We start from the raw sequence: 72,089 nt of genomic DNA, 5'->3' as shown, positions 1-72,089 counted from the left end.
TGAGGAGAGGGATTTATAGAGCGCAGTGATACCAGTAACTGTTAAACAGAGTGTAGCGTTTACTATATGTCATAATGTATCAATTACAGTTGGCTTTGTGAAATGTTGTGACAGGATTAGCATTTAGGACACATCATAGCAAACCATCTGTTTCAGCTCAGTATCTACTTTAATCCCCTGATCTGCAAAACGTCAAGTTTCATAATCCACTATCGGAGTTATACAGATATTAAAAAAAGAATGATTATATAATAATATCAAAGGAATTTTTCTTAAACATAAAAAAACAAAAAACATCCTTATTGTTGCAGGTTGATTCAATGACACATAGTGAATGTAAACCGTGGGTAACATAAGAGCAAGAGACTCTGTAGAAATCAATACCCCCATTGCATTTACGTTGCTTTGATCACTTACTGCAGCAGGAACAGGAGATTAAGTAATACAGATTCTGCCTGACAGGCTGATCATTAACACTAGTTTGCAATCTGTGTGAGCATCCACTCGTCCTGTCTAACACCTTGGGAAAGACAAGTGTTCTACATAAGTGAATTTAGGAGGGCACGTGTAAGACAGAGGCTTTAACAGGCCAAACAGCATGCTAGGTGAGCGTTGTCTGTGTGAATCATCATCTGACTTCAATCACACCTGAACCCGAGCCAGTACGGGCGAGCTCAAATGCAGCAGTTTCCTTTAAAAAAAAACAAAACAACAAGTGTCAGATCCCTGTATAGTTGGTGATGGATAGAATTTGGGTCAACAGTGACCATGTCAGAGGTTGACTTGTACCCCTTCTCTCTCTGTGTCTCAGTATCTGCTGGTTCACCTTCCTCCCGCTAATCCAGCCAAAGGTCGTTCTGCTTAAATGATTGAGTGCACTGATCCAAGGACAAAAGTCATATGCCAATATGTCACTGATATACAAAATGGTGTTCATATGCCATAAACACACACACACACACAAAATAATAATAAATCAAGCCTCAATACAGCCCAGATGTTGAAATCGCCATATAAAAACTATAATGTGGTGGATTATGCTTTGATATCTGCTCTTATACTATTTTGTGTTAAGGGAAAACACCTGCCCTCTATTCCAATAGGATCAGCAGATTAATCTTGGTAAGACGTAAGACACACAGATGGTCAGACAGGATAAATTAGAAAAATATGCAATATGAATACATTTGTCTTGTGTAATATTGAATATGATTCATCTATCACAGAGATAATGGCTTGATGCATTGGTGTACTTAGCAAAGAGACAAAGTTAATTCCTTTATAGGCCAAATATTTTCGACCAAGATCCCTAGTAATAAAAATGATTCTTCAGGGAGTATTATATAAATTAAATGTAAGCCAGCTTTCTGGTTTGCATAGTAATGGCAGCAGGCTCTACCTCGTGCATTGATTCATTTCTAGTTACATTTTAATGCGGCAAACAACAATCCACTCAGGAAGATATGTTGCCACCTGCCACATGTTTCACAGTATATTATTTTATACAGCAATAAATATGCTGCGGTGGAAATCAAACCGGGATATTACTCATCTTTCACTAGTCGTTTTAAGTCCGTTGCATGAAAATCACCAATTCGGACATGTGACTGCTGTAGGATGAAGACTGAAAGGCGATATGGTGATGTAGAGCGGCACAATCACTGCTCCCTCAAGGCCAGTGGGCCTCAAGCTTCCTGACAAAGGTCTTTTTCAATATCCTGCAAACATGGACGGCAGCAGCATGCGTGCTATCCGGTACTTAACACACATGAGGCCTATGGGCTGCAGACACAGCACCGGCAACAGGACTAGGATCACAGGTTGCAGCGATACTACTAGGCATGGCTTCATTAGGCGGAACAATGCTTCACACATCGACAAACCTTCGCTCCCACGTCACATAACAAAGCTCTTTTTCATGTGGCAAAGTGAAGACAGTGGGGAATGAAACGCTTATCATTTTTCACGAAGAAAGGCAGTGAATGTTGTTTGCTTGACTTTCGAAAAGGCAAAACAATCTTAGTGCCAGAGTAATCAAGGGCAGGTTGAAGTGGCAGTGAAAACTGCCGTATTTCCACTACATACGAGGATGAGCCCGTTATCACAGGTTCATAAAAGTCTGGTGTGATTCTCGGAAGCCTGCGGGGTAAGAGGAGAACAAAACGTGAAACTCAACTCCGTACTAACTAGGTGACATGGGGTCACAGAAAGAAAAGAAAAGAAAACTTAATTGAATCATGCTCCCTCATCTTCTGAGCTGACATCGATCTTGTTATTGACAAGGAAAAGGTAATTCACTTTTGTCTGAAATTTGTGACAGTGGGTTCAAACCATAATAATGTGTGACCTAGTGAGCTTTAAAAGGCATTCCTGTTATCTTCTTGCAAGCAGGTTAGGTAAGGTTACTGTGGTGATTTGTTTGAGTGCCTTGTAATGTAACTGGTGTGTGGATTTGGGCAGGAAAAAAACATAAAAGGGGAGGAAAAAATGAAGTCCTGCTGTTGTTGAAATGTGCTGTTTTACATAATGTCGGTATGCGGAAAGATACACATCAAATCAAATGTATTCTCTTCGTTTGTTTGTGTACTGTAATCTGATCTGTGTACTACACTCGGTCACTCCAGGCCATGATCTGACATGTTTTTTTTTTTGACAGTGAAAGTCTTTGATCTTAAATTTATTTTCGCAAATAAAGACACTGCAAGAAATAAGTCAGAAGGAAGCAAAACAGTTTGAAAGCGAAAGACGCCACAGTGTTGCCAGGCCTGGTTGTCTTCTTTTAAAGGCGCCATATGTAAGAATGTGGCCAAAAACGGTTACTACAATCAAATTCAAAATACCGACGACTTTTAGGTTTCGTTTTCTCCGCCATTGTACGCTCAGGCGTAACTGGCAAGCTGAGACTCTACTGACTGCAATGATCGGTAGACGGCGGTAGGTGGCGCCACATGCCAAATCACAGTTTCAAAACATAAACAGTGATTTGCAGTCTGCAAAAGATTTTTTTTCTATGCAACTCTTTTGTCTGTACTGTTGTTGTTGGTGAGTTCAGCATGTTATATGAATATTATTCCTGAGTCTCTGTGACATATAAGAAGGATTTTACTCCCAGTTGCTATAGATTTATTACATCATGCACCTTTAAGTGAGTGAAAGGAAAAGATAGCATATCTGATTTCCCAATGGGTCTGTGTTGTTTTAGAAACGCTATACTCTTACTCTTACTTACTACTTTTTTAATGGAATATTACTTAATTTGTGATTATTTTTTTTATTCCTAATTGAACTCCAAGGGAGGGAAAACACAATTACCCGGTGTTAATTTACGAACTATGGCTGTGGCCCATGAATAATCAGCCACAAAGTGTTCAGATAAACTCCCCCGGTGAAGAATAAACAGTAAGGTGAAGTAATTATTAACACAAGGTTTAACGATTCATAAAAATAATAATAAAAGTCAATTGGAGACAGACGTTTCTGAAGCCAACACGCGCAAACAACATAATCCTCTGTAAGAACTGTCGGGCGCACCAGACAGACAGTTGCTTTTCAACACTCATTTCATTTACTTGCATCATGTAGTCCTTCATTTTCATCCAACAGTTCAAGTAACAATGTTGTTGACTTATCAAAGCTACCCCCATTTGCCATGACAGTCGAACAAGATCACCACTGAAAAATGCATTCCCCCCGAATGTCAGCCTGCGGACAATAAGCAAGAACCACGGCGCTCCGAAAATACCACTTTGAATATTTCAGAATTACTAAAAGCAATCCAAGGTAGACATGCATATTTCATCGCCGTGTCCTCATACCTAAGGATATCTTTGAGCGTAATTTGTCTTTGATGTGAAAAAGGGCATCAATATTTGAATTTCTGTAAAAGGTCACGCGCGCAAGCTGATGATGTCTCCATCAGGAAACACCGGATTAACAAAACAAGGTGTTTACTTGCTCTCAGTTGTGATGAGTGCAACTTGTAGCTCACATTAAATCCGAGGCTGTGTGGCGAATGTGTACCGGGGCAAGTCTCCGATAATTTATGCTTTATTAAACGGAAATCTCTCGGATATCTAACTTGTTGACAGACATCAAACAAAGCAAACGGAATAAAAGCACAGGAGGCAAAAGGAAACCGGAGACGGATCGTGAGAGGGAACGAGACAAGAAAAGCATTCTGCTTAGAGTACAAACTGTGAAGTGCTGGAGTCGGGTCAGCCCTCCCCTCTTTGCTTATTTCCATCTGCTGTTGCCAGCCTCTGCCACAGAGTGGTGCGGAGACTGCTGTGTTGGAGTGAGGCTGGGCCAGCCTCGTGTCCTATAAACACACACAAATCATTTACATGCTGTACTCATCAAAGGCAACTCTTCCTCATCTCCGCCGAGATTTGCTGCTGATCTGAGCTTCCAATATTGCATCTCAGAGCGTCGCGGGCTAACCTTTGCAACTGCCAAGAATGTGATTAATTTTTTAAATACAGCTGTTGACCTATTATTGAGATGGAGAGGAGCCACGAGAGACACTCGTCTCCTCTCCTCTGTATAATGGAATGCATTATTGCATCAGTGTTTACAAGGCGTGCTAAAAGAGAAACAGAATGAACGAGAAAGCATTAAATAAAGCAATTCGGCTAATGTCGCTTTGGGCCTTGTGTTCGCACAAAATGTCAATCAAAAGTCGCACTTCTTTGATTTACTGCAGTTTGCTCTGGCAGTTGCATCTGAGAGAGGAGTGGTGACACAATGTGGAACAATAATTATCCCGCGGTGTTGAAGTCCTCCAGTGTCTTGGTACATTCATAAATAAAACACATTCTATATAATGGATTTATGTTCAATAATTCATCACCAGAATGTTTCAAATCGGGTGATATAATATGTGTCACACTATTCTGTAACACAGTGCTTAGCCAAATTAAGTTATCTTGAAACAGATTTATTGACAGAGCTGTTGCTGCATTCATTTACTCAGCAACCATTGCTTAATTACTCCTGCAAAGCACATAAAACAAACAATGCCAATAGACTGATTTGAAACCACTCTGTGTCAGAATTAATTACATGCCCAGTCTAAACTATGCATTCAAGTCTGAACATCGCTGAACACTGCACACTTTGTCCTCCAAACACTCTACGTACGTAGCTCTTGTGCTGGGTTATGGGAAGATGGCAGTGGGACTGTGATATTTGTGATTATTCATGACTTTGGTGCCAGCCAGCCATACGGACAGTTTGGTTTGATGACCCATCAGAGGATCTGTTTGGGTCCTTGCAGGAGCCAGAGGACCAGGGTGAGCGAAGGAGGTGACATCCAGGCCTACGGTCTGTTCTGCTGGACCAGGGTCAATCAAGTGGGCCCGAAGATCCGGAGCCAGCTGGAGCACCATGATACGACTGGCCTTCATGTCCAGAATGTCCCAATCCCGGTCACAGGAGGAGGCCACGCTGGCATGCTGGAGGAACCAACTCACTGTCATAATTAATTACATGTGTTTGGTGGACCAGAGTGAACATATTGAAGCTTTAAGTTGCATGTGGACAACATGTAGAAATCACCCCTTTAAACTAAGAAGTAGTTGTTTATAATGACGAGATTCATGTTACAATCATCATCACCCTTTTTAGATACAACTGCTCAACTGCTAGTTAATGCAAGTACAGTATATTATCACATCACAGCAACTCTGTGCATTCAGACATGGTCGACACGACCTAATGAAGTTCAAGCTGCATTACAGAATGGGGAATAAAGGTGATTTTAAAGGTCCCATATTATGCAAAATCAACTATTTAATCATTTTAATACTTATATTTGGGACTCTAGAGGCCCTATCTGTTGACAAAGTGTGAAAAAAGATGACTCACTCATGTTTTTGAGATAAAACACGTGCCGTTGACTTCCGCGCTCATTGGGACGTCACAAAATTCCTGGAATTGTAGTCTCAGTGAGTGTGTAAATCAGCTCTATAGTGTGTAACCATTCCATTAACATGGACTGTGTCGGCCACTTCAGCAACAAACAAACACAAGCAGAAGAGATGCATCTGCAATCGACACACAAACACAAGCGGTCAGATGTTACCATGTTACAAACAAAAGAAAATAAATAAATTTACATGCAAATCAAACCTTATCATCTCAATCTCTTTATGACAGCTCCTTCCGCATTCATATGTGGACAAACCCATTCAATTACTGTAGCTGTGGCTCAACTTTTCACATCTTAGCATTTTCTATTCACAGAGGCAGGCCCATGTACATTTAATAGGTAGCTATTCTGTTCCTCCGGCTCTGTGAGGGATCACTGCAAGTGTGTCAGTTAGAGGAGATGGCAGCACGTATCAGTGCATGAAATAAAGCTCCTGCTCCAAAGTGACAGGCCCTGGATATTGTTGGCAAATGGATGTTAAATTCACTCTGCAACCACCACCAGCAGCAGCAGCCCTGGCTATGAAAAATTAACTGTACTCTGGCTAAAGGGAGAGGAAATTGCTTTGCTAGATAATACCACAAAATCCTGTTTGCGAGCCATCCAGCTGTCAGATCTCTTTGCAAGAAAAGTCCTTCAGCGCTCTCTATTAAAGAGTGCACTCTGAAATGCTGCTCAGAGTAGAGCAGTATGAAAGTGGAAACAAAGACACGTCAAAGGCAGTTAGAGTACATCCTAGACAACAGCACAGTGAAGAAGACTGGCTCCAAGGAGCAAAGAAACAGACGGGGCTGCCTGGTTCCTGGTCAGCCACCAGAGGGCAGTGATGTCAAACATACTGACTACTCTCTGTTGCTGTAACCTCAATCAACCCAATCTGAACCCTTTTTTTTTTTTTTTTTTTTTTTTAATAATTGTCTGGAGTTCAGGAGTTGTGAGTCATCAACAAAGTGCTGAGAAAGGCCCAGTTTTACTGCAACACAACACGGAGAGTGATGAGTCAGCAGCCTGCAACACGCTGATTAGTTCACATCTGTAGAGTTCAGTGGAAAAAAACCCACATTTATTGTAATGCTGACAACATAACAAAAAATAATGTGAGTAACATCTAATGTGGAACTAAGATTAAGATTACTTCAGTTTAGGTCATCCCTGTATTCACAAAGCATCCTAGAGATGTTTTTAAGGGGGGCAATCTGATAATTTTGGCATCATATGAAAATATTTAATCTGCAATATCATTTTTTATTTTTTATTTAACGAGTTTATGTCCAGGAATTACATACATCCTTGTTGTAAGTGTGAGTGTATTAGAATTTATAAGCAATATTATTAAAAATATATACATATATATATATATACATATATATATATATATATATATACATATATATATATATATATATATATATATATACATATATATATATATATATATATACATATTTATATATATATATAAATATATAAATTATTATTGTGTATTATTTTGAAAGAAACACAGGGCTTCAGTCTTCATGCCCTGCCACCAGGTGTCAACAGAGCTCTTCAAATCTTGTCTCACCCTTCTGCCACTGGGTGTCGCTGTGGTTCTAGTCAAATTGTTTAAAAAACATGTGACTTTTACTTTAAAAAAATAAATAAAAATGTAGTTTGGAATCTGTAAAGTAAAACGGATTAACCTCTTGGTGCCCATGTCAACATTTAAGTTTATGCTTACTGTGCAATTTAATGAAATCCTACTTCAACAGATGAGATGGGGCAACATTAAGATCTTGGGACATTTGTGTCAGTGGTTGCTTATTGCAAGTTTCCTAAAAAGGTGTGGTATGCAAATACAGGGTGAAATAAACGAACGCTTGTTTTCTGTATGTGAGGATTTAAAAAGTGCACGAATCATCACAAACATTTTATTGCAATTATGCAAACCATATGAGCAAATACTTACCTGTCAGTGTGTGTATGCTACAGTGCAATAAACCAAACGCACTCTTCCATAATTAGAAACTATTTAATGTTTATGTTTATTTAACGAGGAGCCATCAATCAGCTGTTATGATGACATCATGGTCTTTTACCCGACGACATCTTACTGTAATCTCTGTTAATTCTGTGTTTTCAGCAAAAAAAACACAAGGGAGGCAAAGAAATCCAAACACATGAGTGAGCATGAAGTTATTCCTGTGTTTGTGGCCTCCTCCTCCTCCTTCTCCTCCTCCTCCTCCTCCTCTTCTGTCCCAACCTGGAGACTGCGCAGATGCGCATCAGGGGGGAAAAAAGTGCCTGTGCAAGCAGAACTGAGAAAGTTCATAGAGCCGAGGTTGCAGGATGTCCCGTTAAGGAGTGAAAAAGGAAGAACAAAAAACACCACCAGAGGAGCAGAGGCAACACAAACTGACCTGCTGGACGGATCATAGCCTGGAGTGAACGACATTTTTTTCCACATTTCAGATTCTTCAGGTTGCCTGGGGAAAATGGGTTTCCCGGCGATACTTAGTTGTCGTCGGATTGTTCTCAGTTTGTTTTTGGCTCAGTTCGTTTTTCAAGCAATCTTTGCAGCCCCGTCGCCTATTATCAGGTTTCCTGGCGACGACACTACACCCAAAACAGACAAAGAGGTTGCTTTGGTAAGTTGTTATTGTTTGTTTTCTTAAAAGTGTCGAAATGGGTCAGTCAACTGTAAATAAACAGTTTTTTTTTTTAGAACTATAGGGTATTTTCTTGCATAAATCTATTGCACAGTAAAACTAAAATGACTGCAAATATGTATTGATATATTTTTTTTCTCTTTTAGCACTATTTGAATAAATTTTATGGATGCCCACAAGACAGATGTAACCTCATGGTGCTCAAGGACACGCTGAAGAAAATGCAAAAGTTCTTCTCCCTGCAAGAGACCGGAGAAATCGATGCCAAAACTGTGGAAATCATGAAAAAGCCCCGCTGTGGCGTCCCAGATGTGGCCAACTACAACTTCTTCCACAGGAAACCCAAGTGGCAGAAGAAAGACGTCACCTACAGGTCAGGAGAAATAACTTGACCTAATCCTTTTCCAAGGAGGCACTGTGGTCAAAGTGCCAAAAAGTGACTTCCTGTAACAGGCATTTATGACAACCTGGGGGCCACGGGGTCACTCTGAATCTGATTTATTATGCTCAACAAATGGGGAGAATTAACATTTTGGAGAGATTCTATGTTCGACATCAGGACTTTATACATAATAAAGTTTAAATACTGTAGTTGAGTCAACCCTGACTCAACTACTGAGCATACTGAGGGATAATATTTAGAATGAATCACAATAACACCACAGTCGTCAAGTTTGGGTCTATTTCCCAAAGCTGTGTATAAATGTATAAATTCAAAGCCACTGATTGTTTTCTTTTAGAGACCACAGCTTGCTCCCTCACACACACACACACACACACACACACACACACACACACACACACACACACTCCACCCACTGACCCTCTCTCCCTCACACACACACTCATAACCCCAAGTCCTCCCCCACCCCCACCAGTCATGTTTTGCTAACAGCAGCATTCCTACACAGTATGTGCCAGGTGTTTTGTTTTTGTGCTTTTTGAGCTTTATGGAATGGGTTTATTTATATCAGCGGTTTTTGTGTGAAGCCCTGATCTTTCCAGCCAGTCTGCAACATGTGTTTGTGATGGGGGGGGGGGGGGGGGGGGGGGGGGGAGTCTGCGAGCCAAAGACAATAACAAGCAAGAGATCATGGAGACTGTTTTCAGGAAAAAGGATGGTGTCGACAGGCGCATAACACAGTTTGCGGCTGGACATTGTTTCGGGAGGCATTTTTCACCCGATGACTCATGTTCTGTTATTCTGTCTTTTGCTGGATTCTCTTCCAGGAGACCCAGTGACATTGAATTTTATCTTTGTTTTACTTGCCCATGAGTGAATCTCCTCTGTTTTGCTCCACAGAATCCTGGGATACTCTCTTGATTTGGATGAGGAGGTCATAAATGATGCTTTCTTCAGAGCCTTCAAAGTGTGGAGCGATGTGACTCCGCTCTCATTCACCCGCCTCATGGACGGAGAGGCTGACATCATGATTAATTTCGGGCGCAATGGTATGCCAGTGTGTAGGGACAAGAGCGTGCATAGATTCTTGAAAAAATGCTCCAATTCAACTCAGATTCCCTTCTCAAGTGGAGTTTATGTGATCAAAAATCAACTTCTCCAACCCTGCCTTCTCCATCTGTCACATTCTGATTGATTGTCTTGGAATATGGAAAACTGTGAATAATCTTCAGATTCCAGAGACACTCACTAAGGCCATCTCAAGATAAAAAGTCAAAGACCCCCCTCCCCCCCCCAAAAAAACAATTTAAGCACTAAGACATCCATCTTTTGTTTTCGGTGAAGTTGCTTTCCACTCTTGCGAGACTGAAACTTTACCAAGTTTAAAAACAGCTCAACAGAAGTGGTGATGGAGCAATAACACATTCTGTTTTGGTGACTCGACACGCTGTCAGTCAATTTACAAAGAACGCCGTATAAAACAATGGGAATTGTGGTTGTGACACCGGTTGTTATGCTCAGTCCAGCTAAAATAAGCATTTTGATTTTGATATTTGAGAAGGAAAAATCAGCCGTTATAGGGCAGCTGAAAAAGCCACCACTGTAGAAGCCTTTAACTGTTGTTGTAGCATCATTAAGAAACATTTTGACCTTTAAATAAGCCTGCAAATGTCACATTTCCACATTATTCATGTGTTTTTGTCGCAAAAACACTCGTATCACAACTGGCACTTATTGATTAACTAACTGGCAGACAGCTGTACCTGAAAATTGATATTGATTGATTATCTTAACAGAGCACGGCGATGGTTACCCCTTCGACGGCAAAGACGGCCTCTTGGCTCACGCTTTTGCTCCAGGGGCTGGAATCGGAGGAGACTCCCATTTTGATGATGATGAGCAGTGGACGCTGGGAGATGGCCAAGGTAATGAGAGTGTAAAAGAGTATTTCCAAAAAGTCCTGGGGTTCAGTTTGATAATGGGAGACTTCTTGCAGATACCTTGTTTTAATTGTGTCTGAAGTTTGGCAGATCAGAGCCATCTGGGAGCTGAATACAAAAATATGATCTCTATTCCCTGCATTTTATATTTGCACCATTGACCCAGATTGTTGTCTGCATTTCCCATCATCCAGATCCTCTTGTCTGAATCTATCACACATGCAAAAACAATATGCCTCTTGCAGCACTTGGGTTAACACACCTGAAATGTCAGACTCTTGCTCTTAAAGTGAACATTGTAGAGATGCTTGCAGGTATAAAATCTTCCGTTTGGTTCAAAACGACGTCCATATTGTTAACTTGCAGGTATGGCAATGTCATATCAATGACTCATATCGATGACAAGCATTGCCCTGATCCTTTCTCTTTCACAGTGGTGAAGGTGAAGTTTGGTAACGCCGATGGAGAATTCTGCAAATTCCCCTTCCTGTTCATGGGCACCGAATACAACAGTTGTACGTCCCAAGGCCGTGACGACGGCTTCCTGTGGTGCTCTACCACCTACAACTTTGATGAGGATAGCAAATATGGATTCTGTCCTCACGAATGTAAGTATGACACACGGTTTCACCACTATCTGTCACTGTAGATAACATGGCACCGCGATGTCCTGTGAGTCGCACGTTACCCGGCCACAAAAACATGAAGACGTTTGGTAAATAGAATCACTGTTTCCTATAGAGGCAAAGTCATACTTCGTATCAGATTATCACCATGTTTTATGCTGCACTGCTTATTTTGGACAGAAAGAAAGTAGGTTGTACCGTATGCCAGGAAACTGTTTTTTTTTTTTTTGTTTGGAGCTGAGTGTGGAATAATTCTTTTCCAAGTTACCACCCCCATTTAATAAGACGGGGCTTTTTCAAACATTTTGTTTATCTGTGTTGTGTGTTGCTGTCCATGGTACTAACATGATCACATGCCCAGTACATCAAAACTGCCAAAGCACACATGTACAAAGTTGTTTTATGTGATGTGAACACAACGGAGGACTGTAATGGAGCCACCTGTTCTGTTTTTGTTGATGTAAAAATTTGTTTAATTTCTCCAATTATCTTAATTATTGTTATGGTTTATTTGCCTCTCTTTTCCTCTTTGTCCACTCAAGACTCAAATGGTCCTGGTTGTTTGCAATAATTATGTAACAAAATTGATCACAATTGTTTTCAATGAATCTGTTTGTAAAACTATGAAGTAGAAATTTAATAATGCGATATTGTGCCAAAAATACAATTGTCCAATCCTGTATATCCAGTATGTCATCAATAGTATATTTCTGCTGATTTCCTTTTGATCTGCAGTGCTGTTCACCATGGGTGGCAATGCAGATGGCACTCCATGCAAGTTCCCCTTCACCTTCCAGGGGGAAAAGTATGATGGATGCACCTCTGAGGGCAGGGATGACGGCTACCGTTGGTGTGCCACTACCGAGGATTACGACAGAGACAAGACGTATGGGTTCTGCCCCGAAACTGGTAGGTGGTGTCATCACATTGCAGGGACGTCCAAGTGAAAACGTGTCATTAACATGTTTAACTTATCGTGTATGGATGTGTTTAATTTTTTTTATGTTTGTTTAGATGCACATAGGACATTTGACTCTTTGTGTGCAGTACATCTGAAGTGCAGTGTGTGATGCCCTATCATGTGCCAGTCTACAGGAAAACTCTAGCTGGGCGTTCCAGTCTTGCTTGTGGTTTTTGCTGAATGCCTGTGAAAGTATTTTAATGTGCAGTTGCAGGGCTTATTTTCCATTTAGTCAGTGGGACTGGTTTTAGTGTTGAAGTGGGGAAGTAGGGATGGAGAGATAGTGAAATAGACAGAAAGTTGCAGCCACTGGGGCTTTTGTCTGTCGTTATTTAATGCATTAGGAATGTACCTTTGTTGTACAGACTTTAGCTGGTGTTGAATAAGATATGATTTCTCTTGGAAACAGAAGCAGTCTTTGCCAAAGTGAAAATGATCTCTGTGAAAGAAAATCAATTGGGGCGGGTGTGTTTTTTTTTTTGTGGTTTTATGCCGAGGTATTGATGTTGTGTGCCAGCTGCCTTCATTACGTTGTTGTCAATCATCTGTGTTGATTTCACAATATATTATTCACCGGAGTGTTGCGGAGAAAAGTTGCGGCTCGTGAATGAGTTTAAAAGAACAACAAGGTGAACTCAGGCTATTGCTCACTACCGTCTACTACTTCACTTCCTACTTCCTACCTAGGGCATGTGACTTCTGCTGCAAACAAAATTGCCCCTGGTGGACAATCCAAAAACCAACTCCACTGCATGTTATGTATTGTTTCCCCTCCTCCAGCCTTGTCAACAGTGGGAGGAAATGCTGATGGAAGCCCCTGTGTCTTCCCCTTCACCTTTCTGAGCAACACCTATGATTCCTGCACCTCATCTGGACGCAGCGACGGCAAGATGTGGTGCGCCACCACCAAGAGCTACGACGACGACCGTAAATGGGGTTTCTGTCCTGACCAAGGTATGAATGCAGAGGGCAGTATTGTGTGGGAGTAGCATAAGGCAAAGGAATGTGTGGAAGATAGTTCACTCACAAAAATTGGAATTTGTGGTTTTATTCAGTGTTTAATGATGAGTTCATCACACTCATTCACTCAGACTCTTGTTGTGTCACATGTTTTCAGGCTACAGTCTGTTCCTGGTGGCAGCCCATGAGTTCGGTCATGCCCTTGGCTTGGAGCACTCTCAGGACCCTGGAGCGTTGATGGCGCCCGTTTACACCTTCACGAAAGACTTCAGACTTTCTCACGACGACATCAGCGGCATCCAGGACCTCTACGGTGAGAGAGGAAATGTCATGTGTAGGGATGGCATGTGTCAGGGATCAAATCATACATTTTTGGAAACCAGGAAGTATTAATTGTACTTTGAGTGTGTAATTTATCCATCAACGTTTAAATACTCTTGTTAATCTCCCAAAATTAGGTGTGCCCACAGACAAGCCTCTGCCTCCAACTCAAGGTCCAGTCACTCCAATGGACATCTGTCAGGAGCCAATGGTCTTTGATGCAGTAGCACAAATCAGAGGAGAGACATTCTTCTTCAAGGACAGGTAATCACATCACACAACAACAAAACTAGTAATGTTTTAGTCTTAGAACAATCCATCCAAATTTAAAGCTCTTGATCATATTTTCCAAAAGTGTGAGGTGCAATGATTTCATCAGCTCCATATTTGCCTCAGTCAAAACTTATAAGCGCTGTAAAAAAAAATCTGCCAGAAATGATCTACGGGAAGATTGACAAACAAAACCCAATCGCCCACTTTATGATGTGTGATGTGATGTCAGACAGCCTACTCTTTGGCATTTCATAATAATCTTCTCCTAACAAAAACATGGAGTTTGACACGGGGGGCGTCCCGTTAATTATTGCACATATCAGTCTTCAAGTCTTGAAGATTGTGGTTTGGATGTTGTGTGTTTCATGATGTGACAATCGGTAATAGGGAGTAGCAAACTATTCATCTGCACATGCAGTGACAGCCAAAGTAGTCATCAGACATAAACACAGTTTACAGGCCTCCTCTCCCCCACTGGCACCAGTCATTCCGAAGTCCTGAAAGATGACTGTGTGTCTACAAGCTGACCGTCAAGTACAACTTTCATGTAGTGCAGTTTGCTCAACACTCTCTGAGAGTCACTGCATTTCCCACTTGCAGAACACTCACTCGCTCATCATCTACTGCTTTATGAGGGTCGCCAAATCTGCATGTTTTGTGCAACAAGCAGAAGACGCCACTGCTCAAATCTTCCTTTCTCAGCCGTGACAGGGAACTAGAGTGGACCTTATTATGCCAGAAAGGATGTAAACACCCCCCTCCCACTCTCTTAGCCGTTTCTTCCTCCGTCTTTGTTGACGTGGACGGAGCTGTTCTTCTTTGTTAATAGTAATAGTAACTTTCTGCTTCAAAAACTTGAAACGCATGTCCATTCAGGCTGCTGCAGAGCACCTGTACAAACATCCTTATGGATAGTGTATTCGATTCCAATAAAGCCCCTTAGATTGGCTGTATAATATTGACTCTGCAATGTCAGAATTTAAAGGACTGTGCCTCTAAGGAAATGATCCTAAATAAATGGGCCAGCAGACCTTCATACCAAAGAGTGTAGTCATTATTTTTTGCCTGCTTTTAATCCCCCCTGAACGTAATAACAGGGAGAAACACAAATCCTTGCTTTCAAACAGAATCACTTTTCACCGTACGGTGGCTCTTGTGCGCACATTTGCAGTGATCGACAGAGCGGCACATGAGCTCACAGTGTGCTCCGTGGAGCGTGAAAGTTTGGCCTTTGTGCTGGAAATGAAACTGGTCTGAGACTTTAAAGCCACAGCCTGAGTTACAAGAATGATAAACATACCTGCACATCATCGGCGTTCTTCTATTATTATTATTTTTTCTTATTATATTTTTTTAATCTGAGACACCGATGCAAACATACTGCCCTATGTTCCGATTGTATGATGACCCGCTCCTCGGTCGTCTTCTGCTTGGCCAAATTCAACAGATTTTCGAAACCATGCTGTGTTTGGTTCAGCAGATCAATGTTATTCTTACCTCTCTTTTGTAAGTATAATACTTGTAATAATAATATATATGATATGACTTGACTTTAACCTAACCCTAACCCAATGTGTCAATTCTTGAGAAGACTCATCCCCAAAGAAATTGAGGAAAAAGACAATGTCCCTTACCGTACAAATGTAAGATTAGTTAAATATCAGCGGAAGCCTGTTGTTCTGACCTTCACAGTAACGTAATGAGCTGCCTGAAAGCTATGTCAGTATTATAAGCCGGTACAGACTAAGCTTCAGAGAAAGAGCCATGCCCTCTGGGCTCCAGGACTTATTCTTGCTTGACTTTTCACTTGGAAAAGTTTGATCCCCTGCTTTTCTGCAGGCTCAGCAATATTTACGGTGTCGAACAAAACTCAGCATTAGAACGTGTCTGGAGGCTTAAGGAGAACTCAATTATGAAGTCTGCCTCACAGGAAGAGTTTGGCCAACCTGTTAATTATGTTCCTCGTGTGCTTATTACTGTAATTTTGAACAATTCTCAAAATATAACACGTGCCTGTATCATAAAAAAAAGTTTCCATTGCCTCAGGCTGTTTGGAACAATACAACTTTTCCTACAGTCATTATCCTTAAACCAAACACACACTGTTTTAGTGAAGATGTCAGTCAAAAATAATTGTAGCCCCAATCTGATTTTATACTGCACATGATGCAAGTATATCCCCAAGAACAGCAGGTAACAGGTAAGTGAAGTTGCGTGTTCAGTGTTGGACAAAAAATGCCTGATGTTGTATTTCCTTGGAGCTCGAGAAGAAGGATGGACTAAGGACCACGGGGGGACAGCTGGAAGACTGGCCAAGGGTGAGCTGGAGAGCCAGAACAGAGACAGAGAATGACAATGGCCAGGAGGCACAACAGACTGGCCGAAGCCACTGTGCCGGGCAGAGTTGAAGGCATAGACAAAGGTTGTACTCTCTAGTTGTCTCGCCTGAGGCTAAGTCCATTTCCAGTTTTGTTGAAAAACACATCAATTCGGCTTCAGATACATTTGTCATCTGAGCCCTGAAAACAGAGAAGTTTGGAGGCTGCGTTTGAGTCTGAGCAGCCAGAAACTGGCTGAAGTTAGCACCATTCAAATCCTGATTTGTTACACAATTCAATCAGCTATGAAGGAAAAGCTTAATTAACACCTCCTTTAAAGGGACACTGTGTAGTATTTATGGGTATATATGAGCCAAAATCCACTCTTTTATACATATTATGTGCTCCTGCATTGTCTAGTTTCAAAAAGTCATGTAAAATAACATGGTCACGGGCTGCTGTTGCATTGCCACAGTTTGTAGCGAGACGCCATGTTTCTACTGTATAGACAAACCCGAGAGAACAAATCAAGCGTCGCTTTACTTCCCGCCTCCACTGACGGAGCAGATACGATATACAAAAGACACACTTATACATATGAATAAATACTAGAAACTGTAACTAGAAATACTAGAAAGACGACGAGGACGACATTTGACCGGCTGAGGATACCGTAGCGCTCAGGGAAGGGAGGGGGTGAGCAGAGGAGCAGTTTGTTGTTGTAAATGTCAGCCTGTCCTCTAGATGTCACTATAAACTACTTACTTCACCTTTAAGCTTCAGTTTCATCTTTTCATCAGTCTTACAACAGATATTGTTAATATTTCTGTTTGCAGTCGCATGTGGAAGCCCAGTGTCCCAAATTGGTCACATTTGGTCACAAATTGTGACCAAATACATTTTTCAACTGAATGTTTTAAAATACTTCTGATACAGAGTTGAAATGCCCGTCTTGGAAGCCGGAGAGAGGGCTGGGTCTCTCTACAGGCGAAGGAAGTGACAGGTGAAGGTTGATTTCCTGAGTGGGCGGCTGTAAATGGCACAGTTGGGGCCACTCAAGAGACTAAGGTGGAAACCAGTAATGGTGGACTCATCAGGAAGTAATACAGGCCTCTGGAGGAAGAATTGGAGGCCAATGTCAAGTGGCTCCCGCCTCCAAGAAGGCTGAAAATAGGGGACACTGGTGAAAGCAGGCATGATGCGAAAGAGTGGCAAAGAACTGTAATCAATATCAATAAAATAATATTTAAATCTAGTGCATTGATGAGATAAGGAAAGAAAAATTTGGAGGTTTTAGGTAAATAATCAGGATTTTCATGTCTCAGTCTATTTCCAGCAAATCACATGCTCACAAGTTCCAGCATACATACATTTCCCAAATCAAATGAATACAATTGAATTGTCAATTTATTTTAGCTCAACAAACTGATCTATGTGATGTAATTAATCGGAGTCTGGTTCAGAATCCTGACACACAGAGCTTGTGCATGTGTTATATATGAGTGATATTCAAGTCTTCTTTTTTTATCATTATCCCAAAGCATCCTTTCACTGGATTTTTGCCTTTTTTAAAAAATAGGTCAGTGGAAAAGAGTTTTGGAAGCCATCGTTGTTGTGCAGCTGTGAATTGGAAATTCGGGGCAAGATGGGTCTTGTTCCGCTGGCGTCGGCAGCCTTAGTCCTGACGAGAACCAGATGCTCATGAATCAGGCCATTGTGGCTGGCTCAGCCAGTGAAGCACTTGCACTACAACCTCCCTCTTTCACACACACACACACACACACATATCCACCATGTCATCATCAAGCCCCCTCTGCTCCTCTCTAACTCTTGCCTCTCTACCTTCCAGTCACTCACCGACTTCTTCTCTGTCTGCCAGGTTCCTGTTCAGGTCCGTAAACTTCCGAAGTAAGCCCAAAGGCCCGATGCTAGTCGCAACCTACTGGTCCGACCTGCCTACCAAGATAGACGCCGCCTATGAAAACCCACTGGAGGAAAAAACTGTCTTCTTTGCAGGTATGCGAGAGAAGACAAGTCACTGTGAAGAGCTGAATTAAACACGACTCACTGTTTATATGATGTTACATTAACTGTGCAGCCATCAACCATGTGTGTCTGTGGAGACACAGACAGTTAAACTTCTATGAGTAAGAAAAGATCTCTTTACTTTTTGACTATTTGGATACTTTTCCATTAACATGAGGTAAAGCATTAGGAGAAGCAAGAATGTTGGCACTCTTGTTGTGTGTGTTCAAGTGTGTGGTTGTGTGGTTCAAGATGCATCCCTTGCCTCTAATATTTCAATATTCCTAAATACTAATTAGAATTACAGAAGATATTGACGATGTTAACAGCTGGTTTGGCTATTATGCAGATTTAATACCCAAAAGATTCTCACATATGAGATCATTTGATGAGTATTTCATGAAAGATATGGGTTGTTCTCCAGTCCTGTGTCAAAGTTATCGTCTATCGGCGTGGTGTAACTGTGTGTTTTTCTCCCAGGCAATGAGATGTGGGTCTACAAAGCAGATGAGTTGGAGAGAGGTCACCCCAAGAGGCTGTCCAGCCTTGGCCTTCCCGCAGACTTGGAGCGAATTGATGCCGCTTTCAACTTCAGAAAGAACAGGAAGACTTATCTTTTTGCCGGAGACCAATTCTGGAGGTGAGGGCCCACATTTTATGCAAGCGTTTTTGGTGAGCGCTGAAAACCGTTGTCTGACACACCCTGGCTTCTGCTTCTCTGGTTCAACTCTTATTCAGTTAACAGTTACGTCTGGTTTCATTTAGTGTTCAGCACGACCTTAGCTGCACCATAACAGCACAGCAGATGTGTTAGGCCTTGCACAACATGACAATTCATAGTGTCGATGACTGTTTTATCTCCATGGAAAAGTGTGAGTGTTGAGTGTTTGTTTGTGTATGTGAGGCAACACCAAGGCACTTCTTCATGAAAAGATGCACTGCTGCTCTTCTGTGTACAGATACGATGAAGATACGAAGACACTGGACGCTGGTTTCCCCAAACTTATTGCTGACTCATGGAACGGCATCCCAGACGAAATCGATGCTGCCTTCAGTCTCAATGGCATTGGTAAAAAAAAATATTTCTTTGTTTAAATAGTGCATCGGAAGTATGTATTCCTATAGTGGGAGCTGAAGAAGATTTTTCAGTTATGGTAATGCATGATAAGGAAGGTAAAGGCTAACATAATAAACACTGTGCAACCTCATTAGGCACAACGCAAATGTTCATTTTCGATTAGCATTAGCGTAGCTAGCTGTTGTAGCTAGTGTTTGTATTATTTTTTATGTATATTTGTATAGTTTTGTGTTAGCCCTACACTAATGCTAATCGTAGCCTCGCTAGCTTACGTTTGGAAACAGATTCGCCAAGTTAGCCGCAAAGTAGTAGCATGCTAATGCAAAATAAATATGTTCTCGCGTATTGGTGAATGGACACCGACTTCGTCGTTTCAGTATAACACCATGTCCTGCGGTGAACCGTGTGAAAACCGTGAGGACAGCCTCTTCACTCCACCTCCCGGCTCCAGACAGTGCAGCTGCTGCTGATGAGCCACTGCCTGCCTGGTGTAGCGTGATAAATCAGCAAAAATGCAGCGTGATAAATCAGCGAAAATTAAAATTCCTCAAAAAAAAATTAAAATTAAGGATGCACACCATCTGGCAATGCTAAACCTTTATCCAAAGTCTAAGGGCGATCTGATTAACGGTCAGCGAGATGGATAATAATAATAATAATAATAATATGCCTGTCACAGACGGACATACGCAACTTGCTTTATAGATAGATAGATAGATAGTTTTTTTTAAATTCATGACATCATATTCAAAAGCTGTTGAGGTATCGAACAAATAGTTGTCTAAATAGCTACCTGACCAAAATCAGGTAGCTGTAGCTAGATATAGCCTCATAAACCTGATCCATAAAACCAACAGAGAAGAACGACTGGAAAGAATTATTTCTGGTATGCAAAGCCCGTAGTTCCCTGACATGGTTGTTTAATGGAGTGGTGATCGGATGAGTCTGACAGTGGGAAAGTAGATATGTAGTACTGTATCTGTTTTGCAACTCCCCAAAACATGTCTTTGACTGAATAGTACTTATGAGCAGGGCATTAGAGGACAAGAAGTGTGATGAAATGTTGTCTTTATAGCTGCAAACTCTCTCCTCTTGAGACTCTGTCGACTATGTATCCTTGGGGGTAAGAGGTGCCATGTACATTTTTTGTCCATGGCAAGAAACCAGGGATTTTTCCATGACTACTTACTGAACGTAGTCCACAGTCCAGGAAGCATCACATAGCCCCTTCTCCGCACAGTGAACTAACAAATTCATATAAAGAAAGTCTGTGCCTGTTCCACAGAGGTGCCACTGTATGCTGCCTGATTGACTTAATCCAGGGAGAAAGAGGCTTAAATCCTGATTGAATCTGACTGCACAGTTAATCCATTAGCTTTTATTAGCTTGATTATTATTATTTTTTACTGATATTAGAAGGTAGTTTTTCATTTGTTTTGTATTAGCTATTTCTTACTGGAGCATTGTGATTGTTTTTTTCACAGATTACAGCTACTTCTTCAAAGGCAACCACTATTTCAAACTGGAAGACAGCAGCTTGAAGATCGTCAAGCTGGGTGAAATCACAAAGGACTGGCTCGGTTGTTGAGCGTTTCAAGAATTCCTTGCTTTTTCCTAATTTCTGTAATGTTGTCTGGCCTCATGTGGACACTGGCATCACATCATACACAACTTGAGGTCCCTGCAGTGCACACTGTTGTATGTGTTTTTGTTTTTTTTTGTATCTTGGCAACTATGCACGCTTCTGTGGGAGTTGTGTCCCTTTCAACCTGAATAACCAGCCTCCAGCTTTGTAGAAAGGCACCTTGTGAACTTGTACACAGCCTGAACATATAGACAACTGGATATTTGCTACATGACTGTTTGATTTTGACATTGAATGCTGATGCAGAATATGTACCCCTGTTTTTTTGTTTGTTTGTTTGTTTGTTTTTTTAAACTCAGGCATCAGGTATGTCCACGCTGCTTTGAATGCAGTGCTGTAAGATGTTGCTGTTTTATGCAAATTAGATGATTAAAAAAAAGGGCTGTTTTACACCATATGAGGAATTCATGTTGGCTTAGAGTTACTTCTAAGTCCAGTGTACAGTGTATATCGTTTAATTAATTTTCTCATTGTTGAGCAATACATTTGAAAGAATGAATTTGCACAATGTGTCTGACCGAAAATGGTGCTTTAGACTTTGCTTTTGCATATAGTCCTAAATATATTCACATATACACAACTTATATTCATTGTAACTATGTCTGATGGGACTACTTAGTATCCTCAGAAGGTAGTATTCGCAGGTATTACTTTTAATTTGGTTTTAGCACTTTTTTTTATAGGACTATATAAGGTAAACAAAGAATATGGAGGCCAGATTGTTGTCATAGCAACTCCGTGTTGCATGTCTCTTCACTAATGGTACAGAAAGAATAAAAGGCACAGGTTGCCATTTGTGGCTGTATAAGTTTGCTCCATGATGGATTCATGACAAGAATACTACAGTATTTTTTTTTACATTGTCTTCCCTGGGTTTAAGCAATACAGTATTGGTGTTTTGTGTTGTTTTAAATGCTTGTGCACTTTGTTATTGTCAACAATAAAGATGAAAGATGGTCAATATAATGTCGATCAGTGATCGGTGAGACTGACTGATTCATTTGGACAGCCTCAACAATGCGTTATCCCTAACCCCAATAACAGCCAGTACATTTACACAAACACAATTGATTGAATAACAAAAACTAACACAGGCACACAACCTAGACTTAAATATTTACACAGATTCAGTTTGACAGTTACTATGGTGCAGTAATAGCTCTCTGAACTGCTGGTGTGAACAAGCTGAAATCTACTCCGACCCACTGGACTCATTCTCCCTCCCAGTTCAAGAGTTGTTGTTGGATGGGTGTTGGGACAATGTGGGTGTGGACAAAAAGTTTATTTTCATGGCATCATTCTCGTTGTGCTATGGTAAATCAAAACACCACAAGTTGGAGGCAAGCCTTTTTAGGGGGGTTAACAATAGTTAGTAAATCATATGAGATCACATAGAATAGTCTAAATCATTGTGATTCTAATAAAATAGATCATTCAGAGATGTTGAATCTCTGGCCTTGCCCCGAATCATAAACTGAAAAATGTTTCTCTTACCCTCTTTTGCCTTTGGCAGTCTGAGGTTAAGCCAGCAAGCTAAATACATATCTTTGTGTGTCTGAGCTCATTTAACACTGTCATGCCAGCACTGAGCCAGTAGTTTGGAATGAGGACTTTTCAAATCCCTGGTGAAGGGTGTTTTATATTTTTTTTGTTTTTAACCAATACAAATCATATGCAGCCACAAAAACATTCACTACATGTTGACTAGTTATATCTGTGTGCATAAAAACCCTTTCACACAGACTGCAACCGTTACATATTACACATTTGAATTTATGAGATGTGTTCATTCCGTAAATAGATACAGATACGCGAATGCAATCTATGACAACACATATACTGTAATGATGATGTGAACTTTCAGGCTGTTAACTATAATTGTGATCATCATTTCCAAATTTCAAAAATAATAATCCTGATTAAATTCAATCTGCACTGCAGCAATTGTGGCATTTATAATTGTGGCATCATTTCTTTTCAGTGAACAATATGAATTTGCAAAATCACCTTGCTCACTTCCTTTTAGTGTTAAATGTCTCAGAGTATAAACTAATGTATTTTGTTCTAAAATATAGCAAAGTATGAATAGAACGTAGCATTTCTATCAAAATACATAATGTACTTGAGCACTTTTCCATTCCTGTTCAGCAGTATCTCTGTGTAAAGGGGGTGGGGGGCTCTCATGAGTCACGACTTCCTTTGTGGAGCATGATCAAGTGAGGTTTTGCATGAAACTGCGCCATCTTGTGGGTTTTGATGAGAAGTACCATTGATTGTATAATGAAAATGCTCATGTTCATTTACAAACTGTGAATGATATCCAGAAAAAGGACACATGGAGGCCATTTATTCTGCATCTGTCAGTTGTGAACTGGTTGTTAAAACTGTGAACATCAGAATGATAAGAAAGTGAATTGGCTGATCTGAGTAGTTCAGAAACTGCTGATGTATTGGGATTTTCACACACACATTACAGGCAATGGTCAGAAAAGGAGAACCAATTCTCAGGGTGAAAGATCAGAGGAGAATGGCCAGGCTGTTTTGGTATCTAGAAAGACAACAGTAACTAAGAAGACCAGCTATGAATGCACAACATGTTGAATTTTGAAGCAGCTGTGGGACCAGATCAAACTAAGTTAATCAGCGGAAAAATATCATTTTCATTCGGGACAATGTGGGACACCCAATGCTGATAGATTGTCTACTTAACTTAAAATGTGAACACAGGATAGACTGTATGCATCAAGTATACTACTGGTGCTTCATAAAAGCTATGGGTTAGAACCACAAGTATAACAAGTATAACAACATATGGCAAATAATTAACTAGTATCTGCAATTATGGTTGCAGCCATAAGATCATATAGGTTTTTTCTGTAATTGCTTCCACTGACTGATACAGAAGAGTGTTAGGGCCACATGTAAAAAAAAATTAATAAATGAAAGTAAAAAAAAAAGAAAAAACCGGCATAAATACTGAAAAAAATATTAATATTAATAAGACTCTCTTGAATTACTGTATCTGCAGAGCTGCAAAAGTAAAGCATGCGAAGAGGGCTGAAGCTTCGGGATGGACAGAGATAGTGTGATTTAGTTTTTTTTTCAGTTGGGAATGAGTTACAAAGATATTCTCAAAAGCCTTAAAAAGGCATTGCAAGTGTTGTGTCAAGGTTGTTATCCCCAGCATGATTTGTATACCCTGCTGCAGGAGCACACATGCATTCAGCGAGGCAGGGTTACGTTGCTACCTGTAAAGTAACCTGGCTCTTAATAATCTGTTTAAATCAGGGGTCTTAAACTGGCGGCCCCCCAATCGATTACATGTGGCCCCCCACTTAATATCATGTTTTAATGAAAACATAGCCCACAACCTCACTGTCTTTTTGTGTAGCTCAGGCACAGCTGCCAGTGAGGTGATATAATATAATATATGTTTGCTAGCAATGTTTTATAACAGTAATAATAATACATTTGGTCATAATTATCCCATTAGCAAATGTATCATATACAACGTTCATTTACATACATAAATACACTTGTTAGGGCCCGAGCCACGTATGGCAGTGGCCGAAACGGCTCCTGGCACAAATTTTAATTACAGTTGTCCACACTTTTATTCATATAATTTAAAATAAATGTCTGTTTATGATAATAATGCATTAATGTTGTATCATAAATAGTATTATCAAGTATACATGTGATATCATGATGCAATATTGTGAACAGTTATTTTTTCCCCCCGCTTTTTGTTCTCTAGACCTCCTAATCCTCCTAATATGTCACAGAAACTCAGGAACAATGTTCATATAACATACTGAACTCACCAACAACAACAGTTCAGCCAAAATATTTGCATTAAAAAAATATTTTCCAGACTGCAAACCATGTTTATGTTTTGAAATCATGTTTTGGTATGTGGCGCCACCTACCGCCATCTATCAATTATTGCAGTCGGTAGAGTCTCAGTTGCCGAGCAACCACAGGTTGCCAGTTACGTAAAAAAAAAACCTAAAAGATCTCTGTATTTTGAATTTGAATGTAGTAACCGTTTTTGACCACATTCTTACATATGGCACCTTTAAATGCCTCTCACTAATAACGATTCCTTGCAATGCCAGGCTGTACATTATATCTATTTCGTGGGAACACATTAGTATTTTGTGGCCACAAATCAGAGTTTATTTCTCCATGTCATGCCCGGGGCTCCTTAGAATTCTGACTTTATTTTCATTCATGCTGTTTTATTTATTAATATTTTTGGTTTATTTAAATAAATAAAAAAAATGACTTGGACCTAGAATGACCATTTTGACCAGGCCACTTAAAATCTATGACCGGCCCTGTTGACCTCGGCCACAACCACGTTGGGGGCGGAGCTTCTCTTGTCCCGTAAACTGCTCCGCTGCTGCCGTTGCCGTGTGTTGTTCGTCGTCAATGGCGTTCGCTTTTCGCCACAGTTTGGCTCGTATGTGTGTGGGGAAGTGAGAAAGCAGCAGTAGCAGCAGCGGCGGCGGCGGCGGCGGCGGCAGTAGTAATAGCAGGCTGCTCGGCCTCTGTTGAGGAAGTGAGATGATAACATCAGGGTGTTGTTGAGACCGCAGCGTGTGTCCGTGTCGTCGCTGCGTGGACGTCTGCGATGCCTCCTCCACAGCGAGTGTTCGCTCTGCCGAGGCAACAGTCTCTGCTGCTGCCTGCGGTCATCAACCCGTTCGTGCAGGACACTAAGCTTCCCAGAGCTGCCATAATCAAAGTGAGTATGCGGCTACTGAGCTGTAAACAATAATATGTGCAGTGATTTTTGTTGGAAACGAACACCACCCAAACACAACATATCTGACGCGTAATATTACATTCACAGCAGCCTCGCTGTCTCCAACCAGGGCCTGTAATCTTCTCCAAGCAGCCCCTGCCCCAAGACAATCGGCTTTGAATGCCTTGTTATGTAACTGTTTTGTTGTGGATCTCCACAATGCTGCATTGTGTATACACTGCTCATTGTGGAATTGACTCTGACAGCACACTTCCCTTGTATGTGTGGTATATGTCTGCTCTAATATATGGTGAATGTATGTGATCCTCTCCATGCAGTGTGTCCTCCTGGGAATCTTCCTGGTCCCCATTCGCACCATCCTGCTGTCCCTGGTTCTCATGGTGACATGGCCCGTGGCTGTCATAACAACCTTCAATCATCCTCTGAAGGGGACCGTGGAGCCAATGACCGGCTGGAGACGGTAACTCGTGGAAGGGAATCTCTGGGACACCTGGTCCTAGGGTAGCATCAAAGACACTGTGCATATCAGACACCTTTTTTTTTTTGTCATCTAGAGAAAATGTGGACAACAGAACATTGCAGAATGGTTGTTGCCACATTTTCTGGGAAATTTAGCACTGACATACATTGGTTGCACCACTGTTATTGTCTAAGAAAAGGAAAGGAAGTTCAATTTGAAAGGGTTTCCTTATTCTCTGATAACATTAATATAATACATTTCTTTCATATAGCAATTCAAATAATTGGATCACAAATCTAATCTAATCTAATTTTTTTTTTACCATTTAAATGATAATATTATGCATTCAACTACATACGCATTAATTCCAGTTCTTACTCCCAACGATTATCAGTTTTTATAAACAATATCAATGATATTTTATGTGAACATATGGATACATGCAAGTTAGGTGAAGTGAAGTGAGCCCGCGGGCATCGTATTGGCTGCCTGCAGGCACCACGTTGGTGACCCCTGGTGTAGGGACTTCAAGTATGGATATCCCACTCAATTTGTTGCAAGTTTTTGTCAAATACATGCCCATTTTCCCAGTCTCGAGCATCAGAAACGTAGAAACAATGTTGGCCAGTCACATTCCCTGTATTTACACAGAGTACCGGTAAGGAAATCGGCTTAAGATATTAGGGGGGAAAAAACAGTGAGTTTCGCTGTTTCGAAGCAGAATCGGTGTTCTCATAATCCGAAACAGTGAAACCCAGCAAAGGCACTATTTCCTCCAAATGTGTTCCTGTTGTAACTTGTGCAGAATGTGCAGCTGCGTGTACTCGTGCTGAATAATACTTCTCTAGATTGTATCTGTTTACCTCATCAGAAAGAGAGGAGTGAAACCTTTTATATACCAACAATTCATTATTATTATTATTATCCATGGGCAGTAGAAGCTTAATAGACATTGAGCATTCTTTTAAAGTACTTAAAGAAACATCTTTAACTATGCACTGTCATATTAAATGTATACTTTTGTGTGGGATTGCAGTATTTCACCTCTGAAACAGGGTGTAGTGTTTGTAATTGTCAAACTAACATTTCTTATGCTGGGAGACCACACGTGCTGATGTCATCACGGACAAGCATGTTATCTTTTGTGAATAACTCTTAATCACAACTGCAACAAGCACAGATACAGATACAAATACAAATTAAGCGCAAATGGCAATATTTTTGTGAAAACACTAGTGCTAAGATCATCCCACTTAGTCCTAGCTGTGAATTGTCATCAAGCAGCAGTAAATATGGACTGTGTTGTGGTTTTACCCACCATTTCAGTAATAATTTTAGATAAGCAACCTCAAAGGTCATGAACTGAGGGACACTCCCACATCACATGTTTCTACCTTCTTAGAGGTGTGGGTGGTTCAATCTAGTTATTTTACAGAAAATGAAAATTGTCCTATTTTTGCAAATGTTTTGTTTTGTTTTAAATGTTGAATCTGAACTTATTCAGATCATCTCTAAAATCTTATAATTTATTCCATGGGCTATAATATCCTACATCCCCAGAAATGATCATCCAAATCATCATTTTTGAAGTGACTAAATAATATTTAGTATAGGTTGACGTCTCAAGTATGTATATATATATATATATATATACAGTATATATATATATATACAGTATATATATAAACGTCTCGTCTAGGCTATATCTTATTCATACATTATGTATATTTTAATCTTTGTGCTTTTGTGTAAAACACGTTCTACTCTCAAACACTGCGTCACATACTTCAAAGCTTTAAAACTCAGTGGATTGTTAAATCCAGATTAAGTTTTTTTTTCAGAGTGCATCACTTTATCACAGCTTGGCGCCTCATAACATGACTTCTCTAGATTATGAGGAAGTGACTGGTGGAGGTAGAATATGTGTTAGGGTTGTAGAGAAGTACAAAATGATGCAACTCTTCCTGTGAAGAAATAATCTATTCAGTTTAAGTACATCCAAACATGTTTTGCCTTGTTGACCCTCTTTATTAGAAGTATTTCTTTATATTTACTGCATTTAATTGTAGCTTGTTTTGCTTTGAGAAATCACAATCTTCACGTATCCTCATCTAACGTTGCCGTCATCCGCAGGTTCATGAGTCGGAGGATAATGGCTGCCTTGGGGAGGGCCTACTATTTCTGCATGGGCTTCAGAGTCGTGGTCAAGGGCAAGCAGGTCGGCAGCAGCGAGGCGCCCATCCTGGCTGTGGCCCCCCACTCTACCTTTTTCGATGGGATCGTGTGCATTGTGGCAGGCCTGCCCTCCACCGTGTCCCGAGTCGAGAACCTGGCTACACCGATCTTTGGCAGTGAGACATTTGTTTATTTGCTCTGCTGAGGTTGATTTAATTGTGTCTATGTGTGTGGACGTGTGTCGTAAATCTTTATTTGCAGTGGCATCATAATGCAATGTCTTTGATCAATATGAGCTGTTGCATCCATTTTCTTGAAAGGAGAGTGGCACCACAATCTTTATAAGTTTAAACTCTGCTAGGTAAATCATGCAACAGTAGGTCCAGTGTGTAACGCCCAATTTATATTCCTGTGTAAACACAGAGCTTGTCAGAGAGCCTCTGCGTCGTCTCCGACTGCACAAAATATTTTTTAAGTGTCCGTCACTCCGTCAAGGGACAACCGAGACGGCAACAGCCGCGATTGGTCCTCAGGACAGGCCGAGCTAAGCTGCTCTGTGCCGGCTCACAGTGCGCACCGAGCGTCCACAGAGGCGGAGCTGATCACCGCCGACAACGTCGCTGCCAAACTATAAATGCGTCATATATTAATACACAAAAAATAAAAATTATCTTAAAACTGCGTTCGGTGACACAGAAAAGTGAGAAACGGCCACTGTTTAAACAACAACAGTCTGACTTTTAGAAATGTAATTAATCATTTCAGCCAGACTACCATGTATTGGGACATATTATACCCTATTTCTCCAAGTTAACCTAGTTCCCTGGTGTCCTAATGAACATGTCTGTGACATGCTTTAGTCAAAATACCATAAGGATGAAGCACCACAGCAGTTCAGTCACCCTGCCAAAACAGCACGAGAGAGAGGTCTGATATGTGTGATAATGTACCTTGTTTGTTTTATCGCTGCCTTTAGGGTTCGTGCGCTGCCTCCAACCAGTGCTGGTTTCCAGAAAAGACCCTGACTCACGGAAGAACACAATTCAGGAGATCGACAGCAGAGCCAAGTCAGGAGGTCGCTGGCCTCAGGTCAGTTACAATGCACCAAAGAATATATGTACATACAAAATCAGCCTTCTTGACTCGAATGTGCACTCACTTATGATGATGGTTTGACTCAGCAGTTTTTTTTTCTTGGGTCGAACTTATGCAGCATCTGACTTTTCAGGTTTTGATATTTCCAGAGGGAACATGTACAAATCGCTCTTGTCTCATCACTTTCAAACAAGGTAACATAAAATTCAAATCTAACATCATGTAATGTAAATATAGTCTCTTGCGACGATTGTGCATGTAGTCATTAATAACAGTATTTATTGTGTGTTACCACGCCACCTTTAGGTGCCTTTATCCCAGGAGTCCCTGTGCAGCCTATAATTATGAGGTATCCCAACAGTCTGGTGAGTGATAAGTACATTTCACCTCAGATCTACAGTCACATATTATGTTGTCACACTCAAGGGGACAGGGGACATATTATGCAAAATCAACTTTTTAATCATTTTAATCCTTATATTTGGGACTCTGGAGGCCCTATCAGTCGGCAAAGTGTTAAAAAAGATGACTCACAGACTAAAACAACAAGATATGTGATGTGATTGGGTCAGTCATACCAGAGTCGAACTCAAGTTCATGATAGAAGAAGCCAGAATGAAAAAAATATGGTGACATTCTGGTGCATTTTTTTGGACCGATGAGGACTGATTTTATGGTCTCTCAGCTTAAAGAATTAGATTTTTTGAGTTAATGGCTGTTATGAAGGCTTGAAATTGCACTTGACATGCTAACAACTAGCCACATGCTAAACCTGAAACCGCCTTATTATAGGAACATTCTAAAATGCTTAACCTGAAAAAGCTAAAGTAGCTCAATGTCCGAAAACGGCCAAAAATAAAAACTGATAACACCAATATTATGGATGCTGTCTGCTCCTCTCCATAGGTGCTCACTATAGAGAAAAATCTAGATACTGAGTGTAGACAGCATCCATAATATTGGGGATTTTGATTTTCTGAGAGCTGAAAGCGGACATTACTAGAGATGTCAATGAGAAATTTGGTGATGATCGATTGCTGTTTTCGGACATAATGCTGCGTTAAACTTTGTCACATCACGTTTTATAATAACAAGATGAAAGGGAGCAGAATGGAAGCAGACGCACTTCATTCAGTAAATCGATTCCTCACTAGTGCTCAGTTACTCATATACAGGGACAAGGACAGTAATGGCGTTGTCGAGCTACAATCATAGCTGTAACTGTGCATGGAAACAAACTGACTATTTAGTTTACACAGGAGATAAATACTATTCGGAAGCATAGACACAGACGACCGATGCATGCTGTTAGAATAATATAGTACGCACTAAGCAGTGATTTCTTTCCATTTAAGCAGAACTGACAGTGGAATACTTTCCTTCACAAAGTGAGACTGATGTTAACACTAGAGGCTGAACCTGTATCACACACCTATCAGCTTAAGCGTAGCTATATTATGTTCCCTCTGTTAATATTTTGTGTTTTGTTCTCTGTTTTGCCCTCAAGGACACAGTCACTTGGACTTGGCAGGGTTTCAGCTCGTAAGTACAAGTTTTTTTACAAGTGCACATCTTAAGGTTTCTCATGTTTCACTTGTGCATTGTATATTTGGTGAAGGAGGCGTCTACCTCGAGTTTTTCCTTAGACAAAAAACCCTATTAAAACACAGTAACATTGGAGCCTTGCTGTTGAAACCAGTGAAACAGTACATGTCACTGACTTGCTTGTATTACATGCAGGTCGACTCTGCTGCTTCTAACACTGTGCCAGCTGTACACCACAGTGGAGATAGAGGTAACAGTTATTCTCACTTTATTTATATGAACAGCATTACCGTTTTCTCTTACATCTTGTGTAAGGGTTGATAAACATTAACAGTCATGATAAACAACGTCTGAAGCATTTTATGGTATATTCCATCCATTATCCTTCACTGTTTTTTTTGATGTGCCTTTCAGTAGTTTTACACACCAGCTTGGTTTTTGAAAATAATTTACTGAATGTGTCTTTTTTTATAGGAAGGTGTTTCCTTACAAATGTTTATGAGTTTGCTTTTTGCTCACTCTTCACTGTGACCTTGTTTGTTTTTTAATCCTTTTCTAGTTCCTGCCTCCACACATACCCACAGAGGAGGAGAAGAAAAGCCCACCTCTGTTTGCCAGCAGAGTCCGAGAAACAATGGCACAGTAAGTACACAATCCATTGACTGGGCATGGAGTAGAGCAAAGTGCAACAGGAAAGAGAACGTGTATAGTGACGTGTTATACAAACTAGTGCAGTGCCCGTAGAAAGTATGTATTCCTATAATGGGAGCTGAAGAAGGTTTTTCAGTTATGGTAATGCATAAGGGACGTAAAGGCTAACGTAATACAAACACTTATCGTATTGTATAACCACTGGCTTGACTGACAGTCACACCAGCTAGCTACGCTAATGCTAATAGAAAATTAAAACATTTGCGTTGTGCCTAATGAGGTTGCACAGTGTTTGTATTATGTTAGCCCTACGCTAATGCTAATCGCAGCCTCGCTATCTTACCTTTGGAAACAGCTTCGCCAAGTAGCATGCTAATGCTAAATAAATATGTGCTCGCGTATTGGTGGATGGACACCTCATCGTTTCAGTATAACGCCATGTTCTGCGGTGAACCGTGTGAAAATGTCTCACCCACCACGAGGACAGCCTCGTCACTCCCACCTCCCCGCTCCAGACAGCGCAGCTGCTGCTGATGAGCCGCTGCCTGCCTGGTGAAGCGTGATAAATCAGCAAAAGTGCAGAGTGAGAAAATCAGTGAAAATTAAAATTCCTCCAAACAATTTGATAAGGATGCACACCATCGGGCCATGCTCAACCCATATCCAAAGTCTTTGGGCGATCTGACTAACGGTCAGAGAGATATGCCTGTCACAGACAGACAGGCAGGCACAACTTGCTTTATAGATGGATGATGATTTAGGTTAAAGACAATAAATAAGTCTGGTTTTGGATTTTGTATTACTTGACCAATGTGTTACTTCCTCTCCTGCTTTGTCCAAATCTTTTCAAGTATGTTGTATATTGTATCTGTGTCTCCAGCGCGTTGAGAGTTCCAGTAACAGACCACACATATGAAGACTGCCGCCTGATGATCTCGGCAGGAGAGCTGACACTGCCCATGGAGGCCGGCCTGGTTGAGTTCACCAAAATTAGCCGCAAACTCCAGTAAGAACATCTAAGGCACCTAAATTTGTTGTCGTCAGGGAACTTCAAGTTGACATGTAAATATTGTTCACTATGACAAATACTTTCCTTGTGCTGCTCACCCAGTCTGAAGTGGGACAATTTGAGAAAAGAGCTGGACAGCTTTGCTGCCATGGCCAGTTCCTATAAAGGCGGACGGATCACCATCGAGGAGTTTGCCAAATTCCTGAAGCTGCCCATGAGCCCAGCCCTGGAGGAGCTGTTTGCGCTGTTTGACAGGGTGAGACACATGTTCTGTTTATGAAAATATTATTTTCCTCATAACTTTTCACCCTTGTAACTCTTGATAACCGATATAGTGTAAATTACCAATTAAATATCAAAGTTTGTTTTTGTTAAGCCACAGCCTGGGTGTGAGAATTAGGAGTACACGATAAAAAAAAGAAAAGTTGACAACATAATGTCTTTGTATAAGTTGCATTCCTGCTTATCATGTGAAACGGGGAGGGCATCATGCTGTGTGTTCAGAATTTATACAGCCTGGAGAAGGAAACTGGGATCAAAGCAGTTTGGCTTCAGTCCCTGGTATGTCTGTGCGAGCGGGAAGGAGGTGGAAGCACCCGTGTCTTAATAGTTTTCCACTGACAGAACTGTTTTTCGAAAAGATGTCTCTTTTATGTATGTATGTATATATATATATATATACATGTATATATGTATTTATATATATGTGTATATGTATTTATATGTATGTATGTTTGTGTATGTATATATATATATATATATATGTGTGTGTGTGTGTGTGTGTATATAACGACGTCATGTTTACGTGCCACGACAGTTACCTCCGTTAGCTGCATTAGCTCCCTTTAGCACCGTTAGCACGCCTACAGTAGCGGTCTGTTTATTTAACGAAAAGAGCAGCGCTACTAATAACCCACGTACCTGTGTACATGCGTATGTGTGCCTCTGTGTATATGCACATATATGTTTTGACTATATTATGCCTATATTTCAAACGTAATCACATAAACCTTAACATAAGGTTGGAAAGAATTGACGTCTGGGACGGACTCTCGCTCGTAGTAATGATTCAATCAATCAATGTATGTGAAACTGACAACTGAAGAGGTTTTGTTGTTTGGTGTCACTGTCCCCCCCCCCCCCCCCCCCCGCCCCCCGTCAAGAATGGAGACGGCACTATAGACTTCAGAGAGTACGTCATCGGTGTGACTATCCTGTGTCGGCCGGCCAACACTGAAGATGTTCTTCGAATGGCTTTCAAGGTAGAATACAAACATATTTCAATCTGTTCTAAATGAAACTACATAATTATTCGTGAATATTCAATGACACGGAGACATGGTGGTGTCCACCTTTCTTGGGTCGTTTTCTCATCACAGTTTTAGAAATTATCCACATGCTTCACACCAATATTGCTAAATTGTGTCTTTTTAGTGTTGAATCTATATTACTTTGTTTGCTAAATGTAAAAACTACTGACATAATATCCTTGATTTATAGAATTTAACTAGATTCTCATTCTGTTCTCATTTGACGCTGAAAGTAAACATTGTGTCACATTTTCTACTGACATCATTTGCATTCACTGGCGTTTTGTTGGTGCACATTTTCCTGAAAACCCTGGTGTTTTGTTTATGAAAATTTGTGACTGCGAAGTTCCTCTTTTGGCTTTTCTGTGATGAAAAAGCAAAAAGTAATTCCCCTTTTATATTTCACTTTTTAACACTGTCCGTGACCAAATTTCTTCGTATCTCTCCTCGATCACGCAGCTTTTCGACACCGATGAGGATGAGAAGATCACCCACGAGGAGTTCACTGCTCTGCTGCGCTCCGCTCTGGGTGTTACAGACATAAACATGGCCAAGCTTTTCAAGGAGATCGACGCCGACGGCTCTGGTTTCATCACATTTAGTGAGTAGACGCAAAGGTCCACTTCCTGTCTGTTGTGTTTTGCATGATAATTTAACTTTGCTGTGCCTGTGATTCTTCAGGTGAATTTCAAGCCTTTGCTGTGACTCACCCAGAGTATGCCAAGCTCTTCACTACCTACCTGGAGCTGCAGAGATATCAAGCCATTCAGGAAGCAACCCCAGGTGATCTGGAACTGACCGGTGGGACGTCTTCAGGGGGAAAACAGGAGGAAAGCACCTCTGACAAGAAAGATGACTGAGTGACTGTTTTGATTGCACTGAAAGACGACTCCTCCTAACTCCTAAGATTAAGTCATTTGCTACAGCAGAACCATATTTCATGTGCTCAACTTCTACTTTCAATTTTAGTGCCTTATAGAGATCTTAAATGTCTCATGTCTAGATGGTACTGTCTTGACCATTTGTTTACACGAGTGTTGTGCATCCACTGGACAAAAAAAAAAAAAGACAAGAAAAGCTTGTCAAAGATGATACGAACATCTGTTTTAGTCCACTTACCATTGCAGTCTTAAAGAGTTTTAATGTGAATAACAGTGTTTTATAATATTTCAACAATTTGACCAAGATCATCGCTTAAACTGCCTCTGCATGTTTGTGACTTGTGACGCGCAGGTCTGTCGTCTTACCTTAATCTTGCATGCACTTAGATGAAATTAGCTTTGTGAAAACCTTATTCGTCGTCTTCTGTAAAGTCGGAAAAAAAAAAAGGTGCCAACACAAATTTAAATTTCAGCAAAGAGTCATTCCGCTTCTGTGTTGCTGTATATTTCGTGAACAGTATAAATATCTACACAGTCTGGCAACATGTAGATGTTCTGTATTATGTGCTACGTCTACCAAGAGCACACATGCTGTGTATTTCACATTTATCCAGCGCTCAGGGACACAGACCTTGTATAATTAGCCAGAGGTTTGCTTTGCATGTGTTTCTATTTGCATCTCCACCGAAGATTGTTTTGCTGAGCCAGCAGAGCGTCCGCACAGCTTTAAGTTTATTAAAGCTCATCAAACATCGAAAATGAGGGCAATTTGTGAGCAAAAAGGCAACAGTGCCGTTTCACAACAGCGTATTCCAGCGGGGTACGCTTATAGATTAACTCGCACTACTGTTATTTATGTAGCAGTGGGGGATTGCAATTATGTGATTCTTTTTCTTTTTGTTAACTCTGCCAAGTTTGCTTTTTTAAAATAAAACAAGAAAGCAATTTTAACTATTTCCTGACTTGTGTTTTTGAAATTCAAATTAATGTTGTAATGAGTGCAACAATGGATCAGTTACGTCTGTACTGCTGTTTCTCTAAACCACCACTAGGTGCCAGCAGTTACCCATTACCGTTCTGGGCAAAAACAAGCTTACTTATTGCAGTTATGCTTGTATTTGTTACCTTTTGCAGGATGAAAACTCACCTTGTCAAGACCAATAGTTCTCATGCAAAGCAAAACCTCCTCCATATATTTGGCATATCCATATTTGTGAGGCTCAGGTTTGAATTATGTCTGACTTAAGGTCATGGTGAGGCAATAAATGGTTAAAGTTCCTAATTAATGGAAGTCGGTGAGCGTCCTTAAAAGGATAGATGTGCAAACCTTTGGTGTGTGTGATGTCTAGGTGTGATTTTGAGTTGTAAACCTGGTCCAAATACTTTAGCTTGACCTCCTTGACCTTGCCTCATAAATTGAGGCTGTTAAATCTGGACAGTGTCAATGTGTGGCTTGTGTTGTTAACACTTGTAGGAAACCACTGAGGTGTGTACATGTAATTTAAACACTGACGGATTGAACTATGAGTGATGGTTCTGTTTAGTTCTAGTGTCTCTGTAAGTTGACAGGAACAGTGTACCGGATGTACCAGAACCTGAAGCAGCTAACCATGATATAAAGTAATGGCCTCCTCTGAATGTAATAATGTATTTAAACACTTTTTTAACTGGTTGTTTATTTTACCAAAATGATGATGCCCATTATCATTCTGTCAGCGAGTCTTTAATCTTCAATACAATCATACTCATTTATCTGAATGTAATTTTTCATATTATTAAATGGAATTAAACTTCATTTTAAAAAAAAGAAGAAACATTTGTATATTATTATTATTTTCCAGTTTCTAATTTCTAACTGGAATTATCCATCTTGATGAAAACAAGGTTGTTCCTATGAAGACAGGGACCATGAATCCATTATCTACTGCTGTCAGGTAAATAGTTCATCTGTAAGGAGGCCATGACGCTAATGCAAACCTAATATATGCTGTCCTAAATACAGTTCACATGATCGTGCGCACACGCGAACATGCGCCGTCTTGCTCCATTTGCGGAGAGGTTGTTGAAATGACTGATGGAGAGCTGGTATCACTTAATTAAAAGCTCACTTTTGGACAAAGCTGTGATTACCAGCTGTTTCGTTTCCAACCTTCCACTTGTTTTAACCTTTTCAAACGCACAGAGCCTCATTTTGGTTTAATCAGAATTGATGAGATGGCATGGAATCAATTAATTCGCACTGTTGCCACACTTACTTCAGCGTGATACCTCCCCTAACCCGCACAGCTCCCACTCTCTTCTTCGGTCCCCCCCACACACACACCCACCCTCCCATCCTGCCTCTTCTCTCTCTGCATGGCTGTTTTATATTGCTGTATCCATTTCAGCCTCGCCCGGGGGACTGATCTTGTCCCAGCATATTGTCAGAGATACGTGATGTTAATTTGATTTGTTCTCCATAGGACCTGAATGAGTGAGCAGCAGCCTTGGGTCTGTGGACCCAAGCTGGACACAGGCCTCGTATGGATGAGGGGCTCGCTGTGCCAGGCTGGAAGGAAAGGTCAGACCTCGACAGAACTCGCCGTTAAACTGATGAGACACTTCTATGTGCTTCAACTGAACCAGGTTGCCCAGCTTATTCAGGCTTATTCCGTCTAGCTCCAGTCTGCCATTTGTAGGTGTTTAGGTGTTTGTGTACACTAGTCTTAAGTAGAACCATATAAGGTTCTTTGGCTTGTCTTCATAGGAGAACACTTTTTGGCTCCAGGTAGAACCTTTATCTACCTGGAACCCTTTTGGAGGGTTCCAGCAAGGAACCTTTTAAAACCCTTTATTCAGGAAAGGGGTTTTAAAGGGTTCTCTGGAACAAAATGGTTCATACTGGAACCATTAGTGTTACCAAGAACCCTTGGAAACCCCTTTTTCAGAAGCAAATGGTTCCAGGTAGAACCTCAGCCCTTGTAGAATGAGTCTTTTGGAACCCTTATTTCTAAGAGTGTACTGTCTTGCTTTGACTTCTTTGATGCTGCGTTATTTACTCCTTTGATTCACTCCAACTTCAGAAGAAATCTGCCACACAGAGTTTGGACTCATGACAATTAATGCAGATTCACACACACACACACACACACACACACACACACACACACACACACACACACACACACACACACACACACACACACACACACACACACACACACACACACACACACGATGCTAGTTTTTCCTTTACCCCAGCACTTCCTTGTCAATACATTTTTACTGTACTGATGTTTTTAAACAAGAGGAAAAATGTTGTGTTCCTCTTAATTAGACCTTCCTGTAGATAACAAACAGGATACCCGGGAGTTTCTATACAGTACTCCTGTGATCCCCTTCCTTTGTCCTGCAGGAGGAACATGTATGGAGAGCTTCGCACGGGCAGCACAGTGTGTGATATTGTGTGAATTGTGCATATTAGTGGAGCTAAATACTGTAAATGCTGGATTTCTTTGTTCTCCATCTTGCACATTGCTCACATTAACCAAAAATATTGAGTGCTAGATGTTCATAGCTGTATCAATGACCTAATTGAAATAATTAAGACAGCTTGCACATCATTTCATAGACGTTTCCCTTGCAATCGTGACCATACCGTTGAGAGACGATGGAATGCGATCGACCTGTGGCTTTGTCTCCTCCCTCAGATATGAATCTGTTTAAGTCATCGAAAAATGAATTTATGTCTGAGGTGTTACCTCTGCAGACACTAATGTGGATCGTTACACGCTGCGTTGTGCGTCACGCGCTCAGAAACACGCCCAAACATCACACACCACCTTTTGACTGCTGCAGGATCAAGACTGGCAAGTTGTCTCCCACAGCTCTTCAGGGAGTTCCTCCAAACCTCATTGTTGCGTTTCCTTATCGCACCAGATGACACCTTGTTGATTTTCTCCCTCCCCTATTATTCTGTCAGGAAGGTGATTGTTCCTCATTTCCCATGTGATGATTTGTAGGAACAGTAAAGGTCCTGGTGAGGGCAAAGTGTGGGGAACCACATGAAACGGCAGTGATCTACCAGCAGTAATCTGCTGCCCAGCTTTGTTTTCTTTCTAAGAATTTAGGGTGTTTTACATGTTCTTTTCCAGATGGCTTTTGGATGAAGGGCAACAACCTTTTCCTGTATAATATTTGATGGTTTCAGTGTGAGGTTGAGCGAAAGACGTTTTTCTCTGACTTGACAATCGTGATTGTCCAAATAAGGTGGTGGAGCTTTTATGGATTACAAACAGACATCGTCAAACATCTTCAGCCACTGTGGTCACTGTTTCTACTTTCAAATCCAGAACTTTGGAAGTAAGTAGAAGTAAGTTTAGTCTAAATCTGATCTTTCGTCTTAATCTTACAGCAAGACTTGACATAAATCACAGCCTTTTCTTTTTTCACGCACTCACAGCGTTAACAGCAATCATGCCTGTCCTTAAACTGTCATGCCTCCTCTTTTGTGCCCCCTAATTACTACCCACCATTCAAACTCAATTAGTATGCACCCCCATCGTGTCCTTCATGTACCACTCACTTGGGGATTGGAGAGGTGTGGCATACCGAGCGATAAAACTTTGATATAGATGAAGGCGAATGTCAGCAAACCTTGTTATTATTGTAAGCGTTGTGAGGACAATAGCACCACATTCCCACATTGTTTGCTTTGGAGTGTGAGGGGCAAGGTTCTGGTGCAAAGCGCAAGGTGAGTTGATGCGTAAAAGCTGACTTAATTGCGCTGCACCTTTTGTCGGTGTTCACACGCCACGCTTCCCCGATGTGCCGTTGGCCGAGGAGAAAGTGCTGATGCCTCCGTAAACTGGACATCTTCTGCACTCTGCTGTTTCTCCTCACAGCCGTGCACAAGCGACAAGACTTAACATTGCTGAGGTGCTTAAATCTTTGTAGATACAAGTAAAGCCCAGAGAGAATCTTAATGGCACTCTGCCTTTCATTAGGCCAGGGGAGATTTAAACCAGAGAGTTTCTGAATGAGGTGCAGAACAAAACAAACCCCACTCGTTTGTTAAAGACCAGGACCTGATTGCCCTCTTGTAATGACCTGGTGCCTTAAGTGCAAGGAATGGCAAAACAATATATGCACTTATTTTTTACTGGTGAGGACAAATGTTCCTTGATGCAGGAATGTTTGACTGCCCAAACGATAGAACCCTGGCACATGTAAAAGCATTATAAATCATGTGGTGAATGTATGAGATCCATTTGACCCCGTGAAGCTGTTCAGTTGTCTTCAAAACTGAAATTGTGAGGTAAGATGGGTGAAAGGTCAAAATGCAGTATGTGCCTGTGTGTGTGTCTTCATTATGCTGTGAGGACCAGTTTGGTTCAATCCCATCGTTGTGAGAACATCTTGGCTGGTCCTCAAACTAAAGATAGATAGATACTTTATTCATCTCACAGAGAAATTCACAGTTCAGCAGCTCCAGAATATGTTACAAGATATAAACATAAGAGGCATGCAATTATATGTACAGTCTAAATATAAACTGAACCATATGTTTAAAAAGAAATAATCAAAAAGATATAAAAAATATAAAGACGTTAAAAAGAATGAGATGAACATGTACATGTGTGCGTGCGTGTATGTGTCATGTATGAAGTAGATTGAAGAGTCTGATGGCATGGGGGAGGAATGATCTCCTCAGTCTTTCTGTGGAACATGTGTGCTTGTGTGTATATGTCATGTATGATGCAGATTGAAGAGTCTGATGGCATGGGGGAGGAATGATCTCCTCAGTCTTTCTGTGGAACATGTGTGCTTGTGTGTATATGTCATGTATGATGCAGATTGAAGAGTCTGATGGCATGGGGGAGGAATGATCTCCTCAGTCTATCTGTGGAGCAGGACATTGACAGCAGTCTGTCACTGAAGCTGCTCCTCTGTTTGTGTATGGTGCTGTGTAGTGGATGGTGTGGATTGTCTATGATGGACAGGAGCCTGTTGAGTGTGCGTCGCTCAGCTATGGATGTCAGACTGTCCAGTTCTGTGCCTACGACAGAGCCTGCCTTCCTTATTAGTTTGTCCAGGCGTGAAGCGTCCTTCTTCTTTAGGCTGCCCCCCCAGCACACCACTGAGTACAGGAGGGCACTCGCTACCACAGACTGGTAGAAGGTCTGTAGCAGCTTCCTGCAGACGTTGAAGGATGCCAGCCTTCTGAGGAAGTACAAACGACTCTGTCCTTTCCTGCACAGAGCATCTGTGTTGGTGGTCCAGTCCAGCCTGTCATCCAGCTGTACTCCCAGGTATTTGTAGGTGTGCACCACCTCCACACAGTCCCCCTTGATGAGAACTGGTTCTGGGTGCACCCTGGATCTCCGGAAATCTACAACCATCTCCCTGGTCTTGGTGGTGTTTAGGAGCAGATGATTGGTGTCACACCATTTGACAAAGTCCTGGATGAGCTCCCTGTACTCATCCTCCTTTCCGCTCTTGATACAGCCAACAATGGCTGTGTCGTCCGCAAATCTCTGCACATGGCAGAGCTCTGAGTTGTGCTGAAAGTCAGATGTGTACAGGGTAAACAAGACAGGAGAGAGCACAGTCCCCTGTGGCGCCCCCGTGTTGCTGACCACCGTGTCAGACCTGCATTCCCCCAGTCTCACATACTGGGGTACTAAGTATAAACCCACTTGTGTGCATAATATGTCATGTTTAAAGGGATTTCGATGGTTAAATGCGCCATATGTAAGAATGTGGCCAAAAACGGTTACTACACTCAAATTCAAAATACAGAGGTGTTAAGGTTTAGTTTTCTCCGCCATCGTAGCTCAGACGTAACGGGCGACCCGTGGTTGCTCGGCAGCTGAGACTCTTCTGACTGCTATGATTGGTAGACGGCGGTAGGTGGCTCCACATGCCAAAACATGAGTTTAAAACATAAACATGATTTGCAGTCTGCAAAATATTTTTTTTTAATGTGAATACTTTGTCTGTACTGTTGTTGTTGGTGAGTTCAGTTTGTTATATGAACATTATTCCTGAGTCTCTGTGACATATTAGGAGGATTTTATGGCCAGTAGCTTTAGATTTATTACATAATGCACCTTTAAGATGACTTTACAGGTGTGCGTGAAATGTGTAATAAGTTAATATACAGCAGTGCATGTGCACACTTAGAGACATTTTAGAGAAGAAGATGGAAAGGACCACAGTCTATGCTGTGACCCTAACCCAAAATGCTGAGGTGAAATCCATAGAGTTGCACTGTGACCGTGGAGAGTTAGCTTCTCAACCCAGCGTCCACATGGTAGAGCCCAAACCTTCAAAGAGAGCAAGGAGGTGAAGTCTCTGGAACAGAACAATTGAAGTAAAAGGTGAAGGATGATATCAGGAGCCACATACACTTCCATGGACACAACAGGACTGTGACAGTTGTGAGTTCAATCCCCTTTCTGTTACTGTCCATTCTTCATATGTGAACTGAAGCTATAGTTTCCATTTCATAATCCTCTGTACATTACCAATGCCAATGTGCAGCATCATACAAGAACAATATATTTTATCACTATGATGAGGAAACAAATGTTAATCCTTGGGTAGAAAAGCAACCAGCGATATATTCAAATGTACCCGATAATACAAAAGAGTGATCACAAATAATCAGTGATAATACACTATCCATCTTTCTTACTTGATCCTTTACCAGCACTGCAGTTATTCAATCTTTACAAACAAAATGCCCGAAACCAGCCCTATTAGGGTTTTATAAAAACAAGCAGTGGAGAGCAAAGAGGACATTCATTGACTTTAATGGGATGAACTGATCAACCATATCTAATAGAAATCATTGCCCTTGGCGAAAGCTGGTGTAGAATTGAATTACACATGGAACACAATGCTTTTACTGCTTCTTAGAAAACTGTAATTCAATCTGTTTGGAACAGAGAAGAAACAGATAAAGTCTAAATTAAAACATTTAAAGGGAAAAAAAAGAAAAGAAAAAAAAAGTTTTTTGGAGACCATGTGAAATTCAAACACACACGTGAACATAAAGGTAAAGAGATCTGAACATTAAAACCCCCAGGATCCACCTGAGACACAGAAGCACGCTCTGTCCTTTTGCCCTGATCTTATAATGGAAAACTCTCTCCTTTAAATAAACAAACAAGCCAAAAGCTTAGAAAGGGGTTTTCTATTAACATAATATGTGATTTATGGAAAAGGTGAGTGACCATATTACACATTACTCTACGTGGATTAATCTTTTTTTTAAAAAAAACCTGTTCTCCCAGCTGAACAGTACCCTCTCAAGTCAGAAGTAGCACAAGTTTATGGGAACTTGAGCTCTATGACAACAAAAAAAGCGATCATGCCAACATCAAACCGGAGAGAAAGTGTTCAATTACAAAATATCACGTGGAAGAGAGAGGGGAAAGCGATTTAAAAGCTGGGATTTTATGACATCGTGATGCTGCTGGAGAAGGCGAGTCTTAAGTTCCTTCAGAATGGGCTGTCGTCCCTCAGACGCGCCTGGACAACATCAGCGTCGGGTCATGGAGAGGTGTCCGTAGTTTTAACAAGTACGGAGGAGGAGGAGAGCCTTTCACTTGCACTGCTTTGAATAGCTTATTCCATTGCCATATTCTAAAGGCATTTCTTTTTCTCGTTGTCCTTATGTGTAATGTGTTTTAAGTGATGTTTGATGGAGCTGCGCTGAACATTGCGCGCGGTGAAGCGGAGAGGATTTGGCTCAGAATTGTTTCTCGCTTTGACACCTGCTACTGCTGTTTATTAATGCTGCACTTGTATTTAGAGGCACGCAGACATTAGGTCTGCCTGTTATGTGAGGAATAATTTCCACTCAATTCCCACTGGCGGCTATTTCTCGCTGTGCGTAAACTGTAACTGAAACTTTACGCACAAACCTGTCCAAACTCTGTGTCTCTCTTCCTTCCTTCCTCTCCAGCCCACGCACGTGGATGTCTCTCTTGTAGAGCGCTCCTTTCTCCAGGTTTTGGCGGCGGGATTGCTGCCATCAACCAACCGCACCGACAGCAACCGTCACCTCCGACCAGAACCCACAGGGGCGCCGTGAGAGCACCTGGCCAGCGTGGGCATCGTACGCACCGCAGGGGAAGATGAATATCCAGGTTCTGCCAGAACATAAGCTCTCGTCGGTGGCCCCGCTGAAACAGTGCAATGTGGAGAAAAGAGAGGTAGAACTGATACTGGTGAAGGACCAGAATGGCGTCCAGTACACCAGTTCCTCCATCATTCCATCGCCTGGCTGCGGCGCAGGTCCTCCCGGAACCACCGAGCTCGAACGAGAAACTTGGGGCAAGAAAATAGACTTTCTCTTGTCGGTCATTGGCTTCGCGGTCGATCTAGCCAATGTTTGGAGATTCCCTTACTTGTGCTACAAAAATGGAGGAGGTGAGTAAACCAGTGTATTTCTGATCAATAAATGCGCGTAGATGCTGCAGCATTTAAGAAGAGGTCACAAAACATATTATGACGCGTCTGACTTCAGGAACTACATCGTTTTAGTACTATTTTTAAAGTGAAAACTAGTTTCCATTTTTACTTTTAGATGTTTTAAACATGTATTGAAGCTTGCTCCATGTAGATTATACAGCATCGTGAACTTCATTTAAGATTCGATTTTCAATGACTATTTTATTTTTAGATGGACTTGCTTTAATCTGGTCAGTTAACCTTTTAATAGTCTGAGATGTATTAATGAAGCAGTGCATTTCCTTACATGATTGAGGATATAGATGAATGCTTTGAATGTGGTTAATGGATTGTTATTTAATGATCTGGTTAAGACCACAATATTTGATTTAATACACTTAATATAACATAAATATGATTCTTGCTTCTTGCTAATGGTTATTGCAGGTCTGGATGATATAGTTGGATGCTCTGCAGTTGATTTTAATGTTTTTTTTTTAGTGTTTCTTCTTTTTAAATCATTATAATTATTTTTAAATAGTAGAAACCACTTTATTATCTAGCAGTGTACATAATGAAAGGAGATGATGTGGATGTGTGCCCTGAAACAGACCACTAATATTTGATAATGTTTACACAATTAGAACATTCAGCCTGAGCAGAAGAAATGCCTGAGCTGTGTGTCTTTATCTCAGTCAGTGCAACAGGTCGCCAACTCGCACTGTTTTCAAAACTATCGAATACTGAAGTTGCACTGGACTAAGAGAGAGAGAGAGAGAAAAATACTGTGTGTGTGTGTGGCCGAGTCCACAAAGGATGCTTTTAAACGGTGTTGTTTTACCTTCAGCACTCACAACAACAGAGTTCTCACTAGAAGGTGTGTTCTGCCCTCTGTTTGCCTGTACGTCCATTCTCCTGGTGAAAAAAATATATCAACATGTTGTGCTTAGTGCCCTCAAAGAGTCAGCTCCATCACCATGACTGTCAGTCATATTGGCGTATTCATTATTGTAGATAATGTGTCATTGTGATGGACAAAGACAAGAAGAATTCAATTATAAGCGCTCATTTCCTTGCTGGTGGATGTGCGAGTGGGGTGCAGCATGAAAATAGCTGCGTCTTCCTGCTCATACGTTAGACTGTTATGTGTGTCGTTTTTTCCAAGAATGTCGAGCCTGGCCCACTACATCACTTCTTTATTGCAAGAGAACGTCAGTCACACACTAGCAATGGAATTAGCTGGAAAAAGAAATACATGCCAATCAATCTTTATTTGTATAGCCCACAGTTTACAAAACATAGTTTGTCTCACTGGACTTCACAGGGGTTGGTAACATCCTCTGTCCTTAGACCTTCGACCAGGGTAAGGAAAACCTACCAGGGGAAAAAAACCCTTATACCAGGGAAAAAAGGTAGAAACCTTAGGGCATGGGTGTCAAACTCTGGCCCGCGGGGCAAATTTGGCCCGCCGTGTAATTTCATTTGGCCCTTGAGGCAATATCAAATTAACATTAGAGCTGGCCCGCCGGTATTATTATACACTTATCTATGTGAGCAACTTTTCTCCTCAATGAAGATGACGAAAACGTCTCACAGGATACGTCTGACTGATGAACACCTTCGTTCGATAATGAAGGTTGCCTCAGCTCAAAGCCTGAAACCCGACTTTTATAAACTAGCATCCAAGAAAAGATGCCAGGTATCTGTCTTGGTCACATCAGATTAGATCAGTGTGTCGCAAACTGAGCAGTAAAAAGGCCTGAATGGTTGATTTATTCATTGTTATTTTATTTCAAATTTATTAGCTTGTGGAAAAAGTTAATGTTGATATTTACCTCAGAAGGCTGCAAATAGAAAAGAGGCATTAAATGTTTTATTTAAATTTTATTTAATATGCCATTGATGTTTTTTCGTTTGTTTTTTGAAAGTTGATTTTGCACTATTAAGTTATATAAGCGTTGCTTGTTCCATATTCAGTGTTAAAGCAAATCAGTGTAGCAAACTGAGCAATAATTAACATTTTATTCATGCACTTTCTCTTGCTACTTCAAGGCTTGAATGTTTGATTCATTCATTATTGTTATTTTATTTTCAAATTAATTATTAGCCTGTGGAAAAAGTTGAATGTATTTCGATATTTACCTCAGAAGGCTGCAAATAGAAAAGAGGCAATACATTTTTTATCCATCCATTATCTACCGCTTATCCTGTATTTAGGGTGCATTCAATTAAAATTTTATTTGATATGCCATTGATATTTTTTAATTATTATTATTCTTATTATTTGAAACTCGATTTTGCATGTCACTATAAAGTTATATAAGCCTTGCTTGTTCAATATTCAATGCAAAACTTGTTTGGGTCCCTATTAAAAGGTTCATTTGTTCAGCCTTGGCCCGCGGCTTTGTTCAGTTTTAAAGTTTGGCCCACTCTGTATTTGAGTTTGACACCCCTGCCTTAGGGTGAACCACAGGATGATGTTACCCAAGATATATACAAAACACAATTACAAAGAATAGAAAGTAAAAAGTCATGTATAAATAACCGATTCTGTCTTTTCTTCAGGTGCCTTTTTGATCCCCTACATTCTTTTCTTGGTGATTGCGGGGATGCCATTGTTCTATATGGAACTTGCCTTGGGCCAGTATAATAGGGAAGGGGCAGCGACAGTTTGGAAAATATGCCCTGTCTTTAAAGGTGAAATGTTACTCAAACACACAAGCAAGCACACACACACAAAGCTGCATGCCCATTTACTTCAGCCTCTTGCTCACCTCTTAAACTGTTCTACTTGCTCTTCTACCAGGTCCTTTTTCTTATGCCATCCCTTTTACTCTTGCCCTTTACCTTTGACCTTTACCCCTCTGGTCACATCACTTGCCTGCGTTTTTTTATTTATTTATTTCTTGTAAATACTTTGTCTTTGTCCATGGCACACTAAGGAACGGGATTTATGTCAATTTAATTGCACATCATTCTCCCAAAAAAAGAGGGCATGCTGTCCGAAAACTGCGTGCCGTGATTAGAAGTTAATTGTACACTCTAAATTGACCGTAGGTGTGAGTGAATGGTTGTTCATCTCTGTATGTTTATACCTGTGATGGACTGGCGACCATGTCCACCCTATGTCAGCAGCTCCTCATGTGGAGGATAAAGCCGTAGACGGTGGATGACAAAAATCTAAAATGGTATAGGATCTAATATATTGTTTATTACAGATTTGTACAGTTATCTAATGTGAAACTTTGACCCGTGCTGAAACCGCTGGGGCAATAACAAAAATGTTCTTGTGCCCTTTTACAAACAACATTTTAAAACAAAACTGTAACTGCACTTACGACCTGACCTTATCTCACACACCTGCCAGCATTAAGGAGGGTTTCTTACTTTCTTGCATGGAATGATGAGTTTATGGGCTTCTCTGTTTCTCACGTTTCAATGGAAACTAAACAACCCCAGGAATACTGTGTACATATATATGTTTTTGAAATGTGCGAAACGTAGAATGTTTGCATTAAGACTCTGTAGATGTGCGTGAAGGAGGTTAGTTGTTAAGTCCTGTTATATGATGTTTATCAGCATGTATTTTCCACTGCTGAGGGACGGGTGTGTAAAATGTATTTAACAGCTTTAACAGATGAGAATCAGCTGCTGATAAACGTTAATGTAAATAGTAATACTGGGTTGTGTTTAGATAAGACAGGACAAGGTGGTATTTTAACAGATATGGTAAGACAAGATAACCTCGCAAATATGTGATGTGTTGATTTGACTGCCATAACTGCTTAGATAAAATACACCTGTTACTTTTTATGGTTACATGCAATTTAGTTCATGATTCTAGATGTTTCCTCTAAAATGAAAAGAAAAGAAAAGTCAGTTCACACACATACTGTTCCACAGATAGAAGAGTGTGAGAGTAAAGCATCATTTTGTGTGTCCCTTACTAATAACTCTGTGTTCTTCATCAGGTGTGGGCTACACTGTGATCCTCATAGCGCTGTACGTAGGTTTCTACTACAACGTCATCATTGCCTGGTCCCTCCACTACCTGTTCTCCTCCATGACACGCGAGCTTCCGTGGCTCCACTGTGGCAACATCTGGAACAGTGAGAACTGCACCGACTCGGAATCTATTAACGGATCCGTCCTCGGAAATGGAACTTCTTATGCCAAGTACAAGCTCACCCCGGCAGCTGAGTACTATGAGTAAGTGACTTATTAAGTCATTATTCGTTTACTAAACCTAAACTACTGTCTTGAACAAAGTAAAACTAACTATTTTAGTCCAGTAAAAGGTCATCTATCTATCAAGCAAGTTGCGTCTGTGTGTCTGTCTGTCTGTGACAGGCATATCTCGCTGACCGTTAGTCAGATCGCCCTAAGACTTTGGATATGGGTTGAGCATGGCTTGATGGTGTGCATCCCTGATTTTCAAATTTTTTGGTGGAATTTTCATTTTCACTGATTTATCACGCTACATCAGGCAGGCAGCGGCTCATCAGCAGCAGCTGCGCTGTCTAGAGCGGGGAGGTGGTAGTGAAGAGGCTGTCCTCACGGTGGGTGAGACATTTTCACACGGTTCACCGCAGAACATGGCGAACCTGTTTCCAAAGGTAAGCTAGCGGGGTTATGATTAGCTTTAGCGTAGGGGTAACATAATACAAACACTGTGCAACCTCATTAGGCACAACGCAAATGTTTTCATTTTCGATAAGGATTAGCGTAGCTAGATGTTGTGACTGTCAGCCACGCCACGAAAAATCTTCTTCAGCTCCCACTATAGGAATATATACTTCTTATGGACACTGCACTAGTTTTGTTAAAACAAGAAAGATGCGTCATATGTGCCCAGCCATGGAAAAACCAGGAACAAGTTCACAGTGGTCAAACAACTCAAATTCAAATACAAAGTTTATAGTGTTGTATTTGTAAGTGTTATGCGGGGTTGTTCCTGTCACCTTCTGTGCGAGCAACTACCTTTTTACATTGAGGAAAAAACTTCATTTTTACTAAATTTATCAAAATGAGCCCAGGCTTTTGAGCGCTTGTCCATCATGATGACTCAAGAGTAAACAACGCAGCTCAATGTCAAATGTAATCACTTATCATTGGGGACAAATGCCAGCAACGTTGAATTAAATGTACAATGATATCTATAGCAGCTTCCTTTATCCAGAAGCTTTGCTACTGACCTTTGAGGAACTGGGACCAATTTTGTTCCAGTTCTCAATACACATCGCTCAATGTAGCTCATTTAATGTGAGTCAATCAGAAAGTAGATCATAATTTAGAGATAACCACTGCAGCAAATCCTTCCTCTATATATTCAATTCTAGCAGGACTGTGTCAGCCTTAATGCGAGGTGCAATTGTACAAGATTACATTATACACTTTTAAGTGTATTGGTTGTACCACTACAGTTATACACAAAGCGACAAATGCATCACACAGCTGCAGCAACTGCAGTTCAACTAATAAAACGTCCTCTACATTTTATTGCATACTGTGAGTTTTAATTACCCAATTGATGTGACGAATAGACCACATTTTTCCATCGTGAACTCATTAAAAATTGACCAGATCTAAAATGCGCCCAGCAATTAAACCGTATTCATTTTTAAATTGTCCTTCTTAAAGGGCTACACACTTTCAGCGAGACTGAATCTCCATCTGCAAGCATGTCCTGTTGTTGTGCAATGCTAGTATATGCGACAGTAATGCCTTTAGTAGTTTGTTTAACATGGCCTTACATTTTTAATTAATGCTATTATTAACGCCTTAACATTAGCTCCGTGCCTCTGGGCTTCTCTCCTGACAAAACTACACAGCCATGTTCTTTCCCCTTTACTGTATGTTATCTGATCTCCAGAAACCATAGCGTTTACGTACAGAACATCATGCAAACATGTCCCAATTGTCCCATCAAGATCATCCTGTAAAGCTGTCTGGTGTTGCCAGCGCATTAGTGCCGCCTTACACCTGTCAGTCATGACGTAAATGCAATGCCTTTCTGTGTGCAGCACACGAGTGTTGCAACACAAGACTCAAAACAGCACTATATTGAGAAATACAGTACAGGGGTGACTGGGGACTGAACTCATCTGGTAATGGTTTGAATGCAAGAGCCATTCATTCATCAGCATCTTCAGTATTAATTCTGTCACAGTTAGTGTTTTAATGACAATGCCACCATCTTGTCATCGCGTTGTCATGGAAACAAAGGGTTTGGCTTAGTACAACTTTGTCATGTCAGACTGGTATCTACCAATATCAGTCTGATGCAGTCTCTACAAAACTGAAATAGTCTGTTTTGCCCCTTTCTTCTTTAACCAAAAATAAATCCACATAGCTCACACGATCACATAATCCTTCACTTAAAGGCGCCATATGTAAGAATGTGGCCAAAAACGGTTACTACACTCAAATTCAAAATACCGAGGTCTTTTAGGTTTCGTTTTCTCCGCCATTGTAGCTCAGACGTAACTGGCAACCCGTGGTTGCTTGGCAGCTCAGACTCTAATGACTGCAATGATTGGTAGACGGCGGTAGGTGGCGCCACATGCTAAAACATGGTTTCAAAACATAAACATAATTTGCAGTCTGCAAAATATATTTTTTAATGCAAATTTTTTGGCTGTACTGTTGTTGTTGGTGAGTTCAGTTGGTTATATGAACATTATTCCTGAGTTTCTGTGACATATTAGGAGGATTTGCTTTAGATTTATTACATAATGCACCTTTAATCCCTAATCATACTGAATATTGTATTCGTCTCATCCCTAAACAAAAGGTAATTGATGAGTGATCGCAGTGTAGTTTTTGTGAATGAAATTGACACCTTTGTGTAGACTGCTGGATGGTGTCGACAGTGTGCAGTTTAGCAATCATAATGATTTAATCAACACAATGTACATCAGTACATCATCATTAAGCACTCAAGCATCAGAACATGGAGTCACACTGCTGTGTCATTTCAAAGTCAGGCAATCCACTAAATATCACGACGCAACCATCTTCACACTGTGCTTTCATGAATGCAGAAACATCCAAGTGTTGACCTCCAACAAAATGTCGCCATTATCTTTATACATTTAGATGTTTTGTTTACATGAAGGCCTGAAACAATTACTAGATTAATTGATTATTAATCGATTACTAATTGAATCTTAAACTTTTCTGATTTTTCAGCTTCTTAAATGTGAATTATTTTGGATCATGGACAAAACAAGACACTTGAGAACATAATTGACTTTACTTATCTTATTTTGCCAGTGGCATCTGTATCGAACTAACACCGTACAGGTATATACGGCATGCCCATGTCCATGCAGCCACCAAACATTTGAAGTTGGTTTCCAGTCACCGGAAATATGAGCAGAGAATTCTAAAATTATCCGGCCATAAATGTTTGCACAGTAAAAGGTGTATACATAAAAAGTTCAAATGTTTTCTTTGAAGTGCACTGAAAAAGCCCCATCTGTTTACACCGTACTTCAAAGACCAGGCAGCTTCTGTGAGGACTGACTGTGCGGCCCAGAGGAAGTCCATGAAATGACTTGGACAATACAAGACACATGCAAAGCATGACGCTCTGAATATATTAAGCGTGCAACCTGGCCAATAATCAAGCTCGGTAAAGTTCCACTTCCACTCCATTCTGCTGGACTGCGGTTTTAGCACTGTCAGACTTTAGATGCTGTATATCAAAAATATATGGCTTTACTCAATATGATATTCTTATCAAAGCTCCAGTTCGGCATTACTCTTTAAAAAAAGAGTAACGTTTTGCTTTAAAGGAGATTAATACAATGTCGTTAAATGGGTATATATGACCACTTGAATCATGAAAAGAAATCATTGGATGGCCGTGGACAATCTGGCAACAATTGGGCACTTGAAGGCAGATCTTACATGGTGTTAGGCTCCGGATAAGATAATAAATCCTCTTTCTTGCAACTAGCTCTGAGAACAGAAGCAATGCCAAGGCACAGCGTGCAGGAGTGAGGCCAACTGAGTAAACAATTCTCTTCCTTCACCTCTTGCACTCTTGTAGCACAAACTGTATAATGGAACGTTTGAGGAACCCTATATTACGGCTGACTTTTATAGCGTCTGTAATGTTGCATTACTGCTACCTTTATATTTCCTTTATATTAACCTTAACTACATGATGTGAATTGCATGACATGTTATCGTTACTGTCATAAGGACACGGCATAGTGAGACGCTGATAAAGACGCAAGGCTCTTTTCTTCAGGAGCCAGTTTGGTTCTGGAATTATCCCACCTTGTAAATACACATAAATACTCCACAACAGGATGTTTTTCCACACAGGGTGCTAATTATGGTACAGCACTGGCTCCTGAGGAAGTTTTCAAAAACCACACTTGAGATAACATCTGAGAAAGTATATGTAAGTTTTTACGGAACTGAAGTGATAGTGAATGTCGCAACTAGCAACAACTATTGTAATGGTGCGCCTCGCATAGTCATAACATGGCGTGAGTAATTGAGTTCTTGCTTCACACACAGGTTTATAGTATGTGGGGCTGTGCATAGCCTGGCTATGTTCCACTGAAGAGAAAAAAAAAAACTATAAAAATCCCCATCTGGAAGTTTTCTTACTGTATATGATGGTGTTATTACAAACTGATCTAGCAAAATGACGGCAAATCTCGTTTGCCTTTTGAAGCCTACAAAGTGCATAAGCTCTCTCTCTCGGAAAGAGCTGGCGTTGGCCCTCGTATAATCCCTCCTTTCCTTCTCTTTACCTACTTTTGTTCTTCTCTCAGCAGCAGTTTCGTTGGCTCTGCCAATGACATTATTGGAGACAGATACCGGGTGAACACTACTCTCTGTCTTGTTTTGGTTATGGAATGGGTAACAGAATTCCTTTGTGCTGTAGATGCATGGAGAGTCCTCATTTTCCTGCAATAACAGCAGAGTGCAAACAAGGCTAATACAACCAATATAACAGTAGTAACCCATGCACCTCTGCAAACACTGTAAATTGAATTAATTCATTGGGAAACATTGCATACAATTCAGAAAACATTTAGGAATCAGCCTTCTCAGAATTTTTGAGCTGTCAACAGCCATTTCCTGATATCAATGCTGCCAGAATTGTGTCCAACACTTGACCAAGCAGTCCAAGCACTGATCGGCCAAATGTGTCAGTGCAAGACAAGGAGTTGGGTTTTTTGACTTGCAGACCGTGTCATACACTACTATCATCTGTGTTTAGCATGGCCAAATAAGTTTGCCAAAATAACTGCCTTCGAAACAGTAGGTTTAATTAGTTATTAATGAAATACACCATGATTTACATTAGATAGAACACATTAGATGTGTTTTTAGACTCGTCTTTTTCCAATGCCTCGTTTGCCGTTCTGTAACCAACGTTAAGACCTTGCTGGCACCTGATACTGTGCCAAACACAAATAATATTTGTGTTTTGGTTTGGCCTTTGTATATTATACAAAGGCCAACCAATGGCAGCTCTGTATGTTAGGACAGCAGCATACCAGCTTGTCGAGTGACGAAAAAAAAGAGTAAATGTGTTTAGTTTAACTGGGCCAAAGGGACCAGGGCTGATGTTAAAGTGAGCATTTACTGGCAGTGCACTATCAATACTATCAGATGAACAAGGAGGCCTTGAGGAATTAAAACTCAACACAAAGCCTCTAGGTCATGCGCAGACTAAATGTTGTTCTCCAAATAAACTGATCTCTTCACGCAACTATCTGCCTCCCCGAAGACCTTATAGCTTTGAATTTATTATCGGCTGAAGATAAGTAAATGCCAAAGAGGAATTTTGCGGATCCTTTGGTCCCTTTGGATTGTATGTCTGGGCAAACTTCAGTTTGCGTGTTCCTGAGGGTTATGTGTGTTGACCCGTTGCGTAAGCAAACCTGAACATCAGATTCTAATCCAGTTCCGCTGTTTATCCACCAATAACGTCACATGCCATCTAAGTTTTATCTTTCTCGAGGAACGTCGCAGAACGACGATGAAGGGAACAAAAGTGAGTTTAAGTTGTTTACAGGACCAGATAAAGTACAACCTGCTGTTAGTATTTTCCAGCTCTGGAGACACATAGTCTGTCTTAGCTTTTAGATTTATATTTTCCCATCATGAGTCCTGCTCTGACAGAGCTTTTTATCTGCCGGGGCTTATTTGTTCAATTCAGCTTTGAAAAGCATTTTTATGTCTTGATACAGTAGCACCCGGTTTGGGTGATCAGTAATGACAGAATGTTGTTTAAACAATTACACTGATTCGAAATGTAAACAAGGACCTGCTGACAACAACCAAAAAAGGCCAAGTTTGGTGTGTGTAGTTATGTAACATATTATGGTCTCAAAGTACCTTCATCAACTTTAAGACAAACCTGTTTGTGGATATAAGAGTCTGGGATTAAGTTTTTTTATTCATGAAACTTTTGTCCTAATCTGCAAAATGAACATCACCCAATGTATTTTTATTCATGGGACTAGTTAATGGCCACATTCGGCCTAAGTGCTGTGCAGTAATCAAGGAGCAGCAGCCTGTAATGTTATCTTATTTACACAAATGATCTTGCTTGTTGAAACATAAACAGAAATGTGACCATGACAGTTCATGAGTCTGTCCCTAAATCCAGCTCCTCTTTCAGCCTCTGTTTGAGATAGCACCGGTCACCTGGTTATCTCACAGTGGCAAGTTATAAAACCTTCACAGTCACCACTCTCCTACTGTTGTTTGCACAGAAAAGACTACAGCATTAACATCTGAAGTAATTTCTATGTTTTCTGTTAATTATGAGGATGTACAATTTGTCCAAAACTGATTAAAGGTCACATCCAGATTTCAGATTTGCACATTAAAGATTGAAGGTCCCATATTATGCAAAATGAACTTTTTAATCATTTAAATCCTTATATTTAGGACTCTGGAGGCCCGACCAGTCGCCAAAGTGTGAAAAAATTTGACTCACTTGTGTTTTTGTGGCCCTCTTCAGTCTAAGTACAGGAGATAAAACACGTGATGTTGACTTCCGCACTCTTTGGGACGTCACAAGGCGCTAAATTCCTGGAATTGTTGTCTCGTGGAGCTCCGCTTTGTCCGTAAAATGTGCTAGAGTGCTGGCGAGGGCAACAGTATCTGAAAACCAGAAGTGCGTGAAAAGTTATATTCTTGGCTCCACAGTGTAGCACAGAGTTCTACACAAACTTCCAGCCTCGGAGGATTTATCTGTCCAGTGGATACATGTTATAAATGACGGAAATGAGCCTGCTAGAGCCTGCAAATGATCACTTTTCCAAATGCTAACTGCTGTTAGCTCCCAGTTGCCTCTGTGGCTGATGTCATTTCCTGTCCCTTAAGTTTCGTTTTACTTTTTTTTAAGGTGGACCTTTAAGGTGGACCTAAAGAGATACTACTAAACAGAGCGTTCTGAACAGGGCTGTTTTGGCAGGGTGACTGAACTGCTGTGGTGCTTCATCCTTATGGTATTTTGACCAAAGCATGTCACAGACATGTTCATTAGGACACCAGGGAACTAGTTTAACTTGGAGAAATGGGGTATAATATGGGACCTTTAATAGTTCACTTCCAGACATTATTTTTATTGAACTAAACTGGACAGGTAATGACTGCCTTATATGTGTATAAGTGCATTATTGAGGCTCAATATCAGTATTTTACACAACAAATTGTGTTAACTATTAACTTATACATGCTGTTATGTACTTGTAGTTATCATGATACTGGGGCCGGGTGACATGGCCAAAAAATGTTATCATGATAAAAGAGTTTTTGCTCCTTATTGAAAGATAAAAACAAAGTTAATTGTGGTTCTAAAAACTTAATTGTGCACAGTGAATACATATAAAGTCAACGTATATTGAACATAGTGTTAGTGCTTCATATTCATCCCATATTCAATACTGTTCCCTCTGGCACACAAGATTTACAGTATGTGTTCGGTGGACTGTAGAAAATGAAAAATTTCCTTTCGGGATAAAGTTTCCTGTATCTGTACTCTATATCCTTTTTTTATCTTGATATTGAAGCAAACTATAATGAGACATACATATATTGTTATTGATTTACATGGTACATTATTTCAACGTTTTGTCTGTGTCTCCGTACAGGCGGGGTGTGCTGCATCTCCATGAAAGTAGGGGCATCCATGACCTGGGCCCGCCTCGCTGGGACCTGTCATTATGTCTGGTTGTGGTGGTCTTCATCCTCTTCTTCAGCCTGTGGAAAGGTGTCAAGTCCTCGGGGAAGGTACAGGTCCTGGATCGCCAAATAACAGTCACTGTAATAACGGACCAATGAGTTGCGATCAGAGTCCGCTTCATATTGCATTGCATGAGACCTTAATAAATATTGCATTTGTGCAGCATCTAATGTTACAGCAGGACAAGCGAAAAATAATCCTGCCGACATACAGTACAGGAGTCAGAGATTTTTTCCCCTTGATTCTAATTATACTCTGTCGCTTACTGTCATATGTAGAATTGTGCCCAGAACAGGTACAATCTGACCAAATCTTTTTTTCTTCTTTTACCTGTTTGACCTGTCAGGTGGTGTACATCACAGCTACCATGCCCTACGTTGTCCTTTTTGTGTTGTTTATCCGAGGCATAACTCTACCAGGGTCTATGGACGGCATTAGGGCCTACCTGCACATTGATTTCAAGCGACTCAACAATCTGGAGGTGAGAGACTGCTGTTGTGTTTCTACGAGCGCGACTCTACTCCCCTTGGTTATTTTGCTTTTCAATGAGCGACAGTACCTGGTCCCTGGTCTATTTTTTTAGTACCTGCTCTGGTGAGCTGAGCTGATACTATACGTGATGTCGCCTGACTGCCGTGCACTGGTTGGTCTGAGTGCCATCACAGGAAAAGAATCGAACCAAACAATACCGATTTGTAGATCAGTTAAAAAGACTTAACCTTAATCCTGAAAAAATGTGGGTTAATCTCCAGCATTTAGCAAAGAAATGTCTAAAAGCTCATCATTTAGCAGAGGAATCTGGTGTATTTAGCACTGTTGGGTGTGCTGTTGGGTGTGCTGAGTATTCACGACTGTCCGATGGAGTCTGGAGGAAGCACTGAACAAATATTTTTGATTCACTGATTCTAACGATTCAGTTACACTGAAAACAATTGCTTTACAAGCCACTACAATCTTAGAAATAAAAGTGCTATGTAGAACCATAAGGTTCTTCGGTTTGTCCTCATAGGAGAACCCTTTTTGGCTCCATGTAGAAACTTTTTATAAAGGTTCCACCTGGAACCCTTTCGGAGGGTTCCACCAAGAACCCTTTTAAAACCATTTATTCAGGAAAGGGGTTTTAAAGGGTTCTCTGGATCAAAATGGTTCTGACTGGAACCATTATTGTTAACAAGAACCCTTGAAAAACCCTTTCTTCGGGAAAGGATTTTTCAGAAGCAAATGGTTCCAGGTACAACCTCAGCCCTTGTAGAAGGACCCTTTTGGAACCCTTATTTCTAAGAGTGTAGTTTGTTTGTGTGTCGCATGTAAAATGGCAGTTTTATGGAGCCGTGCTGTGATGACCCTATACTATATTGTGATGGAAAAACAACCAAACCGCGTAGAGCTGAGCCGAAGCGAGCCGAGCTGGGACCATGTAGTGGAAACACAGTGTGCTTGTTCGATATCACTCAAGTATGAGTTAGTTTTTAAAAGGCTGAATGGTTGTCACATTTTAGTTCTCAGCTAATCTTTTCGTTCTGTTGTTTTCTGAATGGTTATATTTATCTTCATGAGCAACATTTATTTACATCAGAGTCTATGTGGAGAGAATTCTCTCTCTCTCTCTGTTACTCTAATTAACTGGGTGGAGTATTTAAAGCTCTGAGGTTTAAAGGCTGGATTCCTGTTGGTGTTTGTGTATGAATCAATGTACTCTTTGCACATATGGTGAAGATATGATCTTCCAGTAACTGAGCTGATTTGCATGTGTTCGGGTTGAGAGAAAGTCCATAGGTTTTGCAGCACACCTTTGACACCAGACAGTGTAATTACAAATAATTATGCACTTCAGTCACATTTTCGGAAGCACGAATCAGGCTAAAATATCCAGGTGCGTAAATGAGTGTATTTTGAAGAATGAGAATCAGATTTCTTATCAAACTTTTAAAAAAAAAAATGTGTTTAACCCCAGGTGTGGATTGATGCTGCCACGCAGATATTCTACTCACTAGGAGCAGGATTTGGTGTGCTCATTGCTTTTGCCAGTTACAACAAATTCGACAACAACTGCTACAGGTAAGATGTTTTTGTTGTATTTGTGTTTTTTTTAAGAGGGCAAAACAGGCCCACAACAACACACATGTGAGTAGTTGGCTGTTTCCATCATATAAGTGGATTAGAGAGCAGAGGAGGTGATACTAATCTGTCCAGCTGACCCCAATGACCAGGTGTCAACAGGGAAGATAAAGTGCAGGCCAGGAAGTGTTGCCAGATCATAGCCTAGAGCTGTATGTTGGCTGATAGTGCTGCTCTTTCTGAGAAAAGCAGGTATGAGGTTGGCTGATGTTTTCTCACATTAATAGGTTGCAGAGATGGGGTTAGTGACATACACTCTTGGAAACCTTTTGTGATTGTAAAAAAAAACAAAAAAACAAAGCAGACAAACATCTTGCTGTAGATACACAAAACCAGGTAATGTATTACTAATGCACTACACAAACACAACTAGAGGAAGGAAAAGCACTCAGAGAGCACAAACCGCCATCAAGCAGATCACCATCATAATTGAATAATTTTTCCCTTGGGCCATAACATACATCACCAGGAAATGTATTCAAAATTAGTTCTGACACAAATGGGTGAAAACATTACTTCCTTGGCAGGGGTAAAAATTAAAATGGTCAAACCGTGGCTAAAATATAACCTAAAGTACAATTACAAAACTCTATAGCTCTGCTTCATTTATATGATAAATAAGCTGAGGAACTATATATGGTAGAAATTTCAGAAATGATCAATTTAGTCAATCACCTTAGCAGAAAACCAAGAAAGTATGTAGTGAGGTTAACACACTCAACTGTGCCTCTCTTAGTGGAGCACAATAGGAGTGCATTAAAAGATAATATTGCATACTGTGAAAACCATTGAAATTTTTGACCCAGCACTAAATGTTAATGGTTGAAATATACTCATGGCGTAAAGCAGGTGCAAAGAAGAGCTAGAGCCAATCTCAACCAGTGAGCGATAGACAGCTGACACTCTCGACAGGTCGTCGGCTAACCATTCACGCTCATAGAGCCCAGATTTGGTAATAACACCCGTTCTGTGTGATCCGATCACAGGCAGATTGTGCTAAATTTAGCTCTGAATGCTCCCAATCCATCCGTCCTGAATGTGTTGTCAGAACTGATTACAAAAACCAAGTTCGGAGATGTTTTGATGGTTCTATGAGTCCACATTCCTGAGATGCGGTGCATGAATTCAATCTTGTCTTCAGGACACACTGGTGATTTCCCCTTCAGCTGATGTCCTCCAGGTTCACAGGATTTTTTTACACTAATCCGCTCCACTGATCACCGCATTAAATTCTTATTTCATGTCACAGCAGCATGAACAGCACTTTGATTCACTCCGCTCCTCCCGACCCTTTTCTCTCCCGCTCGCTTTCTGCGTCATTCTGACACACAGTGGACACAGTGGACACTTCTATGCAGTCAGACTATGTTCGAAAACATAACTCCGTTCTCGCAAAAACAGACATGACATCATTGTGTGTACATGGAATAAAGGGCGGGGGAGTCAGATCCAATCTCGTGTGTTAACAGGACACATTAGAGAGTGTATAAAGAATAAAAGCTGCTTATTAACATGGATATCCGTATTAAAACACAGCATTTGGCTGAAGATCATCTCGTGGAAAATGTACATGCCAAGTAACACATGGCCCCATTTTGACTTTACTTATCTGAAACAAGTACAATGGAAAATAAAGCTTCAACTTTGACACTTAAATGACTTCAGCACTGACTTTAGTGGTGTTTCAGTGTGTGTAACACCACCGTGTTCAGGTCTCCTAATACTTAGCCAAGCGAAAAACAAATAAAGATAATTGCTGACAAACATCACAAATGGAAAATGTAAGAATACTGTTTTCTTTTCAACTTGTTTTTTTTATTCTTCTTCTTCTCTCTCTCTCAGGGATGCTCTGTTGACCAGTACTGTGAACTGTGTCACAAGCTTTTTCTCAGGGTTTGTCATCTTCTCTGTGCTTGGATACATGGCTTACAAACACGGGGTGAAAATAGAGGATGTGGCAACAGAGGGTAAGCGGTTTATTTTCTTCTCAACTGCTATGAACTTAAACTGTGATTAAAAAAGGCAAGATAAGTCATGCATACAAACTCCTGCTAGTGGAGTGGTGCTAAATTGTATGTATGCATGTGTGTGTGTGTTTGTGTTTTTACAGGGGCAGGACTGGTGTTTATCATCTACCCCGAGGCAATTGCGACATTACCAGGCTCAACGTTTTGGGCCATCGTATTCTTCGTTATGCTGCTGACTCTGGGCATTGACAGTGCGGTGAGTCCCAGCAACCTCAAAGCTGCTGCTGCTCTCTCTTTTACTGACTTAAGCAAAAGTATAAAGGAGAGATATACCCTGCTCTGTACACGGATATATTGTTGTAAGATAAATTTGTACATGTTAAAAAGTATGGGGGAAAAAAAGCTTTAGTACATTTTTAAAACAATCTGCTCTATTCATGACACCTGTCACGGTGGGGGCAAGTTGTAAAGTTAAGAAAAATAAAGAAGCAATTGAACCAAATATCATAGTGATGACTCAAAGACTCAGATCCCAAATAAACATTTTAAACCGCTCCCTCTGTCAGCAAATGTCCAGTTATTCATTCTATTTATTCTTTTGAATCATTTATCAAACAGATCGGATGTCCTGTAATGTATTATGTATGTGTATTTCATCATGATGTGTCCCGTTTCAAAAGCTTTAATCCATTGGGCCAAAGTCAAACAGAGCAAAGCAGTCCAACTCAGGCAAGGGCAAGGCGAAAATCCAAAAATACAAAGAATAGAACACTTGCTCGACGCATTCCATGAACAGCAAAAGGCATGATGGGAGTAATACAGGAAGATGTCAATGCTTACTATGACATTAGAGCAATATATGTAACATTTTTTTATTGAAGGCATTTTTTTAATCTTATATCTCATCTTATTTAAAAATATTGACCTGCCTCAGCTCTTCATTTCGCTGATATACACTGTATGATAATAATGAAAGTTGCTGTAAAATACTTAATTGTCTCGTTGTAAACCGATAATATAATATATATATAATAGTTTTCCCTCCACGGTACTTTGTTGCGTGTTGCGATAGAACGCAAAAGTCCGGTCTAAAAGTATTTCCTATAGGACCCTACATGGGCTCTGTTGGAACAGGAAGTGGGAGTCTTAACAGTCGGACAGTAGTAGGAAGTCAAAATTTCGAGGACATATAAAGAAGTATTCACTGTTTGTAAATGTGTTGTGCTGATATTATTTATTAATATTTCTTGTTTTTCATGACTACAAAACACTGTATGTCAAATATGTTGTGACTTTTTTTTTTATATATATACAGCACTGAATGTGTCTGTAGAATACAGCACTGAATTTTATTATGATAAATTGTGTTTCTATCATTCTAATCTTGGGTTCAGCATGACTCTAGATCAGGGGTCACCAACGTGGTGCCCGCGGGCACCTGGTAGCCCGCAGGCAGCCAATACGGTGCCCGCGGGCTCACTTCACTTCACCTCACTTGCATGTATCCGTATGATCGCTCAGTAAAATATCTTTGATATTGTTTATAAAACTTGGTAATCGTTAGGAGTAAGCACTGGAATTAATGTGTATGCAGTTGAATGCATAATATTAATCATTTAAATGGTAAACAAACAAAAAAATATTATATGGTAGCCCTCCATATTATTTTTTACCCTTAAGGTAGCTCTCATCTCAAAAAGGTTGGTGACCCCTGCTCTAGATAGATCGAAAGTGATTTACGATTCTTGTGTTTCTCTCTGTTTGTGTCCATTAGATGGGTGGCATGGAGGCTGTCATCACAGGCCTGACGGATGACTTTAAGATCCTCAAGAGAAATAGGAAACTTTTCACCTTCGCCACAGCCTTTGGAACCTTCCTGCTTGCCCTGCTGTGCATCACAAATGTCAGTGCCAAAGTGTCATGGCCCCATAAATTCACTCAATTATGAAGTACATGTCAAAGTCCCACTTTGGGCATAATTCTTGATGACTACTGGCTCCATACTCTCACTCAGCTGTGATACAGTGCGCATGCTAAAACCATGCATTGAAGAACCAGTGCAAAAATATCGTTTCACGTCAGTTTGGAGCTTTATTGTAACCTCAAGGGGAAATTTGTTTTGCAGTTGGCAGGATAAAGAAACAATCCCGCTCACAAGAACTGCAATAAAGTGAAATAGAAAACTAGAAAAGCACTCGGAGAGCGCAGACCTCCACCAAGGCAGCTCAGTGCCTACAAAATACACCCTGCTGGCGCGCCTGGGTCAGACAGCGATTGTTGTAACCAGAGATAACGTTACGGTCAGACAGCGAGTAATGTAACCAGAGATAACGTTATAGTCAGACAGCGATTGTTGTAACCAGTGATTGCATGTACGGATCACTCCCAAAATTAAATCACTTGTTATTGGTCCCATTGTGGACATTTCCTGAAAAATGTCATCCAAATCCGTCTGTGACTTTTCGAGTTATGTTGCTATATACCTCCTTGGCGGAGGTCAACAATAAGAACAGTAAAAATGGTGCTTCCAAGGAATTGTACAAAGGGAAATTCATATGGGGAGCAACTAGACTTGTTCCTTGTTTTAATTATATAACAAGATACTTAAATAATGATATAGCAAGAAGTGGAGATGATTTGCCCTCATAACATATCTCAAAAATATAATTAAATAGAAGTGAGCACACGGCTTCACCGCGCCTAATGCCTTATCTCGCCATATTGGCACGCCAGAGTTAAAGAAAGTTAAAGAAACATCAGCCTGTTTGTTCAAGCTTACTCCTAAATGTAATGAAATGTAGGTATGCTATTTTTCTTGGGATATGCTCCGCAACATTTCAGGGAACTTGTTTCAGTAGTTGAGTTATCCTGCAGACAGAGTACAAGAGAAGCTTTCAAAGATCTGGTCAGGGAAGCCGTTTTATCACGTTAGATAATAAAGGCTGTATAGAAGGCACAGAAGGAGCAACACAACATATTTATGTCACCAATTCACATGGTTTCATCCACTTCCTTCATTTAAATCAAATCAGTGACATTATAAAGGAAAGTGAATGATGTCTTTCCCATGCTTAATTCCCCCTGCACAAGGTAGAGATTGAAGTTCTCAGGGCACACATCAAAGATCAAGATTCCCTGGAGCTTGCACTTTAACCTACATCCAAATGTAAAACAAGCATTTACAGCAAATATATTCAGTCCTATACTTAGTGGCTGCCAGAAAAGCTCCTAGAGATGTAACAAATACAAGTACAAACACACATTAAATGTTTCTTTTCTTGTTTCTGTAGGGTGGGATCTATGTGCTGACCTTGCTGGATAAGTATGCGGCAGGGACTTCTATACTTTTTGGTGTGTTGATCGAGGCCATTGGAGTGTCATGGTTTTATGGCAAGTATTAAAGTTATTACGTTGTGTATTTTTGAAAACTTTCTGGAATGCTAAAATGCTAATGAAATGAAACGTCTTGGTAATATTTTTGATGAATGTAAAAGACAGAGACATTTCAGACTTATTGTATCTAAACTACCAGGCTTTATTCTATCCAATCACTACTTGTGGACCTTCAGAAAATAAAAAGAAAGGAAAACTGCAGCCATTACCCCGTGTCGAGAGGGCAGATTTTCTCATGACAGGCAAATTGTGCAACCAGAACAATAAAAAACAGAACAATAAATTTGGGTAACTGCTTCCTGATCCTAATCCTGAGGGGTCAGTTAAGCAAATAAATTAAACACACATGATGCAGTTTGTCATCCCAGGTTAGACTAGAGAGAAAAACAAATACCCACAGATTATTCCTTCTGAGCTCTTCTACAAAAAAAGGAAGATTGTATATATTTGGCACAAACAACTCACACTGGACAGAGATGTTGAACGTGTATAACTGCTCACGCTCTCTCCAGGTGTGGACCGCTTCAGCGAAGACATCGAGCGGATGATGGGCTTCAAACCAGGACTCTATTGGAGGCTGTGCTGGAAGTTTGTCAGTCCAGCTTTTCTTCTGGTGAGGACAGTGAAGAATGTTCACGTAACTACACTTGGGGCTTGTTTCCCGGGCCGCAGCAATATCGCAACGCAACGTGACCTGAAACTTTTACACGCGCCGTCGTCCATCATCGATGCTCGCACGATATATACAGTGTGATGATGTAGTTTCACTTGGGTGAAAGTGATAGCAGGCGGGCGAGAATGAGAGTCCTAATTGCGTTCAGATCACAATCAATACAAAGTGAAATAAATTATGTTAACAGCTTTGGGTCATTGCTCACAGGAAAGGGGCATTCGCATGCACCACGCAGTCAATCATCAGCAGAGGTACCGCTGGCTTATTTCCAGAGGGGAGGATGGGACAGGGAGGATAGATGGAACCTTTTCCACCTCCTGGCGAGTTTCTCAATGACTGGTGAAATAACCTCTCGCGGCTCCACATGCATTGGAGGAAGCGCGTGCCTGGGTCTGCTGTTGTTGTCTGTGTGGGTGGGTGGGTGTAGACAGCCTTGTGCTCCCTTTAATACAAATGGCTGTTGACAACCTCCCCTCAATAACAGGGATTTTGGAGAATTGGCTCATTCCATATTCTTAGAAAAAGGGGGGGGGGTGGGAGTGCCATTGTTAAAAGATTGAGTGTGATATATATATATAGGACACAACTGCGGTGGCTAGCTTTGACTGTAAAGCATTACATATCCATACCTCAATTTGTCAACTAAGTGGAGGGGAAAAAAACGTGTCTTATCTCTTAATGGGTTCGTGTTATCATCACTTTATCATCCAGTCTTTGTCGACATGGTTGGAGTTGAAGACGTACTGTATACACTCCAGGTATATACAGTACGCCTTCACTGTAAATATGTACATTTAGAGCACTGTGCTTGACAGTGTGTGAAAATCCCAGCCATGTGACCTCCTAAAATGTATATCATGCTGCTTCTTCTGCCTACCTAGAGAAGCTAGTGTTTAACTGAACTCACCACGTTCAAATCAGCAGGGCTTAACATGTTTGTATCACCTAACAGCAGCTCACGGATCTAAAGTGCCGTGACAAAACCTTGAGCCTTATCCAAGTTGGCACTTCACATGGACAAAGTACAGTGCGACGGCCTTTTGTGTTCAGAAAAAAAGATGGATCCGTGCACTGATATACTGACCTCTCCGTGATACGTAACTGCAAATGACGTTTTCCCTCGGGGGGGTCAGAGTACACGAAGGCGCAGTCATGAATTTAGTCTAGAACACGTGAATCAGGTTACCGAAAGAGAGAGTTTATTATAGTGTGCACAGATGCCTGGCTCAATTCAGTTTCATGAATGAAAACCTTTTTAAGACGTTTAATAAGGGGGTCTGTTCTGAGAAAGAGCTTTCGGTTCTTGACCTGGGTTTCCACTCCGTCTGTTTTTCTCTGTCTTTTCCAACTTTTTTCAATTTAACTCTTTACTAACGTGTGTTTCTCTTTTCTTCCCCTTTTACCTTTCATCTTCTTTTCACAGTTTGTGGTCATAGCCAGTACTGTAACAGCATCAGGCCTTAAGTACGACGACTACACCTTCCCTTATTGGGCCAACTTCGTCGGCTGGTGCGTGGCCATGTCCTCCATGCTGTTTGTCCCCCTCTATGCTATATATAAATTCTGCAGCATACCAGGAACAATCAAACAGGTCAGTATCAAAAAATGTTTGTTACTAGTTACTTGTGTTTAAATATTCTTTGCAAAGTAACACGGTACACTACTTTCACGTTACTTCAAAACACCTACTGGAGAGTATTAGGTGGTGCGTAAAACCAGTGGTGTGAAATAGGCAGATGCAGGAAATCAAGAGCATAAAATAATCATCCTCATTGTTTTATACATCTTTTCGTTAATCATTATTTCAGTGTTGCATAATATGATATATTCAGCATGAATGTCAATGACTGTTCACCTCAATATCACCTGAAACATACAAAATTACAGAATAAAGCTGACGAAATTGAAATCTCTCATAGATAATATATCGATTAGCGGAGAAACCGTAAAATGATACTGCTGTTTTGGGGCAATTTAATCCCAAACTCTGAACATAACCTGGCCAAGATGAGGTTAAGTTAAGAGACAAAGTTACGATGGTGATGGGGATTGGGCGAAAAATAAGTATGTGGTTCAATATTAAATCGCTGACAATGTCTCACATGAATGCAAATGACAGCCACGCGGCAACACATTCTGCCTCTGTCTGTGAAAGCGTTCAAAGCCACGAGCAGTGGCACACGACCAAGACAAGGACGGCACGTTCACTGCAATGATTTTTTTCTGCAGTTTCAGCTGGCAAGGTGATGTTAATTTACAGTAACGTGTTACATGTTATCGTTAAAGTAATAATATTATGAAAGAAACGCATCTGTAACATGTTACATTACTTATTACTGTAGTACGTTACTTTTGTAACGTGTTGTCCCAACGTTGGTCGCAAATATCGATGAATAAAATAATTTTGACCAGTTTTTTGGGAGTAATTAGACTTGAGCAGTCCTTGACATGCCTCACATTGCACAATGTAGTGGTCCATTTGCTCCATTTCTCCCTTTGCTTTTATTTGCCTCTGCTGCCCTGAGTTATGTTGCTACCTGAACAAAACTGACACAGGGCAGCAGAGGCAGTGACAGCAAAGTGGAAAAAGGAGGAAATTCGTGTAGCTGAAATTCATCGGCAAATTGGGAGGGTGAGCGTTCAGCAGAGGATTGTGGCGTGTGAAGTATGTCACGCGAAGAGTTAGCTCTCAAATGTGGCTTCATTTGTCTGACTGGGTTACAATTAACACAATTAAGAACCCGTTTTATCTACATATATATATATGTGTTTATCCATATAAATCAAAACAGCAGTGTGATCTGAGAGAATACTTTTCTCTCTCATGATGATGGCACTGGGAGAACTTTTTTCGGTTGAAATCATCGCTTCAAAGAACAGCGAAAGTTTAGGTTTGTGATGATCAAAGCGCGGGAGACCTATTTTTATCCCTCTGCGGTCAACGAGTGCTGACCCTTGTGTAACTGTTTTCAAAGAAAACTGGCATTTCCCATTGTTACTCAGGCCTGAGAATTCTTCTTAGGTCCTCGGGACATATTTTCATTTTGAAAACTCCTTTCAAGTCGAAGCTGCGGATTCTTCATCATAACCAGGATCGGCATCTCCGAGGTTCTTGATGAGAATTCCTCTCTGGCATCACTTATCACAGATAAAGTCCATGATAACAGTTCTACAAACGTCTGATGTTAGACTGCGTTGCACTGCCCTTACACTTCGAGTAGTATAGGAATGCTTTGACTTCTCTTTAATTTTTGTGCACATGTAAACTAATTTAAGAAAACAAAGAAAAATAATTTGATTGTCAGGTAAAATAAAGTAGTAAAAGTTTATTACAGCTGTGGTGATGAAAGTAAAAAACTACTGGAGTTTTGTTTTGCATTCTTGTGCAGTTGTACCAATGCAACTCATGAAGATTACACTTTAAGTAAGATTCTTTCTGTGCCTCTTTGCAATACATCTGATACAGTTGGAAAAGCCTGTTTATCTCCGTTTTTCAAATTATGTCACATTTGTAAGGAAAATGCTTTCCTGGGTTGATCAGGAGAGTTGGGTATGTGGGTTTGCGCCCATGAAAAACCTGCCAAATCTTCTCCTGCTTATGCCGAACAGCTTATTCTGCTGTTGACTCGTGATTGTTTATTGGATTGGATGATTGAAGTCTGAAGAAACAAGACATAATTGGCAATTTAACAATATTTTCAACAAACAGGGGGCTTTAGTAGCATGAGGAAGAACCATACACAGTTACAACAGCCTGGCGCCTCCTCCTCATACTGGTCACCAGCTTGGTCACACACTGTTGTTGGATGGCGTCCCAAACAGCATCCACAAGATGATCCCACAAGTGTTCAATGGGGTTGAGGTCAGGACTGCATGCAGGCCATTCCATCCTCTCCACACACAAATTCTGGATGTAGTCTTTGATAAACGGGGGGGTGAGCGTTGTTATCTTGATGACCAGCATGAGGAGGTGCAACCCACATACTCAACTCTGCTGTTCAACCCACAAATGTATCTTCCTTACAAAAGTGGCACCATCCATCCATCCAGCCATCCTGTGCCTATCTTAGCAGACATTGGGCGATAAGACTTATTGCCAAGAAGCATTGTTGCAACACAGAAATAATCAACCAAACACAAATTCCCTTACTTTTTCTGCTGAGTGAAGATTGTGCAAGTGTTGTGAGCTCAGTGTGGAGAATGATTTGTTGCACTTTCCTGTTTTGCAGAGGATAGCCTTGTGTATCACTCCAGAGCACGAACATCATTTGGTGGCTGATGGAAATATACGTCAATTTAAAGTAAGGGAAAACTTTTCTTCTTCTCTAACAGTGTTAACTTTGAATTGAATCCTTTTAGTGGCTTAAAAGGAGGAAATAAAAGGTAACAAACTTCTCTAAATGGTATTGATATTTGGATAGGAGAAAAAGCATTTCGTTAACTAAAGCAGTTGTTGAAATTCTTTTGAAAACAAAACATTATACTTTCTTTGATTTTCCAGCTCAGTCATTGGTTGGCCATCTGAGGACAACTACCCATACTTCTCCTGTCCATTCTCACATCTGTGGTGTGGAGTTCCTGTGTGCTACCAGTGATGGAACTCACGAGGAGAGCAACAGGCTCCATCGTCTCTGAGCAGATTTTACCACCCAAGGCATTTGTTGTCAACTGCAGCGTTAAGCTCTGTCATGCTTATTCATATTTTGAAACCATTGTACCACCTTAGTCTCACAAGGGAGGGGCACGCTGCCCGTGGATATTAATATTTGTTTATTCTGACATTTCATTTCTATAGTTTGTGATGTGACGCTTATCTCGTAAAGGGATAGAAACTAAAATACAATCCAAAACCAACCCCCTTGTCCCTAATGCTGTACAGGAGGCAACGTGTTCCCACTTTTACAGTTGTTTTTGGGCCTGTGCTTATTTATTATCACACTAATAATGTCACCTGTTATTTTGTCTGAGTGGCTTATACGTGTCAGTGCCTTATCAAGCAAGACACACCATGTTTTTTTTTTCACAGTCCGTACAGGAACAAATCAAATAAACTTTGTTGACTCAGGAACCCACGTAATCAAACGTCACAACGTCATAATCTCGCTGTTGAACTCGGTCCTTTGATATTCAAGTCTAAGGAGCTGTAGCATCAAGGAGCATCAAGGTTACGCTCTAAGTGGAGACAAAACAGGCCTGATATACGGCTTTAGTGTTACGTTAAATGTTTGAGTAAATGGAAGATTGGAAGCACTGCTCCACAGCTTAACAACAACAACACAAATGATGCTTTGAAAGGGCAGAGAACCAGGCTGAGGCTGAACCTGGTCAGTTAGGAAGCAAAATAATTCAGCAAAACAAAATGGCTCAACTGTTACAGCTTTGTATTATTGTTACATGGTGTTTTCTTTGATTCATTTCATCTGTTAAAATGCTTGTGAGGGATATTTGTGTGGCTTTTTTTCCCAGAGAGAGAGAGTATTCAGATTGTGTGGCCAGCGATACAGTGATGCTGTTAGATCAGAGCAGGGGTGTCAAAATTATTTTTAGTTCAGGGGTCACATAAAGCACAATATGATCTCAAGTGGGCCGGACCAGTAAAATAATAGCATAATAACGTATAAACAATCACAACTCCAAATGTATACCCTTTGTATTATGAACAACTTGGAAAAATAAGTGCAATTTCAACAATATTAGGTCAGTTACACGTGTGAATTACAACATACAGCTCTCAGTAGACCTAGAAAGGGAGAAACATTTAGTCACAGTTATCTGGAACTGAAAAATATATGATTTTGACAAATTCATCCCCCGAGCCGTACGCTTGACACCCCTGGATTAGAGTGACTGCACCGTTCTATTAACTACTATGTGTAAGTAGTCAATTTATAACTCCTATATGTTTCATCAACACATTTTGTGATGTTGATCTTTTTTTCATTACCCTATAGAAGTGCCAATTTGATGTTTTTATTATCTTCTGATTTTCCATTGTTTATTGGATTGAAGTGGAGGTGAATCACAACAGAACCCCCCTTACTGAAAGGAATAAAAGCCACAAAGAAAAGAAAAAACATAACATGAAAATATATGTGGAATATATAAGAAGACATAAAATATATAGATATATTCTTTTGTTATATCTAATCTTGTATTTATCAAATTGTTTATAATAAAAAAAAGAAACGTGAATGTAAAGTATTTTAAACGTAACTGTCCACCGTCATGACATTGTGTTTGATGTATAGCTAAGATGGACTATTAAGAAAAAAAAAAGAAGATTCTATGGTCTAATCCTGGGTTACTTTGTCACATACAAGTGTGGACTAATATGCCCTGGCTTTCCTGGACTATGTTTACAAAATACTGTGTACAATACCAATGTCCTGTTGAACGTGAGTCACAACTATCTATGAAGAAGTCTAAAGTATAAAAGAATATGATAATAAAGAATTTCTTCTACACACAAACAAAGTGGCATTTTTTTTTAATTAAACTTTTCCCTGAATTGAGTATTGAGTATTTACACGGGCAGCAGTAATCTGACATGAAACAGATTAAGATTAAAAAGCCCAGGCTGTTGCGGCAAAAAAACGCTACACTGTAAACAAGGAGCTTCATCAACTTTCTTCCAGAAGTCCCTCATTTCATTTGGAATGTCTGCTTGATGACACAGCAAGATAAACAAACACTGAACATGTGCTGTCCAACAGTGACACATACAGACTACACCACTGTATGCTGGTCTTACAACTGCAGTCATTTTTCGGTCAAACTGCTGTGTGTGTTGTGTGCCCTGAGTTTTTTCTGCCTTCAATCTCCTATGCAAATAGGTGTGTGCCATAGCCGTGCCAGGATTGGTGGAGTGGTTCCGGGCCCTGGCTCTTGATTGGCTGCACTCACAACATCACCTGATATATAAGGAGCCAAGATGGCTGTCTGATGGCAGCATGGCAGCAGGCAATTCCTCATCCTCTCCCTCATCCACTCCCACTCCCACTCCCTCTCCCACTCCCTCTCCCTCTCCCTCTCCCACTCCCACTCCCACTCCCTCTCCCTCTCCCACTCCCTCTCCCTCTCCCAGAAGGCCACACCTCAGCTCTGTAGTCTTTTGTTTACAGTGATTTGTTTCCTGTTTCGTGAGTCCGAGGTGGACTCGTATTTCAGCACTTTGGAGCAGATAGCTGCCTCCCTTAGTTTGCCCAAAGAGTTCTGGTCACTTCTCCTCTAGTGTAAACTGGTGG

General features: G+C 40.7%; 3 protein-coding genes across 5 annotated transcripts; all 3 read left to right on the top strand.

The window, feature by feature from the left end:
• The first annotated feature begins 8,222 nt into the window (after positions 1-8,222).
• On the top strand, positions 8,223-22,085 carry mmp2 (matrix metallopeptidase 2). The gene is made up of 13 exons (XM_083901177.1): positions 8,223-8,556; positions 8,724-8,950; positions 9,881-10,029; positions 10,777-10,905; positions 11,355-11,528; positions 12,282-12,455; positions 13,288-13,461; positions 13,625-13,780; positions 13,926-14,052; positions 18,259-18,395; positions 18,885-19,044; positions 19,364-19,473; positions 20,967-22,085. Exons 1-13 carry the CDS (start codon positions 8,404-8,406, stop codon positions 21,068-21,070), a joined length of 1,974 nt encoding a protein of 657 aa, XP_083757303.1. The 5' UTR covers positions 8,223-8,403; the 3' UTR covers positions 21,071-22,085.
• Positions 22,086-25,616: 3,531 nt separating this feature from the next.
• On the top strand, positions 25,617-36,195 carry lpcat2 (lysophosphatidylcholine acyltransferase 2). 3 transcript variants are annotated; one of them, XM_083901140.1, is made up of 15 exons: positions 25,763-25,877; positions 25,986-26,064; positions 26,216-26,358; positions 28,492-28,709; positions 29,510-29,622; positions 29,762-29,822; positions 29,935-29,993; positions 31,136-31,170; positions 31,369-31,423; positions 31,733-31,815; positions 32,705-32,830; positions 32,936-33,089; positions 33,997-34,095; positions 34,603-34,744; positions 34,825-36,195. In XM_083901140.1, the coding sequence occupies exons 3-15, from the start codon at positions 26,276-26,278 to the stop codon at positions 35,001-35,003; spliced, it is 1,407 nt and encodes a 468-aa protein (XP_083757266.1). In that variant the 5' UTR covers positions 25,763-25,877; positions 25,986-26,064; positions 26,216-26,275; the 3' UTR covers positions 35,004-36,195. The 3 variants fall into 3 exon arrangements, with proteins under 3 accessions (XP_083757264.1, XP_083757266.1, XP_083757265.1); XM_083901138.1 differs by lacking the exon at positions 25,986-26,064 and having other exon boundaries at positions 25,617-25,877; XM_083901139.1 differs by lacking the exon at positions 25,763-25,877 and having other exon boundaries at positions 26,051-26,069.
• A 7,954-nt stretch (positions 36,196-44,149) lies between these two features.
• Positions 44,150-69,391, top strand: slc6a2 (solute carrier family 6 member 2; the record flags this gene model as incomplete). The annotated part of the gene is made up of 14 exons (XM_083901222.1): positions 44,150-44,444; positions 47,031-47,162; positions 48,437-48,674; positions 56,603-56,741; positions 57,041-57,175; positions 58,649-58,752; positions 60,655-60,779; positions 60,923-61,035; positions 62,554-62,682; positions 64,070-64,169; positions 64,685-64,785; positions 66,269-66,436; positions 69,075-69,146; positions 69,347-69,391. 14 exons carry the CDS (start codon positions 44,150-44,152, stop codon positions 69,368-69,370), a joined length of 1,875 nt encoding a protein of 624 aa, XP_083757348.1. The 3' UTR covers positions 69,371-69,391.
• Between the last annotated feature and the right edge of the window lie 2,698 nt (positions 69,392-72,089).

The sequence above is a fragment of the Microchirus variegatus genome (assembly GCF_963457635.1).
Source record: "Microchirus variegatus genome assembly, chromosome: 14".
NCBI lineage: Eukaryota > Metazoa > Chordata > Actinopteri > Pleuronectiformes > Soleidae > Microchirus > Microchirus variegatus.
The sequence above is the reverse complement of the archived record's forward strand: the minus strand, read 5'-3'. Positions and strand labels throughout refer to the sequence as shown.

Bases quoted from the DNA above. Each gene is read 5' to 3' on its own strand.
- mmp2 (XM_083901177.1), top strand. From the start codon at position 8,404: ATGGGTTTCCCGGCGATACTTAGTTGTCGTCGGATTGTTCTCAGTTTG. The intron at 8,557-8,723 runs GTAAGTTGTTAT...TTTCTCTTTTAG, and splicing joins CAGACAAAGAGGTTGCTTTG to CACTATTTGAATAAATTTTA. The intron at 18,396-18,884 runs GTATGCGAGAGA...TTTTTCTCCCAG, and splicing joins AAAAACTGTCTTCTTTGCAG to GCAATGAGATGTGGGTCTAC.
- lpcat2 (XM_083901138.1), top strand. From the start codon at position 25,764: ATGCCTCCTCCACAGCGAGTGTTCGCTCTGCCGAGGCAACAGTCTCTG. The intron at 29,823-29,934 runs GTAACATAAAAT...CGCCACCTTTAG, and splicing joins TCTCATCACTTTCAAACAAG to GTGCCTTTATCCCAGGAGTC. The intron at 31,171-31,368 runs GTAAGTACAAGT...TATTACATGCAG, and splicing joins ACTTGGCAGGGTTTCAGCTC to GTCGACTCTGCTGCTTCTAA.